Raw genomic sequence first — 72,089 nt, 5'->3', positions numbered from 1 at the left:
CCAACGATGGCCTGCAATCGCGTTTTCAAGATTTCGTGAAAACGCGGGGGCAACGCCCCTCTTTGCCACTCTTAGGAAAATCATCTAAAATTGCGTATTCTGAAATTAAATTTTTGAAAACTGGCATTGGAGAGCATCTGAACTCCATTTTTTCGCCTAACGCCTACCAGAAAATGGCCTACAATCGCTTTGATAAGCCTTCAATTTAAAAAGAATTCCGGGTAAATGCTTCTCCCAACATCATTAAAGTTCTTCTGAAACTATTCTAAGAGTTCAAATTTGAAAAATTACTGTCAAAAAGCCCCCCCCCCCACCTCTAATATCTTAGGATGCTGTCTAAAATTGTGTTTTGAACCTTTCATTTTGAAATATTGCTACGGGAGAGTCATTAATCCCCAATACATTCCTTTAACGTTGCCAAAATAGTTTACTTTCGCATTTTTAAAACTTCTATTTTGAAAAATTTCCTGTGGAGGAAGAGCCCTACTAATATCATCGAAGATTCTCTAAAACTGCGTTTTCAGAACTTCACTTTCCAAAAAAAAAAAAGAACCTCTGCGCGATTTGGCAAAGACCCGACGTGAACTAGATTTTTATAAGGAAATCTCTCAGGACATTGCAAAATAATATGAGTTATAGCTTATTTTCATATTTTCTGAGTCACACAAGTGTAACGCTGCATTTAAAATTTTATAAAAAACACTAAAGTTATCCTATGAAAAAAACTGTCACCTAAAAACTCTTACATATTTTCTGTTACTCCAACAGAAGTTATTAGGAAATATTTAAAAAATATCATTTTGGTTTTTATTGTTATTTGCACAGATATGGTGTCAAAAAGTCACACACGTAACGCTGGGAATGACCCTGCTATAAAACAGCGTCGCAGATAGCGCATCAACGATCTTCTGGTGCTTTAACATTTTACACTTTAGTTTCAATCCGAAAGAATTCTGTGGTGTTGTTATTATAGAAGAAGAAAGTAAAATTGGTTTTAATGTTCAGAAAAAGTGTTTAATAAAAATTTTGATTTAAAAGGTCAAAAGTCAAAAATTCTGAAAGCATACCAAATTTCACCAGTCGAGGGGGAGGGGCTTAAATATCGTACGATATTAAAATATAAAAAACAAAATTGTAAACGAAAGAAATTTTACAAATAACCAATAAATGTTCATTTTTTTTTTCATATTTAGCGAAACTTCAAGGGCCTGGAAGGGAGCCTAAATATATTTTGATTAACAAAAAAAACTTATTTGCACACCGCGAACTTTTTTACATGAACATTTGATGCCAATACAGACCTTTTTTCACCATAGGCGATTAAAAAATAGAAACATAAGAAAATTTTAAAGCATAAGTAAAAATGTCAATTTTGTATAATTTTACGAAACTTCAGGGGCTTCGGGGAAAATCGAAATACATTTTAATTTTCAGTTCAAAAAAAAAAAAAAGAACTTTTGATGCCAATACACAACTTTTCCCACTACAGGCGATTTCGATGTTAAAAGTTTAAATCATCCCCCCACCCCACAAGAGCAAGAGCAAACCCCTTCAAATAACAAAAATATCCCCCCCCCTCCAAAAAGAAAGAAAATTCCATTAAAACACCCCGCTCCCTAAAAATTTCTGCTCCATAGGTAAAAAATTCTGCCCAATATAAGGCGCTCCATTTGCGCAACCAATATCTAGTCTTATCCACTCAGCTTTCCTAACTTGAATTGCAGTTCTGTTAATGAAACCATTTGGCGCAAATCAAGAATTTCTTCAATAATCTCCAAATTATCATTCATGTATAGCTGTATAAGACAAAAATGCTTAACTGCGCATTCTCAGTAATTTCAACTTTCGTCCGAAGCGAATGATAAGTACTTGCAATATTGTAGTTAAGGCAATTCTACTACTAGGATCAGTTAAGTATAGCTTAAACTGGCACTTAAGAAATTTAAAACTCAAACAACATTCGGTAGGGGATCTCCCCAGGCCCGACGAGATGCCATGTCAGCCTAGTCTGAAACTAGGAGCCCGGGCGTTTGGGGGGGGGGGACCCGGTGACACTGACGCAAAAAAAGGAAAGAAATAAAGAAAGAAAAGAAAGAAAGGAAGAACAGAAAGAAAGAAAAGAAAGAAAGAAAGAAAAGGGGGGGGGGCTCCGAATAAGAGAAAACGTAAAGATTTCTCTGTGGCACTTAAAATAGAGTTAAATATTTTCTAGTTAACAATTTTTTTTCTTTTTTCTCCCCCTTTTCTTTTTTTCTTTTGTTTGTTTTTTGGGAGGCTCACCTTGATTCTCTGCCGCCCTTGATCTCCCCCTTCCGTCACTTTTCTAACGTGCCCAAAGATAAATGAGTTTTTAGAAAGGAGGGGTGTACTCCAGATTTTCCCACTCCTTCCACTAACATCATCAATAATAATTAAAAATTGCATTTCAGAGCATCAACACAAAAAAACTTCCGGGAGAGCCTTCAAAAATACATTAAAACATACAATAAATATTAAAATAAAGCCCATAAAAAATTCTATTTTTATTGTCTGTATAGAAATAAGAAACTTCTAGAGTTCCAAAAAATCTTGAGTTAATCACTCACTTGCGCTTAAAATTCTCTTTCAAACCCGATAACTTCTCTATCCTTAACCTTTCATACTTGGGGGGGGGGGATGAAGATTGTATTCTGAATGTTCTGAGTTTTAAATTTGAAAAAAGAAAAACTGCTTCTTTTGTTTAAAATTATTAAACAAACTAAAATATGATCTTCTGTTGAACACTGTACTATTCTTTTTCGTGCTAAAGCTAACAAAAAGCTTTTTAAACAAGTTAAATATTGATTCCTCCATTATTTGTGCCTGAAGAATCAAAGTGAAAAATTTGGAAATTCATTTAGAACCATCTATGTGGGGAGAAAGGGGGTGCCGATTTTTTTTTTCTTTCTCAAAGTTGAGTTTTTTAGTCTCTAAAACGTCTATTCAATAAATAAAGAAATACTGATGCCTGATATCAAAGTTCAGACTCATAAAATATTGGGTGATTTGATACGGATTTACCATACCAGTAAATGCGATATTAGCTTTTATTTACTTCAAATTTTATGTTTGGTTTAAATTAGGAATCTCGCAAAATTGAGTTGCCTGCAACCAATTCTGACTTACCTTCTACAAAAAATCCTTATTCGGAAATTTTACCTGAAAAAACGATAAATTTAGAGACAGTACTATTGCAACCTTGATTTTTTGGAAAAAATGTCTAATGTATTTTCGCATCAAATGTAGGTATGTGTGTTGTATATTAGTCAGGGTTCGCCGATATATATCAGTCGATTATATCATGATATATATCCGATATTTATTTTGAAAATATCATGATATTTTGATATTTTCGATATGTATTTTTTCAACTACGATATTTTCAATATAAAAATTATATCAATCATAGTAATATTCTTCATTTACTATTCAAAATAACCAAAAAGTTATGTACTATATTTTTATGATGCATTAATATATCATTAATATAACAAAATAATATAATATTCCTTTTTTATTTCAGTTTCAAAAATATTAGTAATGTAACAATTTAATTCATATTACATGTGCCTGATTAAATATTAAACGTTGGTCAGAAAAAAAGAAAGTGTCTTATACTGTGCACTGACTAATGCATATTTTTAATGTCTGAATCATATAACTGTTTAAAATTAGCTAACAGAAGAAAAATGAGTAAAACAGCTAATGCTAAATTAACTCGATTAAAATTGATAAAAATGTCAAATGAAATATTAGATATAAATAATGAAAGAAAACGCAATTTTAAGTATACATATTATAATCATAAAAATAAGAAAATAAATAGTGATTTGAGGATCATTTACTATTTGGAAGACTTGAGTTAGTGCTGATTGAAAATATCGGATATATATATCAAAATATCCGATATATATCAAAATATCGGATATTTTCGAAAATATCACGATATTTTCGAACCCTGATATTAGTATTAATCAAACGGGAAATTGTGAACTTTTTCGCTTAAAAAAAAATTAATTCAGGTCTCGTCGACTTATTTCATTTTCTTGACAGCTCACAAACTTAAAAATTATGAAGAGAATTTGAACTGTCAAACGTAAAAATACAATAATAATGTTATTTAATTAAATAAAAACACTAGTTTTTTTTCTCCCAATTAAGAGCGCAGGGTTTCATAGTATTCTTCATATTTACGGAGGTAAACTTATATCAAGGTGGAGTTTTCGCACGAATTTCCGTTTTCAGCTAAGCGGAAAAAAAATAAAATAAAACAAAACAAAAGACATAGAAGCAGACACCGCATTTCTTTCATTAACTCCTCAGCAGACGACACGTTACGAACGAACACCCCTCATTAGCTCTATACGAATACACTTGACCTCGCCCTTTTCTTTAATTGCTAACAGAAAGTTTCTGAAAAAAAAAAAAAAAAAAAGAGCCGTTGGAATTGAAGGAACCAATTTCTTTTTACGGACTGGTAATTTTCAATGGCAAGGCAATTAAAAAAATCCGTTGCAAACCATAGTGCACCGTGCTTTACTGGGATGCAGTGTATGCACGGTCGATGCAGTCACCAGAGCGCGAAAAAAAGTTTTTCCCTTGTCGCATGTCTGGCTGGGTTGCTAGGTTACGTCTGGTTATCGCTCTTATTGGCAGATACGAATTCACTGCTGGCGACTTAGAGATAATCGAACGGCAGGTCTAATGATCACCGGAAAATATGAACGGTCGTTCTTTTGAACGATGATATTTATAGTTCTGTCTTTCTTATTTAAATTTCTTAATTTTTTAATGTCTTTTGATACAACTGTCATTTTATACATTAAAAAATATCTTTTTTCATTTGTAACCAGTGGCGCACACAGAAATTTTTCAAAAAGGGGGCGGGGAAGGGGTACAGGATCGAAAGTTCACCGTTCTCATATCATACTCCAACACGAATCCTAACCTATTTGGATTTTATCGATTATCGGGAACAAAATAATAAAAATAATTTTGAATTATTTCTTTACTGATACGAAATTAGAACACCAGAAAGCACAAGAATGAATGTATTTACTTTTCTCGTGATTAAAAATAAAAATAGTGGTATAAAATAATTATTTTAGAACAAATAATATTCATATATATATATATATATATATATATATATATATATATATATATATATATATATATATATATATATATATATATATATATATATATATATATATATATATATATATATATATATATATATATATATATATATATATATATATCAAAATTATACATCAAATTATGTTCGATTTTGCAGAAGAAAGAAAAAATAAATTTTATTTTTCTATTTATTAAATCTGAAATTGTTACCTTTGCTTGGAATTATTTTGCGTACTTAATAAATAGGATTATAGTCAATCAAAAAAAAAAAAAAAACCCTCAAGGGGGAGGGATCCGGAACCCCTGGACCCTCTCCTTCTGTGCGTATACCCCTTTGTAACCATACAGTATTTCTATTTAGAAGACTACACTATTTCACGATTGTACATGCCTTTTTTCTCCAACTTTTTCTTTAGCACTGAAAATGTTTTACGGGAGGGTATTCAGTGATTTTATGACGTCAAGTCACCTCAATTTTTTTTATTAACTAAAATTGAATAATCTAATTTTGTGCCACGTGGGATTACACCTCAGACTTTTCGAAAGAAAAAAACCTCGTTCATGTTTTACTCATTGGGAAGAGATAAATTGGAGGGAGTGAAGACTTTCTTACGTGAAACCAAGAGCCCAAGTCACATGATAAGTTTCAAAGCAAAGCATTGGAAGAAATCAGGTTTCTTTCGCTAGTTTCACGCAAAACGTGTCAACCATTCGCCGTTGTTAAGTCACGTGACTTGAGATCTTTGCCCAAGCTTTTGCTAAGCCAATGATTGAACTTGCTCCCTCCATTTGAATTCCTGCTCTAAGGTTTTACGTCGCTACCACTCGGTTACCAATGAATATCGAACAAAATGAGCAAAAGCTACTTTATACATTTAAACCTAAATAAACTATCTTTGGATTAAATTTTTATCTGTATATTTTCTTACTGTTAGGTGATTTTACTTGCTTTTCCTCAAACGAATGTTACTGATCACATATTAACATGAAACATTTTTGATGCAAGTGAGCAACCCTTGCAAAAAGATTAGGGGCCATTTTTCCCTAACGTAAGAAAGATTTTGGCAATTCTTCACCCCCCCCCCCCACTTCCCTGTAAGGGTACGTAAGATTTTTCAAACCCCTTCCCCCTATTTTTACGTAAGATTCCATTTCGTTTTTCAAAATAATAAAATGTCATTAGAAAAGGATCAGTTACATTAAAACTTTCAGTTCGACGTAAATCAAAGATTTTTATTTTTCAAATATATTATGTGATGCGATACTAATTAAAAATAAAACATACCATACATAGTGCGATGTTTTACACTATTCATTCTTTGCGTAAAACAAGTAAAAAACAGCTCTTCGTTTACTACCTTCCGAACGAAAATGAAATATGATCCCTGCAAAACCACTTGACCACGCGATTTCTAATATAAAACATCGACTTAGTAAATATTACGTAGGAATGTGTTTGACCCCCCCCCCCCTTCCAAATAAGGGTATGTAGAGATTTTTCCAACCCACCCTCCTCCTCGGGACCCTTATGTAATTAATGAATGGCCCCTTACCTGCCTGTAACTTTTTTGAATGAAGGAAGTCGTTCAAATGAACGAGCTCAATATAAGGTAAAACACCAATAGTGGCCAGTGCTTCAGTTGTGGCCACTTTAAGTTTGCTTTTGTACTTTGAAGAAAGAAATGAACAATAATAATGTGATTTTTTGTTGATACTTAATGTAACTATTATATTGAATCAATTTTATTCATCAGTTATTTGAATTTAATGTAAGTAATGTAAATTCTTCGGATGGAGGAATGTCAAATGGCCACTACTGAAACTATCAGATTTTGGAGTAGCCACTGCTGAATCAAATTTGAGGTTTGAGAAAAAATGGGTAAAAATTGAATAAATTTTGAAATTATGGCATTTTTAGAAATTGAGAAGATTAAGAAAGAGTTGAGCTATGAAACGCTCATTGAATTTCAAGAGTGGCAATCAATATTGTACACCTACAGTTTAAAAATGCACGTCAGTGTGACCACTGCTAGTGCGTTTTAAACCTTGAAGTGGTCACTGCTGAAGAAGTGGCCACTATTGGTGCTTTATCTTAGTAGTTAAAAATGAACGATCATCTGATCCTTAAAAAGATCGACATTTTCCATCTCTACAGCGAAAAATGAAAGATCATCTGATCCTTAAAAAGATCGACATTTTCCATCTCTACAGCGAAAAATGAACGATCATCTGATCATTAAAAAGATCGACATTTTCCATCTCTACAGCGAAAAATGAACGATCATCTGATCATTAAAAAGATCGACATTTTCCATCTCTACAGCGAAAAATGAACGATCATCTGATCATTAAAAAGATCGACATTTTCCATCTCTACAGCGAAAAATGAACGATCATCTGATCATTAAAAAGATCGACATTTTTCATCTCTACAGCGAAAAATGAACGATCATCTGATAGATCGACATTTTCCATCTCTACAGCGCTGACCAATGTCTCAAAATCTGAGGCGATAGTTCATTGATAGCTCTCTTCACATCATAGACGCTCTGCCACGTTCAAAATAAACGCACCTGTTGCAACTTTCTCTTTTGGAAAAACTATGCTTCAGTTATGGTCCGCTGGTCCCCCGTTGAGAGAAAAATATTTTATTTCCCGAGACATTACTGACTTCCTATTTACGGGAAAAAGTTGAAGGATTATATGTACTAATTATTCCAAATCTGGCTGTAAAAGATTTATCTTCAAACATGAGTGCCCAGCTTATTCCCATGACGTTATTTTCAAAATAGAAATATCATTAAAATTATTTATGTAAGACGTTTTGCTTGAGAAATTGCAGAAAAATATTTTTCGGTGTTTGGAGTATGAAATGTAAAAGTAAAAAGAAAGATTTTGATTTCTTTTTGGGGTTTCCTGCGTTTGTATTTTCTCAAGGGGAAGGGAGGAAGGGGTCAGCGTCGGACCCAGACGATCACTTGAGGCAGAGGAGAATGATTGATGCATTGGGGATGGGGGGGGGGGATAGTGAAAATAAAACAAAAGTTAATGAAGTAGAGCATGTCTTTTTTTAAATAAATGATATGTGTTAAGTGATTAAATGTAAGTTCAAAGCGTTTCAAGTACAAAAAATGAAAAAAAAAAAAAAAAAAAATCTTGTATCTAACTTAAATATTTTTAATTCGTTTGAAGACTCGGGAACTATTTTAACAGTCATTTAGATCCTCAATGGTATTCCTTGTGCAAGAAAAGTTGCAATATCAAGATATGGTATCTCCTTTGACCAATCTTACAACTGGACATAATGAAATAGCAGGGAGAAGGATTATTACAAAAATTGGAACTGCAAATAAAAATTCAAGACAAAGCTATTTAATATTAGCGCATAAATAAGGGTGTTCACGGGTCAAAGGAAGGGCTGAAATTCAGGAACTCTCCCCAGTCACTTTTCGATATTGGATCTCCAAAAGGGCAATTTTAGATAATCTTCAATGACGTTACGGGGAATTCGGAGACCTTCCTTTGGAATTTTTTGGAAATGTAAGTCCTAAGAATGCAATTGTAGGCCATCTTTTATGATATTGGGAGGACAGGCCCGGATCTGCATACCCGCAGACCTCGCAGTGCAGGGGAGGGGTGCCTGAAAAGCCCAACGGTCCAAGAAATTAAAAAAAAAAAAAAAAAAAACCCCTACCACTAAGACTTATTAACGTTGCAAATATACACTGCTGGCCTCTGGTGAGGGGCCTAACAGATTTTGCTGCTGCAGAGGGACCCAAAATTTATAGATCCGGGCCTAGAGAAAGAATGGTGAGCTCTTTTAGCATTTCATACTAATTAATTCATGCATAAATATTGAATATGTTTTGTTTGCCCAGTCCTGTGCACTCGTAGAAAGGGTATTTTCCCTTGTGGATGATTTGTGTACTAGACTTTGTACTACGAAAATGTTGCCAATCGCGGTTTATAAAACAATGTTGATTGTAGAAGTGATGGAATCCCATTGAAAAATCCTTTCTTATTTAAAACCAACGCTAAATGGCCTCCGTTAATAAAACATTGCAAAAAAAACCAATTCATCATTTTTAAGAGCTAATTTCTGTAATTAGCATGAATTACTAAAAATATGCCCTTTTTTAAAATACACTTGTAGGTGCTAAGCACCGAAAATATTCAAGTGTTTAGGGGCTCTCCGATGGGAGATCGGCTGTGACCTTCCAAAATTACCTTATTTGACAAATTGTATGGAACGATTCGGCAGATTTGGACACAGCATTCACTGCAACGCTGCAATTTAAAAAGATGTACTATGCTTACATTTTATAATATTCGGAAAATTCGGAGCCTCATTCGGAAAATTAAAAATTTTCCCTCTCCCAAAATGTTTAGTTCGGGGCTCCCCCGTAAGTATCCGTTTCGAGGAATTAAATAAATGGTCACCATAGTTACCGTGCCCATGTATCACACAAGCTTGCTACGATGTTAAAAAAAAAAAAAAAAGTGGACAGGGCACTTCAGAAATCAACTAACGGATAAGAAAGAACAAAATCGAATACCTGCGCAACGATGGCATGCAACTCGATCTGATAAAGCTTTGTTATTATGCTTAGCACACTTACTGCAAGTAAGAAACAATTGTTCTTTCTTAAGGGGAGGTAATTGCTCGAATATTTTCGTCGATCAGAGTACTTCTTTGTTCGAAATTGGCTGTGATTTTAGCAGTGAACAGGTTTTACGAGTAACGGCTTCACGTTGACAATTAAGCTCCAGATTTTTTGCATACGAGCGATTTTATTCATACTTGATTCTGTAAGAAATTAAAAAAAAAATAAAAAAATCGATAAATAGAGAAAATAAACTCCCCACAACTCAAACTAAGGTTTAAAACCCTGTATTAGGTAAGACCAAGTCCACCCTTCCACTCCTCATCGTTAAACCCATGCTAAATTTCAGTCTGCATTTGGTTTCTTTTAGTAAAACAAATTCATAGTTTACATTGCCAGTTCAGTGTCCGAGGCACGAGCCCAGACGGCAACATCTAGCTACATCCCTAAACATTATGCTCTTTTTCAAATAAAATAATTAAATGTGTGAAAAAGACGCCTTCCTCCAATAATATTACGAAAACTAAAACAACAGCCTCACCTTTTTCTTTTCTTTTGTTATAAATGTAAACGATTCCCCACAGTTTTCCCATCGATATTTCAACTTTTAAATTAAATGAGCAGCTGGTACTTATCTGCTTTCAGGCTTAAAGCTAGTCTACTCGGTAAAAAATAGATCAAGAAGCTTAGCTCAAAAATTTACTACATTACAAAAATCACTTTGGAGCAATTTTTCAGAACAAGCATTTTGTAGTATAAGAATAATTTTGGCATAATCTTGAAAGCACTACACCACAATCTGACTGAGTAGAGAATGTCAACATACAAGGTGTGTACTGGCAAAGACAATTTATATTAAAAAAAAAAAAGCAACTTAAAGTCATTACCAACATTATTTATAAATACATAACATTCGTAATGTTGAAAAACATAATTTTTAACATTACATCATTAAAGTATAAATTGAAAAAATAAATGAATAAGTTTAGTTAAATTTTTAAATTTTCCTTCAAATTAACGAGTTATGCTGTAAAAATAGTAACATATTAAAACTGTTAAACCCAGTTTTCAAAATAGTTTTGTTTAAATGTAAATACTGTACGATTAATCTCTTCCCCACCCCACCCACGAGAAAATTCTAGTAGCGCTAGTGATCCCAAATAAGCTTTTCCAAATTTGTTGTAAATTTCAATAATTGGGGCAAACCTAACCTGGCAGCATTTGTGAAGGCTATGCAGACAGGCTTATCATTTCAAAATTTTCCAGGGTTGAAATAAGGGTTTGGGTTTGAAACATTTTATAGGGGAAAAAACAACTAAATACGTACGAATATGCCTCATCATACTATGTCTCTAAAACTGGGGAGGGGATTTACTTAAAGGTTAATTCCTCATTTCTCTTCTATACGTTTGCAAAATTGCTTTTTTAAATAAATATAGCAAAAAGGAATCTCATCTATTTAAGTTGTGAATTTTAACCATTGGCTATTCTATTAGGTTGAAATTAAAAATCATAACATTGCTTTTGAAGATAATATTTGATTCTTTTTTACGTTAAGTTCTTTCAAAAGTGTTTTTCGATTCACTTTGCACCATGGACGATTTGATGCCGGAATGTTGTTCTGGTTCCGCTTTTCCAGAAAAAAATAATTCTCCTTTCACATAAAATTGTTACAACTCAGGGTTTAATTATTTTTCATTGGGCTTCCAGTACTGGGAAATTAACAAATTCACCCACGATTAGCACTATCAATTAGTTACGAATTAGAGAATCTTTCATTTTTCTGGTTGTACAAAATGTACAATACAATTTGAAATTTCAACTTATAAAGAAAAGGCATAGACATTAAGCACAAATAAATTTATTGAAGATGTATCTACAAAGCAATTTTCATGCAACAATACACAAAAATATATATTCTTTATCTAGATTTGTGCTAGCTAAAAGGAAACAATATATATATAATAACATATTAATTTTCAGATCTGAATATACAATATCTGCAGCTAATTATTTTAAGCAATTAAAAAAAAAAAAAACTTTTTATGTACATTGACTTATTTAGGCCTAACCAGGAAACCAGGAATAATGAACAAAATTTAAATAAGTAACAATTGGAATACAATAGTAAAACATGTTTCTGGACGCATAAATTCTTTGCCCTTCTGTCCCGTTATTGAATTACAAAGTCTTGATTTCTGTCGAAATTTTGAGAAAAGTCGGAACATTTGGCAAGTTTGGATGAGCAATGAAAGATAGCTTTCATACACTTTTCAGATGGATGTCCTGCCTCATGCTGACCCTGAAATCGTGAGATACCTTTCATTTCTTGCCAAGTTTTTAAATTTGGCATTTTTCTTATTTTTCTTAAAACGTTAAATCTTGTTAATGGGGGCATGAGAGCAAATAATTTTTGCATCGAAAAATGTCTCACTATGCTCTTTGGACTGCTACCTATTTAAGTTTTTTTCCATTACAGTAGAACCTCATTTATTCATAGTATCCAGAACAATTTGTAACCTTAAAAAAATGTATGTCCACTTAGATAAATTTCAATTAAAGTAACAAGAACATAACTACAAGTAGGCTGAACATTTGTATTTTATTTTGATTTAATGTACAACTCTTGCATAGATTGCACAGTAAATTATGGTAATCAATCTAACACCACCACAGCTGAACTTTAATATACAGGGTTAGCATAATAAAACTTCAAGGTTTTAAAAATTTATACTCCATTTACTATAAATGATACATAAAAATAAACTGTGAAAGTTTTTTCTCACTCACAAATGTTCAATGTGTGTGCCTTTCGTAATGCAACACACATCTATAACATACATTTTGGAGTGTTTTACTTTTAATTTTTGTAATGCTACGCATATGAGATCTTTCAGTTCTTGCATTATTGTAGGCAATGGTGGTGTATAAACATTGTCTTTGACGGAAAACTATTAAAAAAAATCCCATGGGGTTAGGTTTAGGGATCTGGCTGGCCAACACAAAAGGGTAAAACATCACCTGCACGGCCAATCCAACGTTGCGGAACCTCAGTGGCACAGCAAAGTGGGTTAGTTAGCGTCTGGAGGGTGTCTTTACACCCAAGTTCCAATGGGGGAGGGGGGGGGGTAAAAACACCTCCCAGAGGTCTTTGTTGCCTATCCTAAAACAGTAGTCGATGCACAAACTAAGTTGTAACCAAAAAACCCCTTCCAGAAAGAATTTTTGGCTGCGTTAGTATAGAATGTGCACGTTTAAGTAGTTACGTTCAAAAAAAAAAGTTCACAGGTCATCTTTATTTTTATGCATTATTTATAGTGGTAAGTGTAATGGTTTATGAAATATAAATTTTTAAAACCGGGATCTTCTTTTATGCTAACCCTGTATATTGAATGCGCTTTGTTCAAACAAAACAACTGTTTGAACATTGTTGAGAACTTATGCGAAATTTTTTAGTCTTTCCAATGGCGGCGACCGTAGCTTATAAGAGGGGGGGGGGAGACAACTAAAAGTCATGAAACTTTTAGCGGCAGCAAAAAAATGGAAAAAAAAGAAAAAGAAAAAATATAAAATTTTGTTTGGGCTGGTTTTAAGAATATTGAAGCAGATAAGTGGAAATTGATGCAAGTCCAGCAACTTAACTCACGTTTTTTTTATTAATTTTACACGCAATAACTTTCTTTGAAGAAATACTTAAGACATGGTAATAATTTCATTAAACAAGTATGGCAAAAATGAACCAACGTTTTAAAGCACAAAATTGCAAACTACTGCAGACACATGTTTCTGGGTTACAAGGAACCCGTTTTTCAATGCAAAGAAGTGTGAGCATCTGGATGAAAAGTCATCCGAGGAAAGCTCTTGTTTAAGTAAAACAGTTGGTTTACTAATATCTAAACAATGAATACATAACTAAAAGTTACTGCATGTGCTAAATAATGTTTCCTAAACAAATATATAAAGTAAAACAACTATGTTCTGAGAATTTTGACATTTCTGCTTTATTCATAATTTATAGTTCTGTTTTCTAAATTGGAAAATAAGATAAATAAGTTAAGGGGGGTGGGGGTGGCGTCTGAACCCCCGAATTGCCGCCACCGAGTCTTTCAAACTATTCGTAATTTTGCAACAAAATATGTTTTTTGTCATAATGAACAGTACGTCTCCTTACTTAAAGACTTGTTTGCTTCTTACTATACAACCCTGATTATCTTGATTTTTAATTATCTAGACTGCTTTTAGCCCCAGTTAGTCCAGAGAAACGAGGTTTTACTGCATTACACTATTTCAGTGATTTCCTGGTAAGTACAAACAAACATTTGAAAAATGTTTCAAAAGTACAAACTGAACAGAACAAAGGCACAAATGTAAACAAACGCAGAACCAGTTCTGGCTGCGCAATGGTTGGCAAAAGTGATGGGATTGTCAACCAGTGACACTGTATTTTTGTTATTTAAATTCTTCAAATAAATCCTTTAGCTATATTTTCAAAATATATTTCTTACTTTGAATAAAGGTTCATGTTTGCAATAGATTCTTTAAGAGTATATATTTTATTTTCTTAATTTTTTAAAGCTTACGAGAAATCCTGAATGTTTTGCCAAATGTTCTAAGCTATGCCTCTTTCATGACGTCCTGTGCCCTTAATTTAAAAAAAGAAAAAAAAAACCTGAGATAAGAAAAAAGAGCATGGGGAGGAAAAAAAACTTAGAATAACAAATTTAATGATAATAAAATTTAAGGCCTACAGTTACTTGGAAATAGCCTTTTTATTTACCAAAAATATTTTTCTGTCTTCTCTAGTTTGCAGCTTAAAAAATACGTTATGTGCTTTTAAATTGAATGAATTACCAACGTTTTAATGTACAAAAATTGCAAATTACTGCAAACACGTGTTTTGGGGTTGGAAGGAACCCCCTTTTTCAATGTAAAGAAGTGTGAGCTTTTGTATGAAAAGTCATTTGAGGAAAGCAACACGGTAGAACAGAAGACAAAAAAATAGCACAACATGGAAATTAACAAGACAAAATGACACCCAGAGCCAAAATTCATTACATAATTCCATCAGGAATTACTTAACAGTCCCCCCGCTCGATGGAATTATGTAATAAATTTCGGCTCTAGGCATCATTTTGCCTTGTTTGTTTCGCTAATTTCCACTTTTTGCTATTTATACTGTCTTCTGTTCCACAGTGTTCCTTTCTTCGGATGCCTTTTCCTTCAAAAGCTCATACTTGCATTGAAAAAGGGGTTCCTTTTAACCCTGAAACACGTGTCTTTGCAATTTTTGTGCATTTAAAACGTTGGCAATTCGTTAATTTAATTTTTAAGCACAAAGGTATTTATTAGTTATTTATGCTTTTGAATGTTTAAGGTTGCTATTAAACACATATTAAAACTTCAAAATTTAATATATTTGATAGCAGACTAATAAACATTACAGAAAAGAATGAGTCATATTTATCAGTTTTAAATGATCATATATGGTTTTGGGAAAAATAACTGATGATAGAATACTAACAAATCCTGAGATTTGAATACTGTACAATAATAATTCAAATTGATTCAAGTAAAAAAATATCTAAGTTTAAATAAAAAGTAAGTATAATATTACAAAAAATAAGAGAAAAAGCCTTATACTAAAAGAAAAAAAAAAAACATATATAAAACATGTACATACTAAGCAGTTTTGCAAATACTGAAGTAAACAATGGAATATAAGATCATAATTGCCGTTAAGTATACATCATCAGGCACTGTCTCATATAATAAGTGGCATAATCTTGTTAATGGAAATTTGATTAAAGAAAAAAGGTAACTTTTTGAAATCAAGGAATTGACAAGGTATCAAGACTTCATAAAGTTGGGAACAAATGGGAGGAAAAATAATTTGGTATCCAATACAATGAAAATCCAATATCAACAGCTAGATCGCTGTAAAGACAAATGGCATATTTACTTTGTTTTTGTTTTGTCACGATTGTCAATATTTTTCTACAAAATAAACACACACTCCACATGAAATAAAATTTCCCATAAGTATGATTGATAATAATGAAAGACAATGGAAAACTATACAAAACCAACAAAATTTACAACACATAAATCGAGAACTGATTAATAAAAATATTAAAATAATAAATAAAATAGTTAAAACAATGCATATATTGGATTTGTGGCACATTTACACACAAAATATTTTTTTCATTAAATTAAAAACAAAAATAAGTTAATATATGATTTTCAATATATTACAGAAAAAAAAAAAAAAAAAAACAATAAATTATAGGTACTCCAAATAAAGATAATTTTTACAGTTAACTTTTGAAAACATATAGGTAATGTAATACATTTTACAATGGGTCCAATGAAAACATATATTTTTAAAATACCAGCACTTAAAAAACAGGAATAAACTTGTCTAATATCTTATAGAGTGCCCAAAGTTATGACAGTATCAAAAGAGGTCTGTGCTGGATTGCTTCCTAATTCAGCAACAATATTCAGCCCATGGACTACCTCATTTTAGTGTGTGGCTTGGGCAACCACAAAGTTTGACAAGTGGTGATATAAACTTATTTTTGTGTAAGAGCCCACTAAAAAAGTATACTTTCCCTTTTTCAAAAGCAATTGTGGTTTGTTTTGGCTCAGCATATCGATTATTTTTCAGATGAACTCAAACATATTATTCAAGAAATGTATATCAATTTCCATAGTTTTTTATGTTTCATCTCTGCGTGAAATTTTGCAAGTACAGGTGGCTGTAGAGAAAAAATCTCTCTAATATTTTGGGAAACTCATTTAAAAAAAAATTCTGATACAAATGTCAAATATTGTGGTAGTCTCACAAGATGCTGGTATTGCCACATATAGTAAAATATTATTAAAAAAAAACATATCTTAAAGCACATTTCAATAGAAAAAAAATTACTGATGTGCGCTCTATTTCAATAGTAGAAAAATACAATTATTAAAATTTATGGCAAACAAACTCCAAACATCTTGTTCAACACCTACATCTATTTATGAGGCATTCTATAAAGCTTTAAAAAAAATATTTTATTTGGTTACCAAAAATAATATTATCACAAAAAATTCACATAAACCTGCATTTAAAAATTTTTTTTGGAAGAAATATACACATCTTTGGTGTTTGAGTAACACAATTTATTATGTAATATACAGTAAGAAATTAATAAACAAAACACTTAAATGAGAGAAATAAAAAAAACTATTTTGGGGGAAAAAAGTCAAATCAAAGAAATAAGTAAGTGTAGAAAAATCATACACACATTTTTATACACAGAGAGTAACAAAACTAATGATTACAATAATAAAAGCTGCTCAAGGTTGCTATAATAAACAAATTTTACCACACAGCGTGGAGTTGGATATTAAACAGCGAGCCATAAAAAGAAACTGTCTCGGTAGTTAACCCTGGAGAACTTGCGTGAGGTCTTGAGTCAACCCAGTCACTAAAAATCTGCTTTTGGTGAGTGTGCAATTCAACAGATTTGACCCTGAACTTCAGTAACTTAATTTCTCAATGTTTTCTTTCAAGAATACCTGCTGGAAATTAGTGTTTTTTATTTGTTGAAAAACCACATTCAGCGTTTGGAAGAAAACCTGCAACTGGAGGCTAAATCCAACTGGGAACCAAATCCAAAAAACAAAAATCCCTTGAAAGTAACTGAACAATTTACTTTCAAGCTCCATTCCAATTATGTGCATGATAAATGCATGTGAAATTTAATATAGGTATGTATTGCATTTCCCCCCCTTTTTTGAAATATTATATGTATTACTTGAAAACTTATTGTAGTAATCAATTTAAAGTCTCCTTAATTGATTTTCATCAGTAAAAACAACTGTTCTACAAATTGACAAAGAACGTTCATAAAAATTTATCATGTACAAAACATTACAACATTAATGGTGTCATACATGCACCCTATGCGACTATTTGTGCGATGTTTAGCACGCGAGTTCTCCTGCGTTAAATGTGCGACTTATTTACTACTTCCCCAATTCACTCCTATGAAGCTTGCATTGAAAATAGTGCTCACACGTTTAGATATTTATTGAAAGGCTTCCAACAATTACAATTCCTTGCCATTTATTATTTTTCTTTTTTGGGTCCTCCATTCTCTACTACATGGTAAAAATTGTTTTCTTTGTTCATGAAGTTCTATCACCCCTTGCAGTCTTAATAGTTATGACCTGGGTTGTGGGGTCGGAGTGACTGTGGGTAAAAAAGGTTGGAGTCATGGGAGTTAAACGCTTAAAATTCCAAGAGTCGGAGTAGGTCATATTCCCTCAAAGTCTACAACTCTGCCAGTGCTTGTGGAGTTGAACTGCTTTTGGGATAAAGGAGTCGGTCTCTAAAATTCCCAGAGTCGGAGTCTGTCACTTTCCCTCCGACTCCGCAGCCCTGGTTGTGACCCTTAGTTTTGTTACACACCTTGAACACAAACACATTTAAGAATCTATACATAATGATAAATATTCGTCAGTGATTAAAACAAATAAAAAATTAAGACAAGCTTTAAAAGAAAAAAACAAGCTACATTCTTCGGAAGAAAAAAGAAAGCACATACACTAAAAAAAAAGCAACAAAAAAGTTTTGACGAAGTTTTGTGCAAGTTTTGACAAAAACTTGCAAAAACATTTTCATTCTTGATCAGTAGGCATATTTTGTCTTATTTTGGAAATGTATGGGTGAAATGACATGTAGAGCGACTTTTTAAGTAGTTTATAAATGAAAGTTGGAGTTTATTTAAAGTTATACTTTTAAAATGTAGGATTTTTTTAAATCTTAAAAATACTAGTGCAAAACCTGCAAAAGTAACACTGGCTTTTAATTGAAAAATTAATAAAATGAAGAAATTAAATACAAAAAAAAAAAAAAACATTTTTGAAAAAATAGTTTATACATGTATTTTTCAACTCTTCAAAGATCTGTCAGAAAGCAATAATGTCAATACAGTACATGAATGAATATGCTAGAAATCGAAAAATATAAGAAATAAATTGTATCTTTGAAAGCTTAATATGCATAAAGTTAAAAACAAAAAATATCATTTTTAGGAAAATTCAAGTATGTTTTGAATTTCTTATACTACTTCACCCTTAATTTTCTTTTAGCGTTAGCAATTAATGTATTAAACCTGCTTTGAAAATGCCTGCCTCCAAATTAGTACACAGTAGAGGCAGAGCTAAAATATGCAAATGAGAGGATAAAGTTTTTTGTTTAAATAAGAGAAAAATAACATGTACATTAAAATATAACGAAAAAAGCAATCAATATCAATGACAAGTTTATAGCTAATTGCAATTTTAATTTTTGTGCACAGTTCTTAATTAGAAAGGAAATGAATTATGTAGAAAGTAAAAAAAAATAAAAAATGATGCAATAATAGTGAAGATATATTATTAGTCTACTTAATAAAAAATAACACTAAGCATTTCAATTTAAAAGAAAGATTAAAAATGTACATCATTATAAAAATTTTTTCACCTTCAACAGCAATATCTTAATGAAATAAGATACTAATAGATAAAAAGATGCTTACATATTTTAAAAATTAGCAACAAACTTAAATTACAAAAAAGTGGAAAAACAGGAACTTTTTTCTACATAATTCCTAGTCCTTTTATTAATCTTTATCTAGCACCATTGGCATAAATATAATTAACTATATTAATACTTTTGATTATGGGAATCATCCAAGGTCACAAAAACTAATAATCTTATGTGATAACAAAGTATAATACTTCAAAACATAAAAAAATTTCATATACAATAAAACTCAAAATTTGCAATGCTGGATAGTTCCATTTGCATTAAGCTCTTTCTCCTGATGAAGAAGTAACACTTTGTATTTCATCAGAGCACTGATTTAGTGAAACAGGAATTTTCAACATTTTTCTTGTTCCTTTCAGTAGCGGTTTACCACTATCGTGGCGAACCCTACTTTTTGAAACACGGCTAAAACCTGACGTTTCTGGCTGCGAATGAAAGGAATCTGTGGCTCCATAGCCCTGATACTGTATATGAGAAGCAGGTAAGATAGAAGATTCCTCGGAAATTGGAGTTAGAGCAGGTTTGGCGAAGAAAGCTACAAAAAATTTACTATAATGAATCAAAAAGAAGTATTGAATAGGAGTTGATTTTGCATACAATGAAATAAACCACAGCCTAATAACTTATGTAGAAAATACAGTTTTGACACTCATTTTCAGAGTGAATTTCACAAGGTTCTTTTTAATTTGCATTACAGTGACACCATGATTTTTTGTGCCCCAAATCTACGTTTTCCCTGGATTTAACGTTTTTTTTCATCAGGTCCAAGTTTTTCCGTTTATTAATAATGTCAATTTAACCCGGATTGTAAGTTTTCCTTTTATGAAATTTCCCCATTTTCTGTTTTCCCTGAGAAGTAAAAAAAAAATGTTGTAAAATAAGCAATATGTTTCATTTGTGATTTTTTAAAGATAATTCAAATTGCTGAAAGTTAATCTATGAAAACTGAAATGCTACTGGACTTTTTGTCTACCAATGAAGATGAACAAGAACCAGAAAAAGATTTTCAATGCAATATTGAAACAAGCCCGTCGCTTCTCTCAATACTGCATTGAAGAGCTTACAAATAGTGAAAGACTTTTATTTCACATAAAGACCAGCAAAAATGCAAAGTGTTTCAACCCTGGAAGATGCTGCATTTACTTTGAACTCTATGCCTAAAAAGAAATCCACTATTATGGACAGTTTTCAACTTAAATGCCGGGATTCGCATCTAAATGTGCTAAATGATCTAAAATGGCATCGATTATAAAATGTTCCTATCGTAAAATGTATATATTATGCAATTTGAAAAGAGTCATCTTCGCTACCTTTAACTTTTTCAATTTGATCTTTGCTTTCTAAGCATTTCCCATATTTTAAGTTTTTTTAACCCAGCCCCTTGAGAAATGTAAAATTGGTACTGTAGGGGAGACTGGGGAGGTTTGACCACACGGGAGGTTTGATCCACCCTATCATTTTCATATTTAAACATATGTTTGACTGAAGAGCACTGGAGGGCAGCATGATATTAAGTCAAATCAAAAGCTGTTTCTATTTTTCAGCCAATTTGAAGAACAATTAAGAAGTGTGATAACTTTTTCACTCAAAAAACTAAAATTTTGCGTTGCAAACTCATCTCCTCTGTGCGATTTGCCATTCAATTTTACAGAAGTAAGTTGCATTATCTACTCTGCAAAATGTACTAAAAGCCTACATACTTAGTTTTAAAATTCATAGTTTATTTTAATATGTTTCTAATTATATTTTTTAAAATGGCTATAAGGGAGGTTTGACCCATGTCAGTTATGGGAGGCTTCACCCAGGTCAAACTCTTTGTTTGATCGTGTAACATTTTTAAAACAATGTATTTTATTTTATTTGTTTTAAGTAAGAGTATGTTTAGTTCAAATGAAATAAATGTTGCTCTTAACCTGTAATTATAGTCACTTTACATAGTATATATAGTAGTCATTTGAAACACTTCCTATTTGTGAATAATTCTGATCAAACTAAACACAACTGAAAATTTCCCCCTTTTCTACTTTGTTGAATTTACTTATTTAAGACTAGCAGTACCAGCACAGCGATGCCCAAGCTAAAAATGTAATGGAAATCTGTTAAAAAAAATAAATAAATAAAAAAAAAAATGATGCCCCCTTCCCCTCTGATGTGAAATGATCATTTTTCTTTGTATAAAATTAGTACACACCTTTTCACAAAAAAAAAAAAAAACTATCAAAGTTTTTTTGGAATTTAAAACTTTTCGTCAAATCATTAAATTAGATTTACAGTTGATTTAAAACTCTATTTAGCCAGTGAAGTGGTTTTTACTGCAATTTAAAATATTTCGCCAAATAAACAAAAAAAGACATCAAATAATATCTTTCAAATGTAAAAATAGCTCCGCAACTCTCTTGTTTATCGCCAAACTTGCCCAGCAACCACGCTATCATAATCCATCCAACAAAAAAAAAGCATCCAGTGGAACATTCAAAAATCATCAGAAAAAAAGAAGAAAACATTGTACACTTCACTCGGATAAAAACAAATCAAAAGTTCCTTTTCTTTCAAAAGAAACTGCAAAATCAATGAATTACATTTACGGTTCTTTTAAAACAATAATCCTAGACTGAACTGTTCAGCGTCTGACGTGCCAAGCGACCACGCTACCGGAATCCAAGCCTTTTGCTCAACACTCAAAGTTATGATTGAAAGCTAAATAATGATAATTCTCTTCACGACTTGAGCCGCAGCAATTTTCTTCGTTTGTGGTGTCATTTTCTTGGAATTTTCGAAAACTACAGGAATTCTTTAATTGTCCTTTCTGACACAGAAAAGTTATTTTGTCCTTTTAAGTGCATTATGAAAAGTGCTTAGTATTTTTTAAAAAAAATTCTGTTATTTATATGATTGTTGCTTGTATCATATAATAGTAGTAAATCAGACATATTAACATTTCAGTGTAGTTTTTATAACTTTTAACCTCTGTTGGTCAAACCTCCCTCAAGTGGGGAGGTTTGACCCAGTTTGGACACTCTTGAAAAATTGCTAGTAAAAAAATAATTTTTAATTTAAATAAAAAAACAACAATGTAAAAAGTTGCCGAGATATATTTCCTCTCTATCTCTCTCAAAAAAAACCTAGGAAATTTTCTTATTTAAACTTTAAAAAGAAAAGTTTAAATAAGACCCAGTTTGGACACTCTTGAAAAATTGCTAGTAAAAAAATAATTTTTAATTTAAATAAAAAAACAACAATGTAAAAAGTTGCCGAGATATATTTCCTCTCTATCTCTCTCAAAAAAAACCTAGGAAATTTTCTTATTTAAACTTTAAAAAGAAAAAACCTTTGTAAAAAGTAGGTCAAAACTTCTTCATTTCCCTTATTTAAAAATAATCTATAGATATTGAACACATTTTAAGTGAATTTGATGGTGTATTCAGTGTTTCTAAGCTTAGGTTAGAAAGAAACCACCACTTCCTAAATGCTATGTGACAAGTTTAAACTTCACACTTAAGACAGGCCATTGTTGGAGAAAAGCTTTCAAGATAAGTGCTTGATGCAGTCACTTTTTGCCAAGATGACCATGGATTATCTTGGTAAAAAGTTAATTTCATTGAAAACAGACAGCAAGACTACCCCCCCCCCCCCCGGATTAGAGCAAAAATAAGGAGTTAAAAACAAAAATTGCAACACTTAAAGACTCTTAGAAAGACAAAAGAAAATTTCAGAAGTTCTTGAGAATTTTTAGGAAGTCTACGAGTCTTGGAACATAAAGTTAGCATATAAGACTTGGGAGCTCATGACATCAAATGAAACACAAGCTTGTGGTTAATACTACACCATTTAAATATATTCCAGCATCACTTCTATCATTAATTAGAATAAATTAGCTCATGAAATGCCGCCAAAACATGTGCATTGACACCAGTGGCATCACTAGGGGGAAGGGGGCTCACCCCAGGTGTTACCCTGCTGGAGGGTGACACCCAAAGTGGAATTGCAAGTTTTGGAACAAATATAAAATCTAAAATGTATTTTTAAGCCTACAAATTTGAAAATTTCTGTACCCCCCCCCCCCCTTTTTCACACCCCAAAGCATGGATTGAATTCTACAATCAGGGTTAAGTTCATATTTTTAATATTTAGACCTTGAAGTGACTTCCTTACATAACAAAACACTGAACCCCATAATCATTCTGTGTTTGAGATACATTTCAAACAATTAAGGCGCTATCTATTTCATTGACCCCTTTACTTTTCTGACCTCTCAAGTCTCGACTGCCTGCATATTTGAGTCTAGTGCAAATTACATAAAAAGTGCTCAGTTTTTATTTGTCTTTTCTACATTAGCCCACTTAAAATTTCGTTTAACAAAAACTCGTTAACTCATCAATGCAATCTTCAAATGTTACATACAGTCCACTGACAGAAATATAGTTATCCCCTTGAGCCAGGTGGTACCAGTATGCATTGAAAAATTGCCAGCATTTGGTGAAACAGGGACTTAAGGGTTTTTGGTAAGTACTTTAAAATCAAAATAAAACATTTTACCAGGAGATGATGCAGATCTACGAAGTGGGGAATACTCATTATTCCTCACATTTTCAACAGGATGTCTCATTTGCTTATACGGTTCTTGATATCTTGTACCAGGACTGAATACTGAAGTAACAGACTGCAAAAATAAACAAAATAAATTTTCACTTCAAAGAAAAAAAAACTTATAAATAAATATAAATTTATAAGTAAATTTAAAATTAATATGAATTAATTATGACTTAGAATTTTTCCACCTACTCATTGCCAGGAGGAAAGAAGGGTTAGTTTAAAGTAGAATAGATCAACTGAAGACTGATATGTAAGGGAGGGTCATTCTACAAAAAGTAACTTTTCTGTTACATGCCTTTTACAGTGAAAACTAAGGAACAATTCATTTGATAATGTTTTTTAATTACATCAAAAATACATCTGTTTAAACCTGCCAACATTTTTTTAAAAATAATTTTTATTTTAATAAATTTTTGGTTCATAGCATGTGAATTCTCACCTCTGTGGTATGTCACACTTGGTGTGACTGTTTATGTTGCTTAATAACTTGTAAAAGTCTATATTTATTGATTTAATATTTCTTTCATAAGTGTCTCAAATACAGGGTGACGACAGAAACTGAAAAAAGTTCCCTGACTTTTCCCTGATTAAGTTCTCCAAATTTCCCTGATTTATGTTACCAATGATAATGTTTTCCTTGCTTTACCCTACCTGAAAACCATTGCATATTAAATAAAATTCAGTGTTTAAAACATTTCAAGCTGTTAATTAAAAATATACTTTGAAAAGATGCTCCTTTTTTAGTAAAAATAGTACATTAAATTATTTACAGAGAAATATTACAGAAATCTAAATCAAATACTTTACTTCCAGTAACCAGTTATATATATAACCATGGCTATCTGCAATCCCCCTGCTCCCCTCATGCTCCTGTCCAACGACTGTCCAAAGAAGGGAAAAAGTGCGTACAACAAGAACTTACATTTTCTGCCACTTCCGTCATTTGGTGCTGACCTCTTAGGGTTCCTTGCGGGATTTAAGGAATAACTGCAGTAAAATTACTTATGTGTAACGGCCCAATTTGGAGACATATGAATGTTTAAGTCTTGGAAGAACAAAATAACCATCAAATTACATTGCACAGTAATGTGTTCGCATTAATAATACATTTAAAAGATTGTTTTTTAGTCATAACACATGCAGTCTTTGAAACTGCATTCACATGAAACTTTCTTTATGTTCTGCTTTTTATGAACTTTGGGAAAACTCTTTTTGGATTAAAATTTTCATATTATGTGTCTAGAATCATTTCAATCATGTAAGATAACATTTATGAGTGAATAATTGTTTGAAATATTGGAATTACTGACACACAAATAACTGACACACAAATAAATTGGTTGATTTCTCAAGTCACTATTACATTGATTTATCTTCAAATAATTATTTATTGTTTTATTTCTGAGCAAACTTCAACAGATACATATGAGAACTATTTAATTGCAGCATTGAATGCTAAAAATTATTCCGAAAATATTTTCAACTATTTAAGGTGAGTGGAACAGTTGCGTTTGCGAAATGAACTGTCAAATGAATGATTAGTTGCTGTTATTATTATTGGATCCCAGATTAAATACAAATGCAGATACATATACAATTATATATTTTTGCTTCCTTTGACATGCATGAAAACGGAAACTTTTAAAAATAAATCCATATTAAGGAGTTATTAGTTTTCAGGGGATTTTTCTTAGAAACTTAGAAACATTTTATTTTCATAACGTAAACAAGTACAAAATATACGGCAATATTACAAATGACAAGATCCATACAAAAAATGAAAACAATAAAAAACAATGTAGTCCAGCGATTCTCAACTGGTAGTCCGGTGGACTGGCTCCAGTCAGCAGAATGAATTGGACCAGCTCTCAGAGACTTTCACTCTCCCAGATTTAAAAAAAAAAGGGGGGGGGGATTCTTTACTCAAATGAAAAAAAAAGAAGTAGAAAGCAAAACTATAATAACAATAATATAAAATACCGTATTTTTTACATGAATTTTATGCTTAAGTTCGAAATCTTCTGTTTTTTCGCCATTGTTTATTACTTATGTTTGATTAATGCAATAATTAACAATTTTAACTTTTAAATATTTTTTCTAACAGTTATTTAGAACCAATTAAAGTTTTATTTATATATTTATCTATGCATTAATTATGAATTATAATTTGTAAAAAAAAAAAGAACATCCCCAACCGTCCACTAAACTTAGAAGTTTTTAATGGTACCAGAGTTTTAATTATTTATTTTTTATTCTTATTTATTTATTTATTTGCCATAAAAGGAGAGAAAATGAGCTAATGTGTGCCTCACATGACTTCCTTTTACTCCAATTTAATGTCATTTTCCCATTATTGACAATTTTAATGTGATTCAATAGTTTACTCTCTAAATATCCCCAACAGTGGCCAAATTGAAATCAGATATAATAATAATAATAATAAAAATTGTTGCCAAGTTAGCGACAAAACTTGGTGACCAAAAGACTGGCGATATATTGCCAAGTGTCCGCCAAATTGTAACACCACTTGAGTTTACATCGAAATTAACGATTTCCCCCCAAAAGTGGAAAAACGCCCCCTTAGAAATATCCGAATGCAACCAAAAGGGGAGGTGCACAACTAGACCCCACTAGGAGTCTACATACCAAATTTCAACTTTCTAGGACATACCATTCTTGAGTGACGTGACATACATACGCATATACATACATACAGACGTCACGAGAAAACTCATTGTGACTAACTCGGGAATTGTCAAAATGGATATTTCGAATGTCTATACATTCTTAGGCACTTATCCATGTGTGGTTGAGTCGAAAAAAAAAATTAACATTCATTCGGGGGTGAGCAAAATGGAAATTAAGGTCGATTTTTGGGCGAAATTTTTTTCGCAATACTTCCTTTTTTGTAAAAGGAAAACATTTTTCTAGTTTGTTTTAACAGTCTGCGAGTAGAAGTTTTTTTTTTCTTTGAGAAAAATGAAAAAAAAAAAAAAGGCGAAGAGGTGATTTACCGATTTGCTGGTCAAGTTATTCCGAAAAACTTACAGAAAAATGAAAATTCAAGTCTACAAATTCAAATGCAGTTAAGATTTTCTCGTATCCCCATTGAAGAATTGGATTGGATACTGTATATTGTTACATCGAGATCAAAATCTTAGATTACTTTTGTCACAAACATTGAAATGCAAAAAATAATCAATTAATTTCAAAAAAGATATGTATATATTACTTGGTTTCAAAATAAAAGAATTTTAAATTAAAAATGCGAATAAGTAATAATTTTTAAGCTTTTATCTGTATTAATTTAAAGAACAAAGATTTTTTCTTTAAATCGTGATTACAGTACGCTAATTACTTCAAGACAATGAGTAAAGGCAAGGGAGCTAAGGCATTAATGACTTGCTTATTTTACGTAGCATGGAACCTGTGAAAGGTAAATTCGAGCTAAGTAAAATAAACAACTTTACAGACACAGACGCAAACATAGGAAGTTCAATAAGATTTAATACTTTGACGTTGAGAAAAAAAGATGCACAAACATGCAGCAGTGTATAATCCCAAATCCATTAATTTTACTTTCTCAGCAGATAATTGGTGGAATATGCATAGGAAATTAAAGTACTTAATTTTGCAAAGCAGAAAAATTTTTTTTTCTTCATTTAATCAATATTCCCTGAATTTTTGTTATTTTTTCGAAATTCCCTTATATTTCCCTGATTAATAAAGATCCCTGACTTTCCTCTGATCTCCCTGATCGGTCGCCACCCTGAAATACTAATTGTTGAAGTATATTAATTTTTTTAATATTATGTTTTAGTTTGTTTTAGTAGAATTAGGAATTATGTCACACAATAAATTCTCACCTCCGTTACACAAACAAAAAATACCATTTCTCATTAACAGATGGCAGTAATGACATCACATTTTATTTTACATGATGCAAGGAGCCTCCTAGTTTATTTTCAACCATAAAGAAGTTGTGAGATTTTTGTTGAAAAACAAGAAGACAGATTTCGTTTTGAGGACCAAGTGTGGTTATTGGGAGTTCTCACTTCCATGAACTTGAATTTCAGGGATGTAAACTAATGTAAAAAAAGAAGTTTACATGTTTTCATATGCTTAACATGTGCAGATTGTAGCAACAAAGAAAAAAAAAATATTTTCCTGAAAAATGTATTCATTAGGCCTATATTAATGGAAAATTTCTCATCTCTCAATGTATCCTCAAACTTACTTATTTGGAACAAATATATTAATACTACAGTCGACTCCTGCTACAACGATATCTGACTTGCGCAAAATGGCTGTAACTAAAGTTTTTTCAGGAGCAACAAATTTTATAGCTTAAGTGAATTTCTAGCTCTCTACACGAAAATATTTGGAAAGGGATCGTGATGCTAAGTTTCGGCTTTGTTATTGACTACCAAACATTAATTCTGGAATGAACTATCAGCATCATTGATTGCCCAAGTTCCCACACACCGCACTATAAACAAAGTTTTATTAGTATGTATCACCACTCCTCATATATTTTTCATTTATTTATTCTAAATATAAAAAGGTGATGAAATGATGTGGCACCTAGGCACGATGTTTCATTTAAAGTGTGAAGATGGAATCAAAAAGCGAAAATTTGCGACAATTTAAGAAAAAGTAAAGATTTTAGATAGGCCTGAACAACTAGAAAGCAGGTTGAAAGAAGGTAGCACAACAATTAGGTATGAGTGAATCTCTCATACGTATAATTAAGAGTCAAGCGAAAGGCAACCCGTATACGTCCAGACTTTAATTTTAATATGAAGCTCACAGAGTAGTGTTTAAGCAAAATGCAAACAATATGAAATTGGAATCTGCTCTTGTTTTGTAGATTATAGGGACCCTGAAAGAGGCATGTTACCTTAGATGTAAATGTTATAAAAATAAATGCAAAGCTACTGTATTGCAGAATACATTAGAATGACAATCAGATTGAGCAGGATAAATCATCAATTTTTGAGTTATAAATGTAACTTACTTATAAATGTAACTCTTAGTTGTATAGTACTCTTACAGTGCAGTGCTTTATTATTACTACATACTGTACATACCGTACTATTTGATTTTTATGTATCTCTCTCTCATTGATCATTGATTTTGTGCATCGTAACAGTATTTTATGTTGAATAATGCAGGTTTTTAAAAAATATGATAAAAATTCAGCTCTTTATGTAATAAAGAGTAGTCTAAAACAGTTTAAAAGGTGTTTAAATGTCTAAACTTATTGGGTATTTTAATAAAAAATCATATACACTACCGTATATACTCGCGTATAAGTCGAGAAATTTTGTCCAAAAAATGAGATCAAAGGAAGGGGGGTCGACTTATACGCGGGTCAAATTTTCCGAAAAAAAATTTCCGATCAACGAGAGCTGGGAAGCTACGAGAAATGCCGATGTGCGGTTACAGGTAGTCGCTGATAAGTTGCTAGTGTGAAAAAGTAAACTTATTCAAAAATAATAACTAAAAAAACCTAAATAATACACACAAGTAAAGATAATTTTATTCCTCTTTATTAAGGATCAAATCGACGAGCACGACCGGGAGCGACCGGTTAGAACGCCGCGGTTAGTAACTGGTTACTTACCGGTGACCGGTGAGGTTCGTCGAACGCATCCTTTGATATCATTGACGATTCTGCAGCCGCCGATGTATAGGATGACGCGGTGATGACGGAAGCGGACTTTAATGAACTTTTTTTTGCGTCCGACTCGGAATCCGAGTTTGAAGGCTTTTAGAAATGTTTTCCTATTTAATTCCTATTTTATTTGTAAATAAATGTGTTCATTATTTTGAAATTTCTTTGAAAATAATTCGCGATGTTTTTGGAAAGTATGGGGGTCGACTTATACGCGGGTTTTAGATTTTTCTGGATTTTTTCTCTGAAAAAGGGGGGGTCGACTTATACGCGAGATCGACCTATACGCGAGTATATACGGTACACTTTTCCACAAAGCGAAATTTCGACTTACGTGAGGAGTTTTAGAATGCATTCCTCAAGTAAGTCCGGGTCTGATGGTATACTATTTTTTAACACAAATTTGAACTAAAAGGATAACTAAAATTTAATAAAGAGAGCTAGATATTTGATTCACACTAACCATTAAAATAGCTCATTGTTTGCACAATTAACAAAATAATTAGAACTGAGCTGGGCCATTGTCAATGGTTACTTCTAGTAGGTAACACTTTCATGCAAGAATGCAAAAGAAAGAAAACAAAAGGTTATGAAATTGAAAAATATTTTTGTTTAAAAGTTACACATTCTGGAGAATGACCCATAAATGTTTGATATCAGAAATCTCAACTCCTGGATTTAAGCAGATTCATTGCTTTTTCTCTGCGAACACACACATATACACAAAAAGATTCCCTCTAGATTGGCCTAGAAATATTACGCCACCTCATCCCTTGTCTACCAGAATGTGTGAGAACATTGTCCCTCTATCATTCAGGGAGAGAAAAAAAAAGACAAATAATTGGAAACCATGAATGAGGTCTGCTTTATATAAGATCTCTTTTCTTCAGAGAAAATCGAAAACATTTAAGTACATTTGTTACAATTATACAGTTTGACGAAAAGATGAAAATGGAATGTAACGAACCTATTTAAGGTTGGAATTGTTCTATTTTCAAATTTGTGAACAAAGCAATTTCATTTTTTGAAATTGTGATCTTTAGCAAATGGCTCATTATTTGATGGTGAATTTTGTCTAGTTCAGTTTTGCAATTATAATTTTACTTTATAATTGCTTTTGTTCAGAATAAAAAACAAGAAAATGTTGTGTTTTAATTTTCTGTATCCTTTCAAACATTAATTTATTAAACTGAGCTAAATTTTTTTGCTATTATATATATAAGTATGGAAAGCTCCCACAACCAAAATATAACATCTCACATGCTTCACGACAGTTAAATTGTTTTCAGCCACTAAGTCTTGAACTTACAGTCAGAAGGCATGAAATTATATCAGAATGTCTAGATTTTTGTGTGTGTTTTTCTCTATTCAGGGGTCTGTCCAGGATTTTTCACAGGGTCCGTTTTTTGTGAAAAATCAAATAATTTTGTGAAAAAAGAATTAATTTTGTGAAAAATCAAAAAATTTCGCAAAAAAAAAAAAAAAAAAAAAAATTGTCAAAACGAAATTTTAGAATTTAGAGATGGCACAAACTGCATCAATTAAGCTTAAAGTTGAGTGTTTTCCTCTTCTATGGCGAGAAAATCATTCTGGATTTTTTTTCTGATATTTGGCGGGGGGGGGGGGGGCATCGCTCTTTGAAGTATCAATATTTATCTACCATTCTGCATTAGGTTAAATTATACTAGATATATTTCTGTACAATATTTAAAATAATTGTAACAAAAATATAAATAAACAAAACAAAATTCAGAATAGGGTTCAGCATTCGACTTTTTGACCCAAGACACTCTTAAAAAGCACAGAATTTCGTTTAAAACTTATAAATTCCGTGATTTTAACAAAAATAAAAAGATATTTCAATTGTTTACCTCTTAACAAAGCGTAATAATCATCAAAAATTCGAAAAATCGGATTCCCATAGCGGATGCAAAGAGATCGCAATTCTCAAAGTGAAGGTATCAAAATAATAAAAACGGCTTGTAAAATAAATATTTTACAAGCCGTTGAGAGATAGAGTCCTATGATAACATATCATTAATATCTGTGGACACAGTTGACCCCCCCCCCCCAAAATAATAATAATAAAATAAAATAAACCATCTATTCAGCATTTTAATTTTTGACTCATAACAGAAAATGGAATTTTGCTTTAAAAACTTGAAATGAGAGTTCTAACAGAAATAAAGAGACTTTTCATTTATTTGAATCCTAATAAAGCGAAGTTAGCTTGAAAAAAGAACAAAATATGATTCTCATATCGGATGTTAAAAGATTGCATTTTTCAAAATGTAGACATCTAAAAAAAAAACGGTAATTAAAAGAGTTTATTTAAAGTTTATCATCCTTGTTAGCATCGAAAAATCAAAATCCATATAATTTTCTCCCAAAATAACAATTAAACATCACACCTCACCGTAAAAACGCAAATATTGACAAGAAGCCGACAAAATGATGAGAATATTTTCTAATCAAGTCATTATAAAGGTTCAATGCCAGACGCTAAGTGGTGATAGTTTTGAAGTTGGTAACCCTGTCTGAAGCGATCATATTTTTCCTCACACTTACTATCCCTTTACAGTTCCAAGTTCATTTCGCAGATATATATTATTCTTGTTTATTAAATCATGAGTGGAGAAAAGTGCTTACTAATGCCTTTTCAGAAAAGTTTACAACAACACCGCTGCTAATTAGCTGTGATAAAACAAACAACCATTATATTTATTTGGCAGTAGCAATTATTTATCGCTTGCAGGAGCATCGCAAGAGTGCCGATTTTTTCTTTCTTTTTTTTTTCTTCAAAATTAGCCGATTTTGTATAAGCTGATCCCTCTAATTTGACTTAAAAAAATGTTCCAAAAATGATCGGTTTATACACAGAAATATGCATTATTTTGCTTTCAAATTTGCTCTTTCAATAAACAATTTGTGACAGATCCGATCTTGTTTATCAGAATTTTGTGAAGGGTCCGTTTTGTTTGATCGGGATTTTGTGAAAGGTCCGTTTTGTTTGATCGGGATTTTGTGAAAGGTCCGTTTTGGTTGATCGGATTTTTGTGAAGGCTCCGTTAACGGACCCAAATATCCTCTGGCCAGACCCCTGCTATTTCGCCTTGTACAGAAGTAAATCAAATAATTTCTAGATCTACTAAATTTCTTGACTTATGCATATGCAATGCATCTTTTAAACCTTGTGCATGACTAATGGAAAAAGGGGGTAACTTACAACTTATTACCTAAGCTTTTACCTTCATTTTTGAGTTGAATCGCACCATTGCTTGCGAACTCTTATTGATATGGTAATTTAATTTTACCTACCAGTTTAATGGTAAACTTAACTTTAATGAGAGAATATCTGCCTCCATCTTGGTTATTAACTATTTGAGACTGATGAGTCCATAACAAGGACAAAACTTCAGCCTCCAGATAACTTAAGCAAGCTGTTGGTATTTTGCGTGTAATTCTGCCTTGGCCCTGGCTTAAGGGTGGTAACTCACAACTCACTGCTTATTACCTAAACTTTTGTCTGCATTTTTGAGTTAAACCACACTATTGCTTGTTTCAACTTATTAAAAGTTGCATAAGCTAAAATAACTTTCAACTTCTAGAATAATTGAAATATTTTTAGGATGCAAAAGGATTGAAACATCAAGCATGACTTGGCAATTATCGGCGAAGCATCTGACTCATGCTAGAGTGCTTCCAAAAAATAGGTTATACTAAAATGATGTAGAAATTAAGATCAGTTCAGATTAATTCAGTTCAAATACTAGAGATTTTCGATAAAAAATAGATAAAATTATGTAAGATGTCATAAAATGAAACAGTGTGGTATGTTTAGTATGTAGTAATAATAAAATGCAGCCCTATAATGGAACTGTACAATAAATACACTGTATTTACTGTATTACAGTAATTATATAAGACGCACTTCTCAGCATATCAAAATACCTTACCTTTTATTTAATTGTCAGAAACTTTCTCTTTTTTTTTCCCATTTTCAAACTTCAGATAAACAGTATGCTTATGTGAAATTATGTTTCATGAACTTCATATTTAGATTGAAAAAAAAATAATGAAAGATGCAGAGTGGTTGTTTATTTATACTAATAAAGAGATGTTTAGACTAGTACAGTGTGGGGAACTACGGCTTTTCAGTGATGCTAAAGGGAAGGTCAATTTATGAAACCAATATTTAGTAGGCAATAAAAAAGGCGATACTTGGGCCCAACGGTTCCTTTTCGAAAATTTTCATGTTGCTGGACAGGAATTCGCATTAGCTTGAGAAATATTCGTGTTATAGCCAATTTGCGTAAGTCCAGGGTTATCCTATTTTGTTCACCCCAGGAAAAATCACCGGAAAAAATCTTCTTGGACAAAATGTCATTTTGTCCACTTCATCAGTAAACTGAAAGTTTCGAGTTAAAATTTTGAAGTTTGAAAATAATAAATAATTACATAGATTCTTCCTATTCAAGTAATATTTTAATATAAAAACAGCATACATAAATATGTATATAAACAATTGATTGTAAAATATTTTAAAGTGAAAATAAAAAAAAGTAAGATCAGTTGAAGTTTATGTAAGTGTGTTAATAAATCAAATGAGTATTAAAATAAATTATAATGCATGTAATAGCATTTATAAAACAAGCCCATCAGCTGTAAATTTTATTATGTTTATCTGTCATATGGAGGTTTATTATCCATAAGTGCATTTATAAAATTAAAATGTAGAAATAAAAAGTTTTTAAAGTTTGGAGTTTCAAAACATTAAAAATCATATTAAAAAAGAAAACTACTTGATATTAATAAAAGAAATGTTGGCATGAAGTGAAATCTGTTCTTGCAATACAAATACAAATGTGATGATCAGCAGTAGTCTCTGACTAGGCTGTTCCTAGTCAATTTATTAGTCCCCAATGATGATTAATGGTCCTTTTAAAGCTAGCTACCCTCGTGCCAATTATAGCCTCTTCTGGGTATACCGTATATACTCGCGTATAAGTCGAGAAATTTTGTCCAAAAAATGAGATCAAAGGAAGGGGGGTCGACTTATACGCGGGTCAAATTTTCCGAAAAAAAATTTCCGATCAACGAGAGCTGGGAAGCTACGAGAAATGCCGATGTGCGGTTACAGGTAGTCGCTGATAAGTTGCTAGTGTGAAAAAGTAAACTTATTCAAAAATAATAACTAAAAAAACCTAAATAATACACACAAGTAAAGATAATTTTATTCCTCTTTATTAAGGATCAAATCGACGAGCACGACCGGGAGCGACCGGTTAGAACGCCGCGGTTAGTAACTGGTTACTTACCGGTGACCGGTGAGGTTCGTCGAACGCATCCTTTGATATCATTGACGATTCTGCAGCCGCCGATGTATAGGATGACGCGGTGATGACGGAAGCGGACTTTAATGAACTTTTTTTTGCGTCCGACTCGGAATCCGAGTTTGAAGGCTTTTAGAAATGTTTTCCTATTTAATTCCTATTTTATTTGTAAATAAATGTGTTCATTATTTTGAAATTTCTTTGAAAATAATTCGCGATGTTTTTGGAAAGTATGGGGGTCGACTTATACGCGGGTTTTAGATTTTTCTGGATTTTTTCTCTGAAAAAGGGGGGGTCGACTTATACGCGAGATCGACCTATACGCGAGTATATACGGTACTGTTCTGAGTACCCGCAACACTACTAAAGTAGTAATTTTTCTTAATTTGTATGACATTAACATATCCATAAAATATGCTGAGTGCATCAATATTTTACTATGGGTGACATCAATTAAAAACTCGAAAAATATAACAGTTATAAAATATTTTTAATCTATAAATCTTTGTTTTGTATGTATGTCTCCAAACATTTCATTTGACTTTCCCATTGAGTTTATTTTCTACTATTGTATATAATAGTCTAATCGTGCCCAAAAGCTTATTCACATTGTTAAATTTTATTACTTTTAAGTAAATTATGATCTAAAATCAGCTGCACTAATGTGTAATTAAATAGAAATTTTAGATTAATAAAATTCTGAAGCTAATGATTCTATTTTAATCAAACGATTAATTCGTAATAGAAAATGTATTAGAATATTATACTAATATTATTACACCATAACAATAAATTTATGTATGTATAATCAGTTTATTTTTTATTTTGTCCACTTCGTCCAGTTTTTCCCATTTTGTCCAGTTTCTTCCGGCGTCCCGGACTTTTTACAAAAAAGTGGACAAAATAGCAATCCTGCGTAACTCAGAAAGCGTTGTAGGGGGCATTCACAGAAATTTGATTAATAAGGTACATTATTGGCAGTTCATGCCAGTAGAAAATAAAAACAAATGCAGAGAACAAAAAATAATTGAAAATCTTACACCATCTCCTGACCATCCAAGAAGCCTCTCATCTTCACTTGATAAACAGCCACGAGTTGGGTAAAACACACGAAGCATTACCCAAATAGGAAGCAAATACTTAATAACCTACATTGGAATAAAAAGTCTTGTTTTGAATCTCGTTTAAGAACTAATTCAACATGAATATAGTTGGTTGGTTGTATTGAATTTATAGCCTTAATAGGCTATACTGCACCAACAACATGAATATAACATGGCATCTTACAGGAATTTATTGTAATATATAAACTCAATACTAATATAGACCAAGAAGTTTACATTTATCATAGAAGTTGCTGAATACCATTTTTTAATTTAAAAAAGTAAAAGGTGATAATTTTAATTATGTTGAATTTTGCGAAAAGGTTTTTGTATATGTTTGTCTTATTTACTAATAAGCAAATATGGATTAATGTACACTTCTCAATAAAATTTGAATTCATAACGAACTTTACTGAATGATAAAATATGAGCTTGCACGCATATCATACATGCATAACATCTAACGAGAACAAATATTATACATCAGTTAAAAACAAATTAAAATTTAAAAGAAAAAATCTCAAAGTTGCAATATTGTTTTCAAATTCTCCGAATCATTAGTAAAACTTACTGAAAAAGGGAATTTTTCAGAGGTCACAGGGACCTCCCATCAGGGCACCCTTGGGTCTAATTTGAAAGAACAATAACTCTTATTACATTACTATTATCTGTTTTTAGTAAACCAACTTTTAATAGTGACAATAAGCTCCTATAAAAAGTGAACTGCTATTTTCCCCAAGAACTCAGCTTGGACACAGCCATTTCATTGTTTAATCATTCAATACATACAAATCAAAAATGGTTAATTAATCATTTAGAGATTCAATTTAAGTAATTAATAACTTTATTTCTGACACAGTTTAAAGAGGGAAAAAGACAGAGTTTTCATACTTTCATTATAAGATTAGACAGGGGAGCCCCCCCCCCCAAGAGCAAGGGTGCACTCTCCCTAAATATCATAGAGATCCAACCCCCAAAAAAATGAGAAATACCCCTTAACCCCTCCTAAAAATTTCAATGGCGCAGTCTGTGCCACGACCCCCCCCCCCCAGGTAGGCGCCCCTGGATTAGATTTAGTGCAGTCTGGATCAAATCCCCAAACACCAATAATACACAAAACAAATGAAAAATGCTCTTAAGTGTTTTGAGCTAAAGTATGGGTGAAAATATTGTAATTAATTCTGGGCTATAAACAAATAAGTAAAGTTATTATCAAAAGAAAAAAAAGATTCTGTTTCTACAAAAAAAGTTTAAGTTTTTAAAAGGTTTCTACATTGAATATGAAAATAATAATAATTTCAATTAAATGAACTTCACTCTTTTTATAGATTTATTTATTTCAATTTCTTCACTATCAAAAGCATGGTGTAAAAATACATACTTTAGTTCAAGTAGAGGATAAAAGTATGTAACTTCACTATACTGAGCATCAAGGATCGAAAATATCATGATATTTCCCAAAATATCGAAAATATAGGATATTTTGGTATATATCCAACATTTTCAATCAGCATAAACTAAAGTTTTCAGAATAGTACATGCATACTCAAATCACTCTTTATTTTCTTACATTATTACGAGCTACATTGCCCGGTCTACCTTGAGAATAAAAATTGTGTCAAGTGACGTATATTCAACAATCAAGCTTAAATAATAAAAAATTATACTTATTTCCCTTCCAAACAATGACGACAGATATTAAAATACTTTTGAGAAATTAAAATGCGAATGACGGATTTTAAAAGCATAACCATGGAAACACGAAATAAAATAAGTTTAAGGAATTAAATGCAAAATAAGGAAAGAAACAATTGATTCAAAAAGCGTAACTGTTTAAAGGCGAAAATAAGATGGTTAACAACTTGAATGAAGAAGACATTTTTCGAACTTTAATTAAACACGCTTGTATTTTTTTTCTTTTTGTAGATAGAAGCTTAGTTTTTCCACCATAGGTCGAGATAGATCTGGAGTAAAAAATGTTGCTTTTTCAAATGGTCTCAAAAAGAAAACTGAGACAATTCATTCACTTTTTATTCATAGATTTAATGAAGAAAGTAGTGCCTAACTTTCAGCTAAGCCTAAACAAATTCGAGCTAAAAACGTAAATACATCCTGCCGTAATTAAGTTAGAGCACTGAAACAAAATGCATATAATGCAGAAAATTTTACTCTTTCCAACGATATCAAAATGTTAATATGTGCAAGTAATTTTTCACCCCCATATTCAAGAATTTATATGAATATTAGGCCTAAATTTGAAAAAAAAAAAAAAAAAAAAACTATTCATCAAACTTTTTTCAAACTGGTCTGCAAACCTTTTCAGAATGGAATAAACAGTGAAAATTTCAGCGAAATGGAAAGTATAGTTCTCGAGTTCTGCGAGTTCAAACACACAGATGCTTATTGGAGATTTTATTTTATACTATGTAGAGATAACAATATGTAGACTTAAAATTAACGTTTCTTTCTTTATTTATATCTAATTTTACATTTTTATCAATTTTAAAAGAGTTAATTTAGCATTAGCTGGTTTGCTGATTTTTCTTCTGTTAGTTACTTTTAGTTATATGATTCAAAAATAAAAAATATGCACTAGTCAGTGTACAATCATAAGACATTTTCTTTTTTTCAGACCAACATTTAATATTTAACAAGTTGCTTTTAATCTGAATTAAAATTGCTATAGTACTAATAATTTTATGAATATAAAATAAACTAAAAACAGGAATATTATATTACTTTGTTACATTACTGATGTATTAATACATCATAAAAATAAAGTACATATCTTTTTGGTTATTTTTAATAACAAATGAACAATATTAATAATATTATTATACTTTTCATATTGCAAATATTGTAGTTGAAAAAATAAATATTGGAAATATCAAAATATCATGATATTTTCAAAATAAACATCGGATATATGTATACATATAATAAAACTATATTTGTGTGTGTGTTTGTGGCGCGCATCCTGGGAAAACGGTAAGGCCTAGAAAGATGAAATTTGGTACACAGGTGCAGTTTTTGCCGAAAATGTGCACCTCGGGCTTCGATTTTTGATATTTTAATTAGGAAAAAGTTATTTAATTTTTATGTGTTTTTTTGCACTTTTTAGTACTTTTTACTTTACAGACCCCAAAACAATCACACCACAAATATTTTTTTTACTATAGTGTAGGAAATTTAATTTTAAATATGATGAATGAAAAAATTTTGAAGATGGAGCAATTTTTGTATTTTTTCTAAATTTTTGAAAAAACCTTTATTTTGCATTTTTTTCTGGGTTTAATTTTTTTCGAAACCCATCCTGCAAAAAGTATTGAACCCTCAAATCTAAATTTTAGTTGGTAATAGTAAAAACAGTCTGTCCCCTTTAGAAGAAAAAAGTTTTTAAAAATACGCAATAGTGTTTTTTTTACAATTTTTTTAATGGCAGAACACAACGCGAGCTGCTCGCTTGCCGGCTGAGTTCCGAACTTACCTCATCACGTGATCCAACTGAAATCGTTTGCCTTCTCTTCACCTTTTTTTTTAGTTTTTTATCTTTTTGCAAGCCCTACTTTTTGAACACTACGGGGAAAAAAGAGCCTTTTTCTATGCGGGCTATTTTAATTAAAAAAATAAAGCCCACGATTTTTTGCATGATCTTTGTTTTTGGATTGGCGGTTAGGTTAGGTAGATACAGAGATTGATAGAGGTTGAGTGGACAAAAAAATGTTTCTGTTTTCGAATTAATACTTATATATATACATATATATATAAAAAGATTGTACTTTCAGGAGGTATGCATAGATCGTATAGATTGATAGATAGACAAATATAGAGGTCGATATAGTAGATGGACAGCAAGAAAGAGGCATGCCCCTCATTTAAGGAATTTCAACGGGGTGTCAGTGCCGCCTCCCCCCACACATCATAACTTTGAAAAAACAATGCTTTCACATAAAAGTGGAAGTGCTTTTTGTTACTTTTCAACAAAATTTGCATGAAGAGTACGTTGTTTGTGTCTCCCCTCCCCCTCCTTTAAAAATATTCTAAACGACGGAGAAAATATTTTATTCAAACTACTAAAGATATGGATAGATATAGATTGATTGATACTGCCACGAAATTTGTTTAAGCAGCCCCGAAGGCAACAACATTGGCGTAAAAAGGCGAATGATAATATTGATGTATAGAGAAAAACATTGATTAATACCGTCGCTAAATTGTCTAAGCAGCCGCCCAAGGCGGCAACCCTGGCGCAAAAAGGCAAATGGCGTAAAAAGGTGGACCAGCTGGTTGCCGCAGGCGGTTAGTATGGTAATATATATTGACTAATATATATCGGCAGATCCCTGTTAATTTACTACTACATTGATCACTTCTGCTAACTACAGGAAAAAATAAATAAAAAATGACCCCCCCCCCCACACACAAAAGAAAGAATACAGCACAAAGAAACATAAATATCTAGAATGAAACATTGAACTGACATACCATAAATAAAGCATAAACAGGAGAATAAATTTCTTGTGCATGATCCTAAATTAAAAGAAAAATTGTGAATAAAATTTTTATCTTATTCAATAAATAAATATCCAAAATAAAACAAAATTAATTTTTAAAATAATGTGGAAGGCTTACAATCAGATGTTTAAACTAGACAAATCAGGATTTAAGATTTGAATTCTAATTCCCTATGCACTTACGCTGCTGGGTGCTACTCAAAGTTTAATATTTATGACTTCCACCAAAAAAAGATCTTTGCAACTGTAAGGATGTTTATAAGTATTCAAAATAAATATATATACAACATAATTAAAACAATAAGAAACTATTTTCGATCTATTTTAACCAAACTTCATCAAATCTATTTTGTAACTAAATTTGTCAGGGCCCCTCAGTAGTCCTGGTTCCCAATACAACCATCCATTTGTTTGTCATCTAATGAGATATATACAGCATCTATTAGCAACTCAGAATTCAAATAAATTACCCCCCCCCCCCAACTTTTCAGTTGAATTACTTCTCAAAAATGCAGCAAATAGTGTGTGTGTATAAATTATCAGGAACAATTTTTTTTCTGCCATACTATAACTTGCAGCCTGCAAGTACTGAACCTGCCTCATGATTGGGATGTTAGTTTTTAAGCAGGCCAGGTGTCAGATGTTGACGAGGGCCTTGTAAAACGGGTAAGGGCCAATGGTGCATTTTACTCGAAAGTGCTGCAAAATTTAAAAAGACACAATCTGCCATTGCTGTTAACTAGGAACTAGATCTGGAAAATATACCAATCAACTCCTGCATCCTGGTGACTATTTGACCAAAAATTATATCAGAATGATTTTACAGCCCCCCCCCCTACAGTTCCAATTAGGTAACAGCAGACTATTTCCTGTTTCCCAGAGTAAAAACTGCGCTCAAAGGACCTTGAATGACATTAAAGAGGTTTACTTACATGCTTTAAAGAAATAGTCGTAATAGTGAATCTCAGAACCATGTCAATGCTCAAAGATTGTACTTTGAACAATGTTGTTGTTTGTGATAACTTTGATAAAACTCTTTTTCTAGCTGTTTTCTAATTCTTCCCATGGATAACATGCATAAAAAGTACTTTTCAATTTGACATTTCTTTAACTAAAAAGATGCAAAATGGGCTATATACTGACAATGACAACAAAAGAACAGCAAAGGGCTGGCTGTGTTTTGTGGATGATATTTATTGCTTCTCATTAATAGCTACATGATAATCATACTAGTGATTTTAGTTCTTCCAAAAAACTACACTTCACATTAACTAATAAAAGAGGTGAATTCCAGGAAAAAGGCGATATGACACTTGAATTTTAAAACTTAATATTCTGTCACTTGCCATATACCATTTTCTTCAGAAATGAATGAACTTCTTGAATCTTAACATGTATTTCGCAAATAGTTCGACTTCCAGAAAATCGGGGGCAAAATCAAATTTTCTCTTTGTATTTTTACAGAGCAAAAAATCTCTTTTTTGTTACATACAGTAATTGCAATAAACTTGTTATCAGCATATAATATTTAGGTTAACTTTTATCTTCTGAATGCATAGTTTAACTTTTTGGTAAGTAATTTAAAATTTCTCCTTTTTTTTTTCAACCATGAAGTAGGTCCATTACTAAGGTGACAACTTGATATCTTTCAGTTACCAAAATACTACATCTCAATTAGTTCACCAAGAACCTATTGGGCATAGAAACTAGTGTTTTTTTTTTTTTTTTTGTGCAAAGCAGAATTATGCCCCTCGTCAAGGAGGCATAGTTATAATTTTAATGGATATTTAATTTATATGGTTTTTAATGGTAATGAAGGGACAAAAAAAAGTACGGTAACAGAAGGGCATTTAACTATAAGCTGATACAGAGTAAAATTTTAGAATGCTAGGAAAAAACAAACTATTGTTTAAAGTTAGTAGTCATATTTAAAACATACATAAGTAAAATTTGTGCAAAAATTTATGCTTTTATTTAAAAAAACAATTATTTAATATTTTAAAAAACTGTTTTGTGATTTTATTTTTTCTATTGAATGTGAAGAAAATCATGAAATTGACACTTAAAAACTCCTAAGCATGTGAAAATCATTTCGGTATGACATGTTTGTAGTATAACAAGCCAATCCAACCAGTAACATATGCTTAAAAACTTGAAATTTTTATTGTAACAATACAATATTGAAACTGCTTTCAGATTTGTTGCCACAAGTCACAGGAAAGGACTGTTAAGAGCATTTTTTTAACTGTTAAACACACTGCAAAGAAATCAGTAAATGCATAAATCAAATTTCAAAAAGATGTGGAAAAAAGGATCCAAAAAGATCCATTCTCATCCTGACACACAGAATTTCACTAATTGAATCCTGTAGCAACCTATGTTATTGAATATAGTAAATACTTCAACAAATCGAATGAGATTTCACTTCAAAGTCAACAGACTCACAGTTATAAATGATGTTAAAAATGAAGATACTGCTGAATCAAAAAACCCAAATTATGAGAATATGCCTAAGTATTCATTAATGTTTGGACAAGTTTTGTTAGTTGAATGGAAGGGAAAGAAATGAACAAAAAGCAATGTTGGATAGGTACTTCATATAGAACATGGAAGAATAGAAACTTGTTTGAGAATGCATAATAATGTGGGAATGATATTCGTGTTTCCTGAGAAAGAAGATAAATGTTTTATGGATTATGATAAAATTATTGAATATTTAAAGAATTCAAAATTATAACAGATGGCTAAGGCATAAGATATCATAGTTTCAGACTGCTGTATTACCTGAATAAATGTTTGTAAGTAGAAATTTTCCAAGTTTAATTGTTTTGGACTCCTTGTTCTTCCATTACCCTTAACAAATATATAAATTATATGCTTAAAATAATTATTTTTTAAAACTAGAAGTCGAATTGTAACAACTGAACACTCCTGTATGTGCTCTAATTTTTATAGAATATTCCCTTTTATAGTTTAGATGAACTTTTGGGAAGAACATGATAGTGTGAAAACCATGCTGCAAAAATTTCCTTCCATTGCTGTTTTTAAAATTTGATTTAAAAAAAAAAGTTACTAACAAAAAATTCTTGGTTTTGGTTTTTTTAGCAACTTACTATGATGTGTATAAAAGTCTATGTTTCAGTTTTTGAAAAAAAATATGTATTTCGATATGCACACCGTCAGAAATGCATCGATTTTTTATTGTAAAACTGTCCTCCTGTTACCGCTGGAATTCACTTAGAAATGTATGTAATAGAAGTGTAAAAATGAAAGCAATTTAAACAAGAATATAAAAACCAAGAATTTTCTGGTCTCTGGGGGAGATGGTAGCTGGTTAATTTCCAGCAAAATTAGCTTATCAGAAGCTGATGAAAAATTGGTAACTTAATGATATATATTTTTTAAGGAATTGAATGCAACATAAACTTACAAATATACCACTGCAACCATCTTCAATATTTCCCACTGAAAAGGAAAAAAATAAATAAGATAAGGAAGGCAAAATAAAGATGTCTAGTCACATTGTAGCTCTCAATAATGACCTCAAATTGAATCTATTATTTTGATAACATTCAATTCACATTCTGATATTTGTAGTGTCGAAATTTTTGTTCAAGAATAGAAACAGGTATTAGGGTCTGATTAAAAGTAACTGTGGCTTCGATCTGGTAGCATTTTAATGCATGGGACTTTCACAAACCACGGCAAGATTAAGATAGTAAATTTACTTCAAGATGGATGCCATTGTATTTTTAATTAAATATGCAACATTTTAAAGAACAAAATGATGATCTCTGGCAACCAATCACTAAAGGTTATGCAATTAGGCTAAATAATTATAATTAAGGTACAAAATATGATTGTGTATGAATAAAAGAGTCAGAAGGTAATCAACACGAACAGGATTTAATATTAAGGACAAAAACAATAATATAAACAAATGCACAAAAATAATTTAAACAATAGTTTCAGGACAATAAGTTAACCAATAAGTAAAGAGGTGAGCTCTGGGATCAAAGTCAGGCAGTGGCGTAGCTAGACCCGACTTTCGGGGGGGGTTTCTTCTTTTACACACACACACACATATATATATATATATATATATATATATATATATATATATATATATATATATATGTATATATATATATATATAATCGCTTGGAATTTTTTCCTTTTCTTCTTTTTTTTTTCTTTCTCTTCTCTCTTCTTTTTCTCTTTTTTTTTTTTTGAGACTGACGTTTCGGGGGGGGGGGGGGTTTGTCCCCAAAACCCCCCCCCTTAGCTACGCCCCTGAAGTCAGGCATGGGTGCAAGTTTGGTGATGTGTTCAAGACGGAAAATATTTTCAGCTCCCCCCCCCCCCCTGCCCGCATGCAGGCTTAAGGAAAAATTTATGTGTATTAATGTTGTAGATTTTACAACATTAATACACAGCTTTTGGAATCTGTGTTTGATTTAAATTTTAAGCCTTTAAATTGTTATATTTAAGTGTTTTGACATCATAATTCCAAAAAATCTACAATCCAGCAATAAGTGGAGGGGGGAGGTCTGGGGGACTCTCCCCAGAAAGTTTTCAAATAGAAGTCCAAAAAACGCTATGGTAGGCCATTTTGGTAAAGTTTTGGGAAAGGAGGGGTTCAGGAACTTACATCAATTATTTCAAACTGATAGTCCCAAAATAACAATATTGGGCAGCTTTCAAAAATATTAAAGGGAGGGGAGGTGCTCTGGGCTCTCTCAGAAATCGATGTTTTAAAAATGAAATTGTACTCCATCTTTCATAACGTTTATAAGCTTTTTGAATGCACTATGGAAGGGATGGAGTTCAGGAACCCTCCTTCGGCAATATTTCGAAATTGAAGTTCCAAAAATGGAATTTTAGATGATGTTGGATAATGTTAGGGGTAAAAGCGTTCACAGCGCCGCACCATTAGTTTATGCCAATTGTAAACATTTTTATTGCAGCAATAAAATCGCTTAGGACATAAGGTTTTAACTTTTGCAACATAAATCAGTTCTGCTCGGAATGTCCTACATAAGGTAGCGCCAACAAACCAGAAATGAAGGAAAAGTGGGGGAAGGGTAAGGCCGACTAATGATAATGAATTGGCACCATTCCCCCCCCCCCCACAGTCTTCATTTGAAAAAGAATTCTTTTATAAGATAGCAGGTGGTGAAATTGGCAATAAAAAATCGCTTCAGTGAAGTAGATATATTTTTTAAACAAGGTATCCTTTCCAATATTCCTTTAAATTTTCAGCATCAAAACATTTTCTGAAGAGAACTCCCGAAATCCTTCCTCTGAGTTCACCACAAACGTCCTAAATTTCAATTTTTAAGGCTTCAGTTCCTAAATTGTTTTGTAAGAATAGTACCCCTCTTACCTATAAACATGACTTATGACAGCCTAAAAGTTTTAATACTTTAATTTTGGAAACTTTTTGAAAGAACCTTCCTACACCCTTCCCCCTTAAGTCATCCAAAGATAGCCCAAAACAATTCCCTCCCTCTTGACATTGCCAAAGACAGCCTAAAAGTTTTAAGACTTCAATTACAAACACTTTTCGGGTGAGGGTCCCAAATGCCATTTCACTCAAGTCCATTTAATTATAGCCTCAAATAGTTTTTAAAACATTAGCTACAAAACATTTTCATGTTACAACACCAAAACCATCTCTCATAAATTCTTCAAAGATTACCTAAATTAGTGTTTTTAAGACTCCAAATATTTGATTTTTTTTAAACCTCCCTCTTTCCCCTTTTACATCATTAAAGACGACCTAAAAAATTTTAAGAGTTTGCAGAGGAGAAATATCGAACTACTCCTAGCTTCAAAAATGGCTTTCAGTTCAGTTTTTCGATATTTTATACTGTAACCCTTGAGTAACACCTCCCCCCCCTCTTAGATTGTCCAAGATATCAACGTTTTAAGACCTCAGTATCGTGGGTTAATTTGCGAACTGATTACCCTCTTTGCAAGAGCAGCGTTTTTTCGCAAATTCGTGCTGCCGTTATTTTTCTCCTTTTCTTTCTCCCCCCCCCCACCCATATTTACAATCTAGCGAGTGATAGATTCAATGACATTGGAATTTAGTGATTGCTAAAGTCTTTGTCAAAAATGCAGGAACGGTTGCCCATCGGTGTTTCCAACCAGCTTGAAATTTCCCCTCGATTATTTCCAAAATTCCCATTTTCATTGAAATATTCAAAATCCTTGATAGTTTCCGTTTTACCTGGTATGTGGACGCCCTTTGATGTGGCGAAAACATTTCATCTTGTCAGCAATCACACTCAATCGGTGATTCAGATTCAGCTCTTTAAGACATTTTAAGAGTGTACATAATTTTCATTTATGCGTGTAAAGTTTGCAAAAAAAAAAAAAAAAACCCGCAAATGAAAAAAACGAAAGAATGATCGAAAATAGCGTGATAAAAGGCTAAATTTTCATTTAGAGCCAATTATTTCGAAAAAAACAGGGAGAATAGCGAGTAACTCATCGGTCTGCAATGCAGTGAGTTGGAAATAACAGAGCTATACTTAAAAAAGTCAAACGGCGCGAGCCGAAAAGCCATTCCTCCAAAAGCACGTTGCAAACAAAACAAGCCCATAGCGGAAAACCAAGAGAATATCGATGTAAATTAGTGGTTATGGAACGGTCCAGTAATTAAAGCATATTTTCCAAACACTCAATTTCTCTTTTTTAAGTAAAAACTGAAAGAAAGGCATCGAATTTCTTTCCGTCCCGACCTCTGTCTCGGAAATTTGTCCAAGACGGAAATCCATCCTGAGACGGAAGGTCTTGCACCCATGAAGTCAGGGTTAGCAAGGTTTGGGACACTATATGGTAAAAACTTTATGTCCAAAAGTGTCTGAAACTATATATTTAGGAAAATTGTAATGTGTAAGCGTTTATCAAATCATATGTATAAAAGTAATTAATATTAAAATTTAAGTTAAAACATACTTTATTGAAAGTGAACATTTAAATATATATTTAAAACATAAAATTTATAATGTTGATTATGATCTAGTAATATAGAAGTTGTTATTATCCATTGCAAAGTTCAAATCATTAAAAATGTAATTATTTTTCTCCTTCTAAATATTGCAATAATTATCCAAATATTATTTTCTTGAGTTATAAATGGAACAGAAATTTGAATTGTGAATCACAAAACTTTCAACTATTACAAGCAGAAGTTTTTATGTAAATTGTTGGCAAACTTTAATTTTTCTTGCATGAAATATACATAGTTTTAACTTAACATTTCAAATGGTATCAAATATTTATTGATTAAAACTAATTTATATTTATATCTAAAGATTACTAGTATCACAGTAAATACAAATTGAATAGATCACACTGTTTTAGCTCAACTTATAGGCGGGTCATTCCACGTCAAATCAACCACAAAAATGGGATTTTAACACCCACCGTCTCGGAATTTGATAAAACTTGGTATACTTCATCCCTTTATGGTTATAAGCAACCCCCTAATTTTTTTTCTTTCAATATCAATTCGTTTTGATTTTATAGCCTTTTGAAATTCAGCGATTTTGCATTTTTTATCATTTTTGAGACACTCAAACTGAGAAGATGTTGTTTATTAAAAAAATTGTTTCTTGGTAAGTAATGCTATAATCTTTCTGAAAATTTTTGCATGAAATGTAAAGACTTTGAACATGTTGATAAAAAATATCTTAATAGTTTTAGTTTACATAAGAAATTTTTAAAAAATTAGAAAAGTGAAAATTTAAAATGTCAAAAAAAGGTGCTGACATAATTCTGAATTTCAACAAGAGGGTCAGCTTTAAAAATCATAATTTTTTTAAAAAAGTATCATGAATATGTATTCTAACTTATCCAATAAAAAACATTAGGGGACTTTGAGGGATTCTGCCCTCCCTCCCCATTCTGAAAAAAAAAGCAGGAAACATCATACAGACAATCTCTTCCATATTCTTAACAACAGAATTGTCAGCAATTACGACAAAAATTCAAATATACAGTGTGTTGAACATTGGACTCAAATGTAAAAAAAATCTAAGCTTCTTTTTCATTTGAAATAACTTAAAATATGGGGTATTTCCACCCCAAATCTACCGTAAAAATGGGATTTTAACATGTACCACCACAGATTTTGATGAAACTTGGTATACTTCCTTATTTTGTGGTAAAAAGCAACCCCTTAGTTTTCTTTTTCTTTCAATCTCAATGTATTTTGATATTATAGACTTATCAAATTTTTTGATTTTGCATTTTTTGTCACTTTTGAGACATTCAAACTGAACTGTTGTTTAATGGGAAAAAAATTTTTCTTAGCAACTAATAAACTTACCTTTTTGGAAATTTTCATAAAAAAGATTTTGAATATTTTTATTAAAAATATTATAATAATCTTGGTTTATACTAAGAATTTTTAAAAAATAGGAAAAAGAAAAATTTTGATTTTTTTTTTGGTGAAAAAAGCCATTGTCAAATTTTTAACATCAGGGTCAGTTTTAAAAATCATGTTTAACAATGAAAAATGATCATGAGTATGAGTCCTAACTTCCCCTATGAAAAAAGTTATGGGTCTTTTAGAGATTCTGCCCCCCGTCCCTCTTCAGAAAAAATGAAAGCATCAGAGAAAAGCTCTTCTATGTCTTTGAAAACAGAGTTCCCAACAATTATTTTTTTAAAAAAAAATATATATAAAGTGTGTTTAATATTGAAGTCAGACATATAAATTTAATATTTAAGCTTTTTTTAAAATTTGAAATAGTTAAAAATTGTTTAAAATATAGACATTCTGAAAATAAGATATCATAAAATTTAAAAATTACAGACAATAATATCTGCATACAGATTACTGCATTTTAGTTAAGACAACACAAAACAAAAATTAACTCTTAACACCAATTTATAATCATGCAGTTTCTAGCACTTTCAGGATCCCCCCCCCCTCCCACCTAAACCCTTATGTTTGAGAAAAATTGCTATAGTGGAACTGTATTTCGTAGTAAGTTACCACCCTAATTCTCCTGGCTTGCTAATTCTGTATTAGCTACCAGTTTGTTTGGCTCTCTTGGCTCCTTAAGAGAATTTTCGCCTCCAGCTCATGTGATTCCTATTCCGGGCTGATGAGTGCTAAAAAGCACGAAACTGCAGTCCTCGGATGGAATAACTGAGCTGGCGGTGTATTTTAAGTATAGTGGAACTGTTTTTCATTTTAGTGTTACTGCTGTACAGCAACAAATTCATCCTTTTCATTTCTTGAAAATAGTTAACACCCCTTAAAAGTTAATAGCTTGATTGCTTAGTAATAATATGTTCTAAATAAAGTAAATTACCTTCCCCCCTCCCTTCATAGCAAATGAGGAAATAAATTGCATCTCTCATATTCAATGGATTTTTGTATGTTTTTTTAATGAGAATAAGAAACTAAATTAGTATTTGCAAGGGAAAACTAGTATGTTGTGGCCATCACGAAACTTTCTTCTATATATATATATATTTTTTTTTTCTGATCCCTCCCCATGCTTGACGAGGAAGCAATATTCCCAACAAAAACAAAATGACACATGCAAAAACTTGACGACTATCCCAATGTCTGAATTATTGCAAAAGCAAAGCAAAGAGCGAAAATTGAAAGTTATTTTAAAAGCCTTGCTTGAATGAATTACAAATATTTTATTTGTTAACAAACATAAGATGGCAACAGTTCAAAATTTTAAATCATTGAGATAATATTTCCTATCATTTCCATACAATTACTAGTATGTTGTGGCCATTACGAAACTTTCTTCTATATTTTTTTTTTCTGATCCCTCCCCATGCTTGACGAGGAAGCAATATTCCCAACAAAAACAAAATTACACTTGCTAAAACTTGACGACCATCCCAATGTCTGAATTATTGCAAAAGCAAAGCAAAGAGTGAAAATTGAAAGTTATTTTAAAAGCCTTGCTTGAATTAATTACAAATATTTTATTTGTTAACAAACATAAGATGGCAACAGTTAAAAATTTTAAATCATTGAGATAATATTTCCTATCATTTCCATACAATTAAAATCACGAGAAATACGCAGACGACAATCTATTACGATTTATCTTTCTTATTGTTGCATTAATAAAAATATTTTTATTCGCAAAAAAAAAAAAAAAAATCAACACCTCTTGGAGCGATCGGCGTCAAAATTGAACCAAAGCCTGTTTACATATGGATTCACATATATTCCAAATTTCAACCAGAACGTAGCATTACTTCTTGAGATAGGGCACTCAAAATGGAAAAAAAGAACGGGTGATTGTGCTACCCCCTTTTTAGCTGTTGACACAAAAATAAAATCAGTTCTTATACCCACTAAGGGCTACTTGCCGATAAATTTTTCTTTCATTCCGTTCATTATTTCTTGAGAAACAGCAGTCACAATTGACGACAAAAAACGTTCTATAGCTCAACCCCCATTTGAGTTATTGACACCAAAATTGAATCAGCACCTGTTCCTGTTAATACCAACATATGGACCAAATTTTGTTTGATTCCGCCAGTTACTTCCTGAGGAATAGCAAGCACGCGTAACTCGAAAAACGTCCCATTTCTCCACTCCCCTTGGAGGAATTCGCGCCAAAAACTAATGGGCACAAGTTCACATAGGGGTACATATGTGTACTAAATTTCGTTCGATTTCATGCGGTAGTTTTTGTTGTAGAGCGGCCACAAAAAACTGGTCACACACAGACGTGACACACATACACACACACACACACACACATACACACACACATACAGACAGACAGACATTTTCCAAAAATGGTCGAAATGGACTCAGCACACCTCAAAACGTTCGAATCCGTCAAAATTCGAAATTCGAAAATTTGCACGAATCCAATACTTTCTTCTATATATTAGATATAGAAGAAAGTAAAAACAATATTTGTCCGGATTCCCCCCCCCCCAACATAACTTGCATCTTTTCCTCAACTGCTTTTGGGGGTGTACACTAGTGCAACGCAATTAAGTGCAATAAATAGAATAGAGAAAAGAAATTAATATAAAATGTGCTAATTCAAACTACAACGGAACCTCCATAACTCAACAAACCAAGGAAACATGAAAAAATTTCGACTTAAGTGGACGTCAACTTACTGGGGTTCTAAAATTTTAATTCCTAAAGAGTTTCTGTGTGTACAACTTACTTACTGATGCTTAATATTCACATTATGAAAACTAATTCCAGTAAAGGAATTTTCTATTCTTTTCGTTTTCTTTCTTTGAAAAGTATATAGTAAAATCAATAATATATTTGAATATATTGTGAAGCATAAATACATAATTGTTGAAAAGAGATAAAAGCTTCTTGTTAGTCATGTCTGTTAAAGATAAAAAGTCCTGCTCACACTTATTTAGAATACAGGTATAATTGTGCCTTCTTTCTCTACAGTTTGGTATATTTTATCCTATCCTTTTAGAATTGCACTAACAGCACAGAGTGGTTGCTTACTCCCCTGGATAAAAGATAGAATTCTCTAAAAGAGATTTCCTAAAACTCTGAGAAAAAGTTAATATGAAAGAATGTTGGTAGCAAAAATTGAACTAGAATAGCAATTGGGTGTGGACTGATAGGGGGTTCTTGCAAATGTGTGTCAAGCTAGATAGATTTTCAGTCATTGAACTTGGCATTGGGCCAATCCTAAGAAAAATAAATGTCCAGTTACAGGGGTTATCAGTGTGTCCAGTTACTGAAGTTTCACTGTATTTAAACAGGAATATTTAGAGTAGAATGTTTATAAATCATTTGTATAAGATAAAAAATGGCTTTAAACAACATACCGCAATTCAGGGGCGGATACAGAAAAATCTTTTGGAGGGGGCACGGGAAATTGAACTTTTCTGGGCTAATCTGTTTGATAAGCGGAAAAAAAAATCCATGTTTCAGTTTGATATTGCATTAGATTAATGAAACAAGTTAAAAGCTCTGCGAACTAGAAGTGTCTAGCTTCGAATTTGTCTTTTAATCTGTTTTTTGCCCAGTTGGTTAGAGAAATCATTACTGGACAGATATCAAATTTTTACTTGTATTTGGCCTAGATCTGATTACACACAACACAATAATTAGAATGACATACATATTTTCTAATCTTCTTAGTAGGAAAACAGACATAAGGTAGAAGGAATTTAAGAACTATGAGCTGGTATTTATAGGATTTGTGATACTTTGTATTAATTGCCTAGTTACAAATTAGAATTAGATGATTTCTCTTTTAATTTCTATGTTGTCTTAATGCATACTAAACAATAATTTTTAGTATGCATAAATTGTTGTAGGAAAATTTCGAATTTCGCGATAACCTGTTTTTATTGTTTATTATTAATTTATTTAATTAACTACTTTCAATTCAAAAAAATCTTGAGTATTAAAATGTTTAAATTTGGGTTGAAACACCAATGTATGTCATTATTCAAATTTTTTTTGATGCTATTAGTAATTAGCTAAGTTTGTAAGATTGTGATCGATTTTTTTCTTTTATCAAAATAAGGGGGGCAAGGGGGCAGAATCCCTCAAAGTCCCCTAAAGATTCTCATTTTATATGTTAGCACACATGTTACTGATCATTTAAAAAAATATATAAATTATTTTAATTTAGACCCTCATGCCAAAAAATTTAAAATTTTGAAAATCATTTTTTTATTGAAAATTTTTTAAAATTTTCAGTTTGTTAATTTTTTTCAATTGCTGAATATAAATTCAGATCTCTGATATATTTTTTTCTAAAATGCTTGAAGTCTTAATGTATAATGTGAAAATTTTCAAAAACTTTTTATCTTTAGTTGTTGAGAAATAATTTTTTTTGCAAACAGCTGCAGTTCATTCTGAGAGAACTGTGAATGACAACTAACGCAAAATCTCAAAACTTTGAAGGGTCATAAAATAAAAACAATTTTAAATAGAGAAGAAATACTTTAGGAGGTTACATAGGACTATGAAACATAGAAGTATACAAAGTTTCATTGAAATCTGAGATGGTGGGTGTTGGGGTGTGGTTGAACTGACATGGAATGACCCAGGCAGATAAAGATACATTTGAACAGATTTAAACAGTTTTGGATGGTAAAATTCACCTGCTCTGTCCAAAACCATGATAAAAGGTCAGTCGAGATTTACTCTCATGACCTCCAAAAATAAGGTAAATTATTACTAATTACTTACAGGATAGAAGAGTTGCATAATAAGCCACTGAAGTCACAGATGAGAATTCATAGGTGAAGATTACACTGAAATATAAGAAAAGATGAACTTAGATGCACATCCTTATTTATTGTATCATATTATTAATGACTGTGACTTCAAAGTTGATAACATTTCTTCACAGACAGGGGTGTTCCTATGAGGTGTACTTCATATATGCCATATACTCAAACATTTTTAAAGCATATTATGCATATGATCGCATACACATTTGGTGCATAATGGATTTATTTTGAGTATACCCTCAGAAAAATTTATGGGAACATCACTGGTCACAGCAATATGCGAAAGTAGTATCATAATGATTTGATAACACAGTAGAACCTTGATTTTATATATTCTGCTGGACCAGAGGTAATAAACGTACCAAGCAGAAAAACATAAAATCAGGGGGGAGGTTAAAATTGAAGCATATTGTTTAAACATAGACACTTGCAAAATGAATTAGTGGAAAAGATGTGAAATCTAAATTTGTTTTTAGATAGTATTACTTTTATAGCATGTTCTATACTACTTTTTTTTTTTGCAAATTTGCTTTTTGGTTGGCTTTAAAAATAAAAATTGCTTCAGAGATTTTATACTTGGAATTTCTTGATCAGATATGGGTACATCCTGCAATATTTCTGCTTTTTCTTTATCATCTTCATCATCGGAAGTGGGAATTAAATCTGATCATGAAGAAATTCGTGTTGTGATGAGACAATACATGTCATTGACTTCGCAAAGTTTTCAAGAAGAGCGTCAGCAGCTCTGGTCCTCAACTGCTGAGAAAAAAGATCGGACAGTTGGAAATTTTGCCTAGACCGAGGACAAAAAGACAGAACAAAGAGAATGCCAGGGCAGCTTCAGACATCTAAACAACGAATTTATCTTTAAAGGAAATCTAAAAAGAAAAAAAGAAAAAGTTTGTGTGAGTCTTGTAGATGAAAAATGATTTTGAACTGTTTGAAGAAAAATGTGTTATGTCCGAAAAAAGATAATGTAAAATCCGGAACTTTTGAGCAACATAAGTAAAGCAAATTTTCTCTAACCAGCAGAAAATGACGTTGGAAGCAGGATAACACATGAAACAGATCACGTAAAATTGGGGTTCTACTGTATATATTTTGAAAAATACATGATTTACAAACAGCAAAGAACATAAAAAAAAGTTTAGCTTATAAATTATAGCAACTAGAAGCAAAGGGTATTGTTGCTATTGCCAAAAGAGAAATTTGAAGATAACTATTACAAATGGTAACAAACTATCATGTGTTTTATAGCAAGAGTTGACAATAGTACTCTTTTGGTACTGATATAAATTATGATTTTGAAAAAAACCTTTAAATTAGGCTCGACCTAAGATTCAAACTTTGCATGCATTATTATTTTCTTTTAGCATAGGTAATATATCATAAAATGACAAGCATAAAGAAATTTTAATCTTAATCACAATCTGAAATTCTTTTTAGGCAAAAAGTAAAATATTTACTTTTGCACAGTAAAAACAAAAATTCATATGCAATAACTAGGAACAGGCTATTTATAGGAGAAGAAGAGTATGTAGTTTTGTTGACAATGAGAAATTTTTCAAGTTCAGTGCATGTCTACGGCCAAACACCAGCCAAGTTAGTCCAAAGCCTGTTGCTGGTCGTTACATTTGTATATGTATTTGTATTATAAAAACATGAAAGACAGAACAAAGAAATAATATTTTCAGATAGTAATGCCGAAGAAATTAAAAATAAAGCAAACATTTACGCTTAAAATAATAAATATATTTACCTCCACAGGTCTTTCTTCTGTTCTCTTTTAAAAGAATCAAGAGCAGAAATAGAATTTATCTTTTTGGTTATATAGATACCTGCAACTACATAAAGTTGTATGCCCAAAAATTCAGCAAATGATAATAAAATCCAATGAGGAGCTGGAGAAAACATAAAAAGAGGAAGAGATGAAACGCACTGCTAAAATAAATCAGTTTAACATATTGTCGCTTCAGAGCAACAGTAAGATATCTAATCCTAGAAATAACACTAAGATATTTGACTATTGCTCTGAGGCGACAATATACAGATGATAAAACAGACAATGATTATAAAGCATGATCTAGTACTTAATTTTCTAGAAAACAGAAAATACACCCTTAACTTAAACCAATGTTCAGAAACTAAATTCACTAGCAGAGGCAACCCAAACTTATTATTACTTTTTTTGGGGGGGGGGGGGAGGGAAGTGTATAAGTTCCGAAACTTTCTTCTCGGAATTTCTAAACATACTTAAAGATTTATTTTGGTCCTGAAATAACATGAAAGTATTACTGAAATTTGAAGATGAAAATGAACCTGATCAGTAAATGAAATTATACACAGCCTACATTGTACATCTTAACTAAGATTGAGCACCCATCAATAGCTACCCAAACAGTGTTAATCAACCCTCAAACTATTGAAATTACATTCATTTATGCTGGGACATTTTCTCACATTCTTAAGTTTTACTACATTTGTGGAACTAAATCATTCTTTTTTGCTGTATAGTTTAAACACCACAATGAAAATAGTTCAAAAAGTGAAACAGCACCATCCATCAATGAAATTTTTAAAAACTTTATACAGTATAACCCCTCTTAACATACACCCCTTTTATGGACAATTTTTAATTGTCCTCCGATTCCAAGGTAAATGAAATTATTAAACCCCTATCCTACAGACACCCCTCTCTTGTGGAAAAAAATCTGTCCTGTTAGCGTCTGCATTTGAGGGGTTTTACTGCGTTGTGAGATTCACTTTCTTAAGGATTAAGATCTGAAAAGTTGAAATAATTGAGATTCATAGTTTACGAGAAAAACTATTGCCAGCAGAAAAACTTTAATCCATAAGCACCTAATACACATTCTATATTCCTACATGTTCTCAAGCAGTATTATGCAATTTCAAAAGATCCATATCAAACAAATACAATCATCAGTATTCATCAAAAAAAAAAGGCATAAAACCACAACTTACCGAAACATTCATTCCAAGATGAGAAGTGGGAAGCCAATCCCATAACTGTAACAGATGTCATACAAGTAAAGAATACAGCTAGTAGTGGAATGATCACCCTGGAAAAAATATTGAGATTGCATAGCTTTATTATCACTGAAAGAACATCAAGGGGGTGCAGAATATGTCAAAAAACCCAAAGTAATTGGAGAGGTAGGAGGGGGGGGGGGGGGGGGATTTTTGGCACTCTGTAGAATTTCGATACTTAATCTAGTTGTAAATTATTCTGCTGTAAAAATATATTAATATACTAACTGTGTAGGTGACTCGACAGAAGGGAGTCAAAAAACTGGTTTTTAAAGTCTTCTTTTTTTGAACAACAGCTAAAATTTGACTTGCTTGTTCAGTTTTCACTGATAGCGGTGCAAAAGACTTCAAACGGATGCCCTACTTTTAAATTTGATGAAGTATTAAAGAAGCTACAGCCTACTCACAAAAAAAAACACGTTTGAAAAATAACACATATGCAATTATTGCCTGTGTTCGCGATAACGTTGACTTTTCAGCAATGAACAAATGACTCAATACTTCAGCAGGCTTTCGTATTTTTGCCAAATATCGAGCATGAGACAGAAAATATGTGTCAAAATCAAATGTCTCAAACTGTATCATATTTAGCTGAGATGATGAGTGAAGATGGAACGATTAAACTACATTATGTCAAAATCACACCTAATATTATAAAACTCGAAGTGAGATTGCTACATATTAAGTCGCATTCATTGCTTTCTTGTTTATCGGTCAGATAAGAACGACATCACTGGGATTACCGTATTTTCAGGAATAAGCACCACACCGTTAAATGGTGTAAAAAGTTACTTTAATATTCGAAATTTTTGTCTTTATTGGATCCAGACTAAAAAAGTGATGGCAAGCTTTTGAACACATTCAAATTTTACAGCAGCTCTTGTAGGCTGTAAAAGCAAAATAAAACACAAGCCAACAAAATTGGTGAGTTATCACTGAACAAAGTTGCAAAAAAAAAAAAAAAAACGTTTTTTGCCAACCCATAAGCTGTTCCTCAAACTATTTAATTTTTTAAAAATTTTTTCACTATTTGTGTGTTTTCCCTTATTTTCCTTTTCCAACTATTAAATTGTATATCATTAACATAAAAAAATAATTCTGTACATTGAACATTCAATTTATATTAATATAAATATTTTTTAAAGTTCATACACTGTAGATATTCTCCTTAGAAATTTCAACTAAACAATCAGTTGTTAGCTTCACTGTTTACATCTAAAAACTTATGTGCAATTTAGGCATGCAGATTAGAGAGAAATGAAAATACTACAAAACAACTTTTATTTCATGAAAGATGTACTTACCAGCTAATCAGTCGTTGTTGGTGAAGTATGCGTGAAACGAGAGACCAATGAAAATGACATAGCAGTATAAACTGAATCAATTTCAAGTAAGATGCAGCAAATTCCAGTTGGTAAAGCTCGCTGATAGCAATCCATTTTACCATTCTGCAGGTAAAGAAACCATGTAAGTGTAAGAACAAATAAAAACCAAAACAACAAAATTTATTAATATAAAAGATATAAAAAGAAAATAAATCATTTTGTTTGATAATTACGAGTATGTTCCTTAATCTTAAATTGCAACAAAGCTGCTATGCAGACATTTGAAACTATACATTTTCTTTAATGTTTAATTCATAATATATGATGACACTGTTATCCACTTGGGACCTTCCCGCAAAATTTTGAGGAGTTTATACAGCAATACTTAACTTTTGTCCCCCCATTAAGGACACCTTAAATTAAGAGAAACTCTCAAGCTATAGCCCTGTATAGCCAGCCACAAAGAGATTTGTCTTGGGCACCATTTCATCACTAGGAATAAATTGGATCAAGTCTTGAAGCTAGCAGATAAACATTGAGTGGATATTATAGCACTGCAAGAAACTAAACTAAAAGTAGGGCTCAACCGAAGGCAATTTTTGGCCCATGGGCCAATGCCGATTGTTGGCTGATGGTTCAAGCATGGACGATAGCCGATTATTTTTGGTTTCAAATGGCCAATGGAAACATCTTACTAAGAATGACGGAAATGTTGGTTTCAAACATTTTTTAAGGAACAAAAACGAATTTCAGTACGTTATAGAAACCGATGGCAAGTCATATTTAAAAGAATTAATAGATAAATAAACATGACAGGTAGTTGGAGGCTTCTGACATATTTATATTTCTTACTTTTGTAATGAAAATATTATGTCGAAAATCACAGCTAAGTAAGGAAAGATACATGGTCTGCAGAAAAATGTTTCGAACAGAAAAGCTAAAAAAGAGGGATTTAAAGGATTGTAATGAAAAGTCACACCAGTACCTACACTAGTAGTTAAATGTTCAAGGGCAAAAACGAAAGTAAAACAAAATTTTAACTAGAGATTCATTATATTTCAACAAATAAAAATGCAAGGATAGAAGTCAAATATTACTATCAAAAAATATAACGTATAAATGATAAAAAACAAATTCAGGAAGTTTCCCCCAAAAGTTTTAGTTAAAATTCATAAAAATAGGGACGCATGCAAGGAAGGTGATGAAAAGTGACCCTTGAACTCGAATCTTTCCCATTCGTTGCCAGAAATCACATTTTCGTAAATTAAGTTTTGAAAAATTGCTGCAGTTGAGTACTTAAGCCCTTTCCCTTCCTCTGAAGTTATTGACAATGGCCTTTGCTACCCTGTTTTCAAGACTTCAATTTCGAGAAATTCTGGGGCTAAGCCCCCATAGTCCTCTCTATGCTCTGTGAATTCTTTAAAGAGTGCCGTGAGTTGGAAACGTTTGAGGACTCCTGATCTAGTCTATAGATCCGGATACCACAGTTTGACTTATTAGTGACGACTAGTCTAGAATAACTATAACTGAGCTGGAGGCCATGAACTGCTAATCAAAGCTGAGATTATCTGCGTAAATTTTAATTTAGGACACCACTATGGACTCTTGCCGCTAGTGGAAATTCTAGCAATTGAGGAAGGCATCATTGGATAGTTTTGAAGAAAACAGGGGTCTTTTTTGAGAATGAAAGTACGCTTTGGAGACACAGCAGAGGCGGCCTACAATGGTGGGTTGTAAAATGTTTTTGGATCAAATGAACTTTGGTTTCTTTCTGAGTGTTTTTGTGTTCTGAGCAAAGTCAAGGGTCTGTCCAGATTTTTCACACGGTCCTATTTTTGTAAAATAAAAAAAAAAAAAACAATTTTGAAAAATAAAATCTTTTTGTGAAATTTCAAAATGTAAACCAAAAGTTATCCATCAATATAGATTAGATTTCTGATTTGCCTACTCATTTATCAAAAAAATGAGTCCATGAAATGTTCGACCTTATCAATCGAGATTTTGTAAAGGGTCCTTTTGGTTGATCAGAATTTTGTGAAGGGTCCTTAAAAGGAACTACATTTCCTCTGGTCAGACCCTTGAAAGTTGAATGGTTATGGAAATATCGGTGAATAGGGATATTTCTCAGATCTTTTTTTTTCCGAACAAAATATGTTGCTTTTTGGCAAGTGAAAAACAGAAGAGAAAAAAATCCTAGGTCCAGAATAACTGTCTGGGCCCCCAGGTACCAACCCCCCTCCCCCCCCCCCCCCCCCCCCCGCCCTGGATACATTCTTGGTGAGAGCTGTTTTATTTTTTGAAAAAATACACACATACACTCATTAATAGAATTCAATATTTTAAGCTATTTTTCTGAAAAGGAAATTATAACATGTACAATAACTTTTCACTTTTAACTGGTGCCTACAATATACTATTCCAAGAAGAAGGAGGTTTCAGACAAGTGAGATTAGAAATAAAGATATGCACAAAGGAAAAAAAACCCTTTAGCTATTCTGTTGACAAAAAATAAAAAATTCAAATGTAATGTCCAAAAAAAAAAAAAAGAAGAAGAAGAAAAAATGGAGCAATCAATACTTAAATTGAAAGAACAATACAGAGCAGGGGGCTGGGCGGGGGGGGGGGGGGCTAACGACTAAGAACATAGCAAAAGAATAATGAACTTACAAACATATGATCTCCAAGCTTGCAAAATAAAATACAAGATACTGATGAATTTGGGGATGATGAAGAACATGCAGTCTTGTGATCCGAATAAAACAAAGTAAGAGAGTTGAGAATCCGAGGAAAGACAGCACAGTATTCCTACAATAAAATAAAAGGTTAATACATTAGAATCTAATATTATTTGGCAAAAATTTGATTGTTAATGAACTTTACGGCTTTCCTTATTGTCATAGACAACAATGAAAGCCGTATGTTATATAGTCAAATAATTTTGGCTAGTTAGCATTTCATACAAAAAACGAAACAGCATCGTATCAATATATTTGTAGTCTTTTACAAGAACGTGCACAGAAATTATGGGGCATGTCACATATGACTTTTCTGGGTCCCCCTCCATATTGCATGCCCCTAGATACCACCCCAGTTTGAACAATATTGGGCCCGGGCCAACAAGTGTCTCTTCTCCCTTCTCCACCCTTGTGCACGCCCCTCGCCTTTTAACGAAAAAAATTTCCTAAAAGCAGACAGTTGCTCATTTTTACCACCCCACTTTCTTGTATTTTACACAAATTATATTCATACAGGGTGTCTGAAAAAGAACTCCCCAATTTGACACAACAGCAAAACCGCATGAGATAGAAAGGTGACACAAGTTGACATTCAAACTTTTCTAGAACAAGTAGCAATTTGAGATTTGAACCAGGTACCATAAGATTCAAAATTTTACAAGAATCATCTTATGCTCCATTCAATAGGAAAAACATTAATGAAAACATCAGCAATGTTTCCTCTGTTGTAGAGCGATGTAGAAGCTGCTATCCTGACGATAATGCCAGGGTTAAGAGCGAAAGTAAATATAGTAAATCTGGTTACCTGCCAGTAATGACTGGTTTGAGCACAAGCAGATTAAGAAAGGTGCATTTTTTAGGCGATGATTTTCTCATCTTTTCTTATGAAGGAATTTAATTAACATCCCAAAAACTTCAATTCCAATTCTTTCAGTTACTAAAGCTGCTTCAGGTGGCAAGAAGGGGTAGAGCCCCTGAAGTGCATCACTAAGTTGGTGCACTTCAGTATTTTGGAGGAACGAAGGTGCACCCCCGATCTACTGCAGTAGACCAATCTGCAGTACCCTTGCCAGATAGTATAATTAATAAAAAATGCTATTGTGAGGAATATTGAAAGTGTGCAGGCTTTAACTGTTTCTTTTTTAAAAATAAGAACTGATGTTTAATGCAATGCAGTAAAACCTGGATGTAACATTTTTTACGAGACTGATGAGAAAAAATGAAATAAGGGGAGAAAAGTTATACGGGGGTCTTCCAAATTTTCATTAAATATGGTAAAATAATTTGAATAGAAGTATATGCTCACAGTAATTTTTTTTACAACATTTACAGTAGGTAAAGTTAATTTCATACAAAATTGACTACTTTTAAAATTAGCTGTGTTATTCATTCCCAGGCAGAAGATACAAAACACAATACCGCTAAAGCATTAATATTTTCCACCATGAATGCTTTAGTAGGCTAAACAGAAAGGAAGTTGTCAAAACTGGTTTAAATCTTGTTTCTGCATTCAAAAGAAATATAATAATTTGTCACAGGAAAATGAGAAAATCAAGTTAGCATTATTTGGGTAAAAATGCTAAAAGTAAGAATATAGTAAATTGAGAAACACAATGTACAGGAAGAAATAACACTAACAGCAATGAAAAAAATCAGGACCAACAAAAAACAACGTTAAATGCAGGAGACGTTAAATTTAAGTTCTACTTTACAACTTTTTAAACTTACTTTTTTCATTTTATTGTAAACGCAACATAGCAATGGATACGATAAGCTAACGCTTTTTTCCATACCATATCTTGTTTCAGTGTAGCTGCTCAAGATTGCCATGTTTTTTAAAGAAAATAGATCCACTTATTAAAAAAGGCGTTAAAGTATAAATTGGGTGTTGGCAACAATGCTGCCTTGACTATTAGAACTTTCGGGTGTACTGTCAGAGCCAAATTAATAGGGGTAGCATCATAATAAAGATAGATGAGCAATTGCCACTCAGCAGATGATGACTAAAAATCTCAGCATCAATCTCGACCAGGTTGTTACTTTCTAGGAACCCCACCTGTGTGTTCCAAGACCCTTCGCGCAAGTCGAAATTTCGCGTTGTGGAACGAAGTATGTTAAGAAACTTTGTAACATGTGTTAACACCCCTCAAATTGTTCCAAACCACTTCTCAACTATATATTACCATATCTTTTATAAAGAACTGACTTTTTACTGTATTTTAGAAAAAGCATTACTATTTAACATAAATTACTGTTATGATGCACAAAATCAATAATCAATGAGAGACGTGAAATAAAACAGTACAGCACTTACATTAAGTACATAACTGCATTATAATAGCACTGAACAGTAGATAATGTAAAATTAATTATAGTTTTTAAAATGATGATGATGATGGTTTATGCAGTGTGGGAACACCCCTCTTTCCGACTTCTTTTAGCCATGCAATGAAAAAGCAGTTTCCATTTTCATGATGTTTGTATTTTGCTCCTCAGACTCTACTCCACCAGTTTCAGTATTAAAGCTAAGTTCTGAACTTTTACGGATTTCCTTTTTCGTGAAATTTAATGGAACGTATCGAAGATTCACTCATACCTAATTGTCATGCAACCTTCGAAGCACTTTTTAATTGTTCAATCATATTGAGAATCTTGACCTTTTCTTTAATGCTCAGAAACTTTCTCTTTTCCTTTCCACTTTCACCAACTTAAATTGAAAACGCGAGTTTGGGAGCTATTCCATTTTATCAACGTTCATTATATAGAATGAAAAAAAACACATAAAGAATCGGAGCGGTTATTTGTATAACTAAAGCAAAGCCCTCTTTAGACCAATGCATAGTGTGAACTTCCGCTTTCAGTGATGCTAAAGGGATGAAAGTCCATTCACAAAAACAAAATTTAGTCTCAACAAAGCCCATTCTATCGTTCAGCTGCTAATTTTGAAAAAAATTCATGTTGCAGGCGAGGAGTTTGTGTCCTCAATAAAAAATTTATTACTCATGAAAAACTTGCGTTATAGCCATTTCGCGCAAGTCAGATCTCGTTTTAGCGGGATCCGACTGTATACAAATATGTAATTTTCTGCAACAAAAGGTAACATGAAATAATAAATCATGATAAGTTAGTTAAAAACAGAAAGTAATTTTTTCAACAATAAAAAATGTTGGTTTTCAGAATTTGAAAAAAAATTTGAAACATTATTTTTAAGAAATAATGTATGAAAAAAAAGAAAAGAATAATAATAAATAAATCACTGCACACAGAAACAGAAACTAACTGCAAAAATAATACTGAAAAGTCCAAATTTTAATTTTAAAAAGGTTGGTAAGGAAATTGTAGTTTTTTACATCATTGTCATGTTATAATCTAAGACTCAAAAGAAAAAAAAAAAAAAAACTTGGAGCCAGAAAAAAGTTTAAGTGCCAGAATTTATAGGAAAATTTCAATCACCAATATAAATTTTTATATATAAAAGTATTTGTTCAACCCATATTATAATTAATCGGCATCTAATTATCTTTTGTTGATTCATCAGTAATTGGCTGATTTATTTATCGGTGAATCATTAATTCTTACCACACATAACTGAGCATACACTGAAAGACAGAAAGGGAAAGTCAACAAGTCTTACACATAACTGAGCTGGCGGTGTACTTTATGTATTTCTGCCTTAGGGCCGTAACTTACTGCAAAATGAACAAGTCTTGTTTGAAACAATTCAAATGGTTCTTTTTATTTATTTTTAAAAATAAATAAATGAATAAAAAGACACAAGATAGTGAAATTTTAAGTTGCAAAAATTCCCAAGACAAATATTGAAAAAAAAAAAGGGGGGGGGGGTTCCCCAAGTTTAATTTTTAAGTTATGCAAGCATTGAAAATAGAGATTCATATTTAAAAAATAAACACTAATTTTCTTTGAAAGGTGTTCCAAAATAAAAAAATATATAAACAAACCGACTGAAGAACTAGGATGATTGCTTAAGAAATAAAATTATAACTAACTGCCTCACTTTATGAAGAATAATTTCATTTTCATCTTATGTAATGAATAGTAGTTCTTCATTATATAATCATACAAATGAAATTAAAAAGCTTATTTATCTGAATTTTCTTCACATTTTTAAATTCATCTGCAGATTACTTATTACTTTTAAAATTTTTATCTTTTTCTGTCTCACTCCGTTTCAATTTTTTCAAAAAGAAGAAAATCAAAAAAAGGATTGAAAACTTTCTTCCTCGTTTTTTTCTGTAAATAAGATTTATAAGAATGTGAAATTAGGAAAAATGTTAGAAAATAAGTTTATTAACCATGAACAGCAAAAATCTGGATTCTGGCATAAGCTGAAATCAAAAGCAGGAGCAAGAAACAAACATTAACGCTTCACTTTTCTGCAGTAAAACATGAAATGATTTACCTTACACACGCTGTTGTATCATAATGATCAAAACAGCCCTTTAGTGCAACATCAATTGTATTATTGTCAAAACTGTCATTTGTACGATGTCCGGGTAGAATACTAGGCCAAAACTTATCCATGTTCAAGAATGACCAACACCTATAAAATAATAAAACATATTTTACAAATAAAACAAAGAGGGGGATAACACAATTGATGTAAAAACAGCTATAAGTGGATAATTCTGTGGTTATTTTTGCCATTCTATGGTTCAACATTGTGATTTACATTACCCCTTTGTTATTTACATCCATAAACTCACATCTTTTTGCATTGAAAAAAGGGTTCTTGTTGCCTCCAAAGCATGTGTTTGCACTTTCTAAAAAATATAAGTTGCATATACAATATAGTATCTGTTAGTAAAAAGGTTTTCACGTCTCAATTAATACCTGTGCTGTAGTTGATGAGAGACAAGGCTCCTCATATCAAAATTTCCTAGAGGGAGGTAGGGGGAGGGGGTTAAAATGTACTCAATGCATATTATATCGATAAACAACAAAAAATTAAAAAGCGAGCGACAAGGTATCTGTCCCTTGGAAGAAAAAAATTCATCCATGATGCCCTACTTTGCGTAGAATCGCCCATACTAACACACATTGTGAAACCATTTGAAGTGTAGGTTGGAAAAAAAAAAAAAAATATAACAGGCAATAAGACAAAAACATTTTGATTCAAAAAGAAAAATAGTTTTATAAAAGGAAAATCAATTACTTTCATCACACACGAGTCACCTGCTACATTTGCCACCTTTAAATTTCAGGGGAAAACATATTGGTTTTGACTACTGCAGCTTACCGAAAGAATAAATTTCAAATACTTATGTGACAGGAAAGTAAATAATAACCAAAACACCTGATTATTCAATGAAAAGGAATGCGAAGACATAATAACGCAATAGTAATTGCGCGCGCAACGCCTTGTTTACTATCTCTTATTTACATCCTTATCAGAACATAACCATACGACATCAATCAAAATATAAGAATCAGAAGAACATACCATGCTACAAGAAATTAGATGCACACAGAGAAAATCAAACTTATAATTTTGTATGTTTTGGACGTTTAAAAGGTTTTTAAAAAGAAAAACTAAAACATCAAATTTTTGATGTTGTTATTTCGTTGCCAAACAAAATCTAACTGAATGAAATTACATTATATTGCATTAGGCGTCAACACGCTGTATTTAGATGAGGAGAGATGTTCAAACAGAGCCCCTACATTTCAGTTTGCATAATGTGGACGAATGCTTTTGTTCCAGTCCTTCATGAAAAGACAAACACAATACTTTTGATAATACTAGTGGGCCTGAATACAAAAGAAAACAAGAGGTAGTCGACTTAGACTGATGTATAGTGTAGATTGTAGCACATTACAGCGGGTGAAGTTGCGTTGTAACGTTTCTAAGTGCAATAGGAAGAAGTTTTGAGACTGTACGTGCGGTTCATTCTTTGGCCCACTTTTCAAATTAAAATTACAGAAATGCAGATTGATATTGTTGAATATTTTTAAAATTCCATACGCTTGAAATTTGCAACTATTCTTGCGTGAGCATCATTTATTTTCGCGTGCGTAACTTCTGATAATGTCATATTCCTGATATCTTTTAAAGTGCATTTGTTGCTCATTATTTACTTAAAATTTGGGGATATTTCGATAATTGGGAATCTGGCGATCTTTCTTCATTGGCGTCAATTTTTGGCTCCAGCGCCTGCGCAAGAGGTATATTTCTTTGCAAATCAAAACAAAGAGATCGGAAACATCTATTCAGGGTTACTACAAATGAGCAGAGTTACCAAAACAAAATTATTTACACCAAAAAATGAGACGACCGCGCTAGATTCCCAATTATCGAAATATCCCCTACAATTTTGAAGCCATTATACAGTAAAACCTGTAAAGTTGACCACCTTTTTAAGTTGACCACCTGTCTATATTGACCGCTTTTGTCAGGAACGGAATTAGTCCTATCTTATATAATGAAGGAAAACCTCTGTAACTTGACCACCTCTCTATCTTGACCACCTGTCTATCTTGACCACTAATGAACACCGTTTGGTTTGGGGTATTGTAAAAAACCCTTTGTAAGTTGACCACTTGGTTTATTTTTTTAAATTTATTTAGCAAATTATTTTTTTAATAGCTTTCCAAGAATATTTTTGATGCCAGACCAGCATTTTACCAACTAAATGAAACAGCAGCATAACTAAATCTCCTTTTGAGTTTAACCACATGGGAAAACTACTAAGAACCCTTTTATTCTCCAAACTTGTTTTTCTTTTGTTGTTAAGTGAAAAATTTGTAATTTTTGATTAGCTATAAATTTTTAGGAACTATTAATATAAAATGAGTAACTTTTCATAAACAATAAGACTTTTTTTTGATTAATTTACTGAAATTTTAAATTTGCATGACACATTATACGTCATTCTGGGAAAATTATCTCGAAAAATACTTGAATAATATCTTAACTTATTGTTTCAAAGTAATGCTAAACAATGAAAGTGAGTTGAACAGAAAGAGTAAGTGTCAATTAGTCAAAAAATGAATACATGGTGCAAGAATTACAAAAAAAAAAAAAAAAAAAAATACCCCCTTTATAAGTTGACCACCTGTCTAAGTTGACCACCAAAGTACTGCACCGCAAGTGGTCAACTTACACAGGTTTCACTGTATTGAGATGCTGATTTAAATGATTTTTTTTTAAACTGCTCAAACTGCTTGGGCTGGCTCGATGCCGTCGCAACAGACGGTACTGTTGCGACGGTAACGGCTGGATACGATCAACGGTCTATTTCTCAACTTTCGATCCCGTAACTACAGTGACTAGAATACCTAGTGTGCCGTTCGGCGCTAAAAAACTGAATACGAAACTAAGCCATCCAAGAGGTGGCGCTAATATCGATAGCGAGGTAGCTGTGAGTATATCGGAGCGAAAGTAAAGATTCATTTACTCCCTTATTTTTCGCATTTTTTGATTTTTTTCAGCACTAAAAGAAGGAGATGCAGAAAATATTCGTATTTAATTTTTTTGTTTTAATCATTCGGTCATCTTTTCTATAGAAAAATTTGGAGCAATAAATGGATTGCTGTCGTTAAGATGCAGGGTTCCGGATAGAGCCAAGGCCCGATTATGGGGGGGGGGGGGGGCTAGGCCGCAGCTTTTTTTTTTGGAATCCTCATGTTTGCAAACCTTACTAATTTAGCCATCGGTTGAAACAACTTCAACCATTTGGTGGGCCTTAGGCCAGGGCTTAGTTTGCCCTGGATAGCGCGTAAGAATCGCGCAATTTTATAGGAAATCTCACTCAAAAAATATTTCGATGCGGGACTTTCTCGCGATTTTTTCACCCCCTGTTAAATTGAATAAAAAGGTTTTTTAAAAAATCTCTCAATTTTTGAATATCTCTCTAGTTTCAACAGAGGGCGAGTTTGAGGGCGGCACCTTACAGTGATCATTATTCCTGAATTTTATTTCAGTTCAAAAGTCTGATAAATTTGATGATAGAACAGTCAGGATATACTTGGGATTGCATTCGGAAAAAAAATTTAGTTCTCCCCACATCATTTCACATAAATTTAATAAAACTAATAACATTTTCAACGCGTTAATAAATATAAGTAATGTACGTTCTTGAGCCAAATGCGAATAAACATTGTTCGTTCGGTTTATAGCAATGTATCTATTATTATTTTCTAAACACCTTTAACTTTTAATAGCGTTTGCTTCAAACCACTAGGAGAATGTACAATAAACATAATTTACACATTTACTAAAGAAAAGAAAAAACATTAATTAAAAATAATAATCAAAGCATTTTTAAAATGCTTTTATAGTTATTAAAGCAAAAAAAAAAAAAAAAAAGCATGGCTACTCTGAAATTGACTAAAAACACGACCATTCAAATACAGGCTAGATAAAAGTAGCGCCAAATATCGCCCTTCCCCGAAAAAAAAGGGAATCATTCCGCATAGAACTCCCTCCACCACCGCTTCCAGACAAATTGTATGCATAATGAATTGGAATAGAATTTCACGACAGGGGTAAAATTCTCTTATTATTATTATTATTTTATTAGTATTAAGGATTGTTTCATTTTTCCCTCTAGATCTTTTCTTGCAAGGTTTTTTTTTGTAAAAGTATTTTTCTACTTGTATAATCAATTTTTTTAAATTTCAAAAAAAAAAAAAAAAAAAAAAAGAAAATCTTCTTTTTTCTTTTTTAAATATTAGTCGAAATGCCCCCCCCCCTTCGGTCTGCTATGCCCCTGGCGAGAGCCAACCATGTCAACCCCTTGGTATGTTACTGCCTTTGTCGATAATTCCTTCACATTTCTATCACCTAATAGGTTAACATCATAATATCATAAAACTAGATAGTCTTGGTTTCGAGTACCAAAAAAAAAAAAAAAAAAAAACACCAAAGAACAATAGCGAACGGCACACTATCCCTTCTAGCCACTGTTAAAACCATTGAAGTTTACCTCGCTGTTGGATGGAGCGCCATCTAGTGGTAGGCTTGGTTTCGGGTACAGAAAAAACGTCGCAGAACAATGGCGAACGGCACACTATCCCTTCTAGCCACTGTACCGTAACTGCGCTACATATTTTCCATACGCTGACTGCACAGTGGGGCGAAAATGCCAAAAAGTGCTTAAAAACTTTTTAAAATCTCTCTCGTTTGTTTGCTTACACAGGTATGTAATTAGCGAGTTTTTTTTTAATTTGTTTATTGCGCTAAGTGTCCAAAGTTCGCAGGTTTACGTAGGCAATTCTTTTTCAGGGTCTTCATACAGACTATTGATGACTATTTAGTATTAATTTCAAAGAGTACATAAGAGTACATTTTTTTTTTGTAGAGTGTTTTGAATAAAATAACCTTGAATTCCCAAGTTTTCGGTGTTGATCAAAGACGATTTCCATTGGAAGTCCTATATCACTATCATTGAACGCGAGAAAAATTAAATATACCCACCTTTAATAAGAAAAAGGGCTACTTAAAAAGCATTTTTTTTTAACTCCCGCACTCACTGTTCTACAACACCGAAAGGCTCCCTTCAGATTTTTAGTAGACGAAGGGCTCTAAAATTCTAGTTCTTATTGCCGAAGAGATAGGTCTGTGTAAATATATTAATCCTCATTTAGTTGAATATAGGAAAAAAAAAAAAAAACATTTATCAGCGCTTTTTGGCGTTTTCGCCCCACTGTGGGCTGATCCTCAAAAGGGGTTAACTAATTACCAATTTCTACGTAAAGCAGATTTTATTCTGTTTTCAAATCATCCGAAAGAGTCGCTTGATAATGGACATTCGACAACAAGCAATATATTATACGTGGATGCTTACAAGAGGGGGGGGGGCAGTCCATGGCGCAGACCGCGCCATTGAAGTTCTGATGGGGAGAGGGGTAACTTGAGAGGGCTTTTTGTCTTACTTTAAGGGGCAATCGTTCTGAGGGTTCTGAGGGCTGGGTGTCATCGCCCTTAGGAGGATGACCACCCCTGTATTATAAATACATTGCGTTTAAACGTTACATAAACGTTATTGCCAGTTGCCACAGCATCAACAACCGATTTAAAGCGCTTACTCAACAGTGAACTATTTGGGTAACATCATTCGAAAAAAACAACTGAGAAGCAATTTTTCGATTCTAATACCATGTAGGATGACAGGGGTGTCCGTTCGTCCATGTAAGCAATGGCGCCCCCTTGAGACAATCACCCGCCTCCCCCTTCCCCCCATTTCATGAACGATAGTCCCAAAAAGGAGCTTAAAACACAAAAATTTCCATTACCTGGTTTGTGTCATATCGTTCCCCCCCTCCCCCCGTGCACTTCTGCAAATGAATCACTCGAAAAGTAAACCGCTCTAGAGATTTGTTCCATTTCTCTGAGGTGCAGTTGAGGGGGGCAGTAGGACGATGGTGTGTCCTCAGTTTTTTTGCTAAAGTTTTTTCTTTTTTAGTTTAAATATATTTTTAATTAATACAACTTTCAAGTTCAAACCTGTTAGTGTCGCAAGAGGACCCGCCCATATTATCATTATCCCCTACTTTTTAATGAAAAAATAAATATTTGATCTTTTAACTGTCAAGCTCAAAACAGTAGGGTAAGCGTTTCTCTACTTTTTATTTCCACCAGCACCACCGGACCCCCCCCCCCCTTTTTTTTGAGAAAAAGCTTTTTTGCTGTTTTTTATAACACATTGCTTTAATGAATAGCATTCGAAAACGAAGGCGCACTTGCTCGGTTGGTTGGAGTGCCGTGCTGATAATCAGAATGGCACCAACTCGAATCCGTGCCAATAAATATCTCTTTAATGTTTGCTTTTTATTCCGTCAGGCTCACATAGGCAGGATTGTATTTGCCACAACCCGTTTTTTCACACGCACAATTACTGTTTTTTCACGAGTTACTCTTTTAATGATATTTATGTTTGTATTGAAAATACGTACAACGAAAAAGTGCGCGATGATCACATTATCACAACGTTTGCATCTAATGAGTTTTTGTTGCTGATGTCTTCAATTTACATGCCTTCTTTTGTGCGTTTACTTTTTTCCGTTTACTTAAATCTGTTTACGTTTTTCGATCCTTCTTCATAATGTTCTTTCTTTGAAATTTTTAAAGAGTGAAATGCCACATGAAACGATTTTAAGTACATTGCTGAGTTCCGCACGGGTCGACTAGTTGGTTGTATTTGTGCAACATGC

General features: G+C 32.2%; 1 protein-coding gene across 1 annotated transcript; it reads right to left on the bottom strand.

The window, feature by feature from the left end:
* Positions 1-17,920: 17,920 nt before the first annotated feature.
* On the bottom strand, positions 17,921-65,413 carry LOC129229928 (uncharacterized). Its single transcript, XM_054864308.1, has 11 exons — positions 65,338-65,413; positions 60,850-60,987; positions 58,162-58,305; positions 56,792-56,889; positions 55,569-55,710; positions 53,766-53,830; positions 43,998-44,032; positions 40,539-40,583; positions 35,991-36,098; positions 23,884-24,007; positions 17,921-19,882 (listed from the first exon to the last, which is right to left on the bottom strand). The coding sequence occupies exons 3-11, from the start codon at positions 58,302-58,304 to the stop codon at positions 19,608-19,610; spliced, it is 1,035 nt and encodes a 344-aa protein (XP_054720283.1). The 5' UTR covers position 58,305; positions 60,850-60,987; positions 65,338-65,413; the 3' UTR covers positions 17,921-19,607.
* Positions 65,414-72,089: the final 6,676 nt, after the last annotated feature.

Source organism: Uloborus diversus, chromosome 9 (assembly GCF_026930045.1).
Source record: "Uloborus diversus isolate 005 chromosome 9, Udiv.v.3.1, whole genome shotgun sequence".
In the NCBI taxonomy this organism is placed as follows: Eukaryota; Metazoa; Arthropoda; class Arachnida; order Araneae; family Uloboridae; genus Uloborus; species Uloborus diversus.
Note: the sequence above shows the minus strand (reverse complement) of the source record. Positions and strands in the feature narration are given on the sequence as shown.

Excerpts from the sequence above, each read along its gene's own strand:
- LOC129229928 (XM_054864308.1), bottom strand. The coding sequence starts at position 58,304 with ATGGTAAAATGGATTGCTATCAGCGAGCTTTACCAACTGGAATTTGCT. Across the intron at positions 56,890-58,161 it reads CAACAACGACTGATTAGCTG|GGTGATCATTCCACTACTAG; the intron begins GTAAGTACATCT and ends TATTTTTTCCAG. Across the intron at positions 36,099-40,538 it reads CTGTTTATGCTTTATTTATG|GTTATTAAGTATTTGCTTCC; the intron begins GTATGTCAGTTC and ends ATTCCAATGTAG.